We start from the raw sequence: 72,089 nt of genomic DNA, 5'->3' as shown, positions 1-72,089 counted from the left end.
TCTCCTACTTCCGGAGACCCCCTGCTTCATCCTTATATATGTAGCCCTGCTTCCTATCACTAGCAAGCTGCTACTATGTGCTGTGTTACCTGCTGGCTCACAGGGCCTAAGTCTCTGCCACGGAGAGCCTGGGGTGCGCGCAATATATATATCAGGTGCAGCGCCTCCACCTGCGACAGATCCCGCCAAAGGGGAGTGAGTCTTCGCAGGACGTATATGCAAGAATTACACTTACACAGCCAAGTCATAAAACCAATCTCTTTTACTGGCAGGTCAAACTCACGGTACATTACATGCCATAACATTCCGGTATACAGGTACACATTATATAACACGCCACGGCGGACGTCACCATCACTTGCGCCTCGGCGGATGCCAACAATAACTTGCGCCTCGGCGGACGCCAACAATAATCCCCAATCCCGCCACCGGGTGAGCCCACCCCGTGTCCAATCCTACTGCTCAGTCCTCCCGCTCACAACAGGCCCTATGTGTGTGTATGGGTGACTGCGCAGCCACTGTGTCTCGGGTGAATGAAAGATACAGTTGGTGCACTTGATGAAATAAGAAAAAAGGGGGGGATGGGGGAGCACTGGTGAAAATCTGATAAATAACCTAAAAAGGTTGTAAAATGCTCTATGTCAATCTCAAGGGTCTTGAGGGTGTAGAATAAATTTTAACACTCACACGGCCTTGTGCGAATGCTGTCGCATAAAGGTATCTTTTGGGCTCACTTTTCCTTCTTCTCTTTTTCTTCTTGCGTCTCCTTTCTGTCTTCTGGATACTTTCACCGCCTTGCGTCTGTAATTTCTTTCTCCTACTTCTTTGATGTTCGTCACACCCTCGGAATAAAAATACACACAAAATGTATGAGCAAACTGTGATTTTATCAGGAAGATATCAGGATGTAGAGCAAGAATATAAATAAAACACTCACACGGGCATGTGTGCGTGCGCTCTAGGGGATGGTCTCTTAGTCTTTATGGGGCAGTCCCGCTTCTTAATGGGAAGTAAACGCTCTAAAAACAGAAGGTTAAAAGGCCACACCTCAGTTTAAAGGCAGAAATAAAATAAAATGTTACTACTCACACGGCCAAGTGTGAGTGCACACTTGGAAATTGTATCTTTTAGTTCTCCTTCTAGGTCCCAGCTAGGAGAGGTCCACTGGTGCTAAACGTGGGTCCTCACCCCCCCCCCCCTAATAGGGTCAAAAAGGTCTGAGCCCGATGAATACAAGGCTAAAGTCTTTATTGAATGGACAGTACAACAACAGAACACAGCTAACTCAGTCCGTGAGTCACTCTGTGGAAAAGTAAAAAAGCCAGTCTTTGGGAAATCGAGCAGGGCTTGTGGTGCTGCAGCTGAACTGCCTACGCGTCCGGATGTTGCGCTGCACGTCCGCGTGTCCTGCTCCCGACGGTGGCTTGATAGGACCAAAAATGTTGGGGTATTTTGAGCTACGCGTTTCGCCTTTTGGGCTTCCTCAGGCTCCGTAATTCGAATGGTCTGGGCTCGCTGTTCCTGCTTTATATAGTGCGGCCGGCCATTCTACTCCAACCCCCTAATTACGTTGATTTCTGGAATCGGTATCAGCTGTTCTTCACTGATCATGTATACAGTGTGACAGCATAGCGTTCTGCTTCACTATACATATATCGTAACTCTGTATTAATTTAGGGGAATTTTACCCCTCATGTGGGTCTTCTTCATTTTAAGCTTTACCATTACTGTCTGTGATAGGCTATTAGTGCTTTATAATACACAATGATTAAACATATAATTGGTCCTAGAGAGTGTCCCCTCCTTCTCTCTGACCTTTACTATTACAGGCAACTTTAAGGCTAAGTCTAGATAAAAAATATTTAATATAAATAATTGGTTAATTAACAAAATCATGCATAGTGCAAAAGTGTTAACCACTCTGTAACTAAAAGATGATGTAATACTATGTCTTGTAACGGTGATCTAATACATGTCTATACATAGCATGTATTTAAAAAACGGATTTTAAAACACAATTTGGACTTTCAATCAAAAATCAATTTTATACAGGGAAATTTAAAATACATTTCTAATATAAATAAAAATACTAATAAAAACTACTAATGAAAATTCTCCTCTAACCAAGCGTAAAACATTACTAAAAATATTAAAAATATGGACTCATCTCCTTAAAGATGTTTGTGGGATGAAACAGATCTATAAAGAAAAGCAAACATGCAATCAGTCCCGTGTAAGGTGGATACTATACAATATATCAAAGTCCTCCGAGTGAAAGATTTGGGGAGATGAGTGAGTGGGGAATGACTGGGGCAGGGGAAGGGGGGGGTTGGGGGGGAACCATAAACGTGGTGGGGACGGTCCAGTGAGGTACGTGGAATAATGGAAAGGAATGTGGAGGTTTTTATTGTTGAGGCGTTTATTGATGAAATACCTGCCGAGCACTCTGGTGCTCGGAACTGCCACGATCTTCAAAAAGGGTCTCTGTGTGTCGACACCGCTCTATCTCTCTCTTCCTCCCTAGGGGTCTGAGCCCAGACCTTCCTCTCAACAGAATAGTCCCGGTCAAAACTAACTGTACTGGGGGCAGGAACCTTACTAAGGCGATCCCTAGCTCAGCTTGTCTCTAAGGTGACTCAGGGCTAGCTGGGCCTGGGGCACCTGGCCTGCGCCGGGGTGGTACAACCTCCCCTCACAGTCTCTCTGTCTCCTCTCCAATCAGCTCTGACTCCACGTGCGCGCAACCACTGCCTATATCTCTAGCAACTCCTCCACCCATAGGCTAGACTCTCTCACCTGACCCTCCCCGCAGGGCTGCTGGGTCAAGGGACTGCTCTCTCTCCCGCCAAATGCACTCTCCTCCTTCGCGGGCTTTTGCAACTACTCTTTGCAAGCGCAACCTCCCGTTCTTTGGGGTGAATCAGGGGTCACGGCTACATATATAAAACATGAAAAATATTTGCAAAACAATTCGACGTCATGGATTATTGCCTCTAATGGAATAAATCTGTGGCATGCAACATGATTATTCCTATAAAGAGTCAATGCTCAAGGCATGATATGTGTATGAAATTGAACGATAGTATGAACATGACCGAGCACTTCTAATACTTATAGAACAAAGCCTCAAAAAACATTTTATTTATTATAAAATGTTTTACCAGGAAATAAAACATAATTTGAGCTTTCCAGAAGATACAACTAGTGAGTCCAACTGCTGAATTTCCAGCGCCTAAGAAGCTCTGTATATTACACATAACATGGCTTACTAATATGGGCACCTGCCTGTGTCCACACTTCTCCACAATCAACTAGAAAAACTGTTTGGCCCATATATACTAAGCGGTGCTAAGTCAGAAGACACCCACCAGTACGGCAAGAAACAGGCAGCTAACTTAAAAGCATGAGCCATATGGTGTCTTCCGACACTGGCTGGTGTCATTGGGCATGTAATTGGTGCATAAATGTGGGCCTTGATATCTTGGATAAGTATACTGTTTACCTTAATTTATTGTTCAGTTTGCATCTTAGTTGCCTTTTAAATCCCATGGAACTCTGGCACTTGTTCCGACTCATTCCCGGATGTCAGAATAACTCAGTTCTTCATCGTACCGTTAGGCTGCGCTTATTGTGCCTTCGCCGGCGACCGCGACGGTGATGTCACGCTGCGGTCGCTGTAAAATTCAAATTGGCTTCCAGCGATCGCGACCAAGCTGATAAAAACTGTAGATAGAAGAAAAGTGCCGATCTGGAGAATATTACACCGAAACTGCTATTGAATTTCCGTACGATAGTGCCCCAGTCTGCACTATCACAGTTTATTCAACGACACCCCTATGTAGTTATTTCTATCATATCCTTTCATTGTCACTTTCATATTGTTCTGTGAACATAGCATTTTCTGTATAACTTATTTTATTATCAATTATTTTGCTTGACAATTGTGCTATTCTTATTTTAGGGTATTATAATGACAAAAAAAAAAAAAAGGCTTGAGACACGGACGAGAAAGAAAACATCAAATTCATCTGGAAAGTAACATCAACGTAAACCACAAATTGTACTGACTAATTTCCATCCAATTATTTCCAGGCTCTGAGTCTCTGCTCATGAGTCAGAGGAAGTGGCTTAGGAGAAGACTGACGTGATTCCACAACCTACAGTACTGGGTGGCTTGCAGGAATGCTGATCAGAATGGAATAACTTCTGCAGTAACAGAGTCGGGACGCTCCTTGGGAAACGTGACAATTTGGGGTTACTGAGTGGGTCGATTGAAGGGTGGGATATTTTTCGAGTATTGTGTGTGAATATGCGTAATTGTCTGGTGCTGAAGTTGTCAGCCTGTGTGTTTCTCTCTGTGTTCTAGTTCATCTTTGTTCAGTGGGTATTTTAATGTTTGCGCACAATTGAGTTTACATTGTGTCTTGGTTTTGAGTGTTAGATTTTCATTTTAGTTTAGAGGAGGGCCGTATCAATCTGATATTTTAGGAGATGAGGGAAGGGTATTCAAAGAGGTTTAGGTTTGAAAAATAAATATTAGAGTAACTGTATTAGAAAATGATCAAGTGCAGGTTTCTCCTAGGTAAAGAGTGTCACGGGGACCAGTACTTTTAACACCTTTATACCTTCCGGGATCAATTCTCTAGGCAGGACAAGATTATTGAACAAATTGCGTTTATTCGGGCAAGCCCGCAGGCATACATAAATTGCACAAAATACAGTAATACACACCAACTGGGGGTCTGCGGTGAGTCACTAGCCTCAACTAGGTGCAGGGCGCCCGCTTCAGAAAGGCTTACCCGGTCCGCTGCACATCTAGGAACACCCGGTACTCTTTTCGGGAGAACCGCAGTGCTCTCCCCGCTAGGTTCTATTCTCAGAACTTGGCCGCAAAATACGGAACGTAGCCTCAGGTCGGCCAGGCTTTTCCTCCGGCAACTCTGGGCCGAGCGCTCTGCTATTCGGAGCAGAGCACTTTTGAAAAGCACATCATCGCTTCACCAGCTCAAGCCCAAGGATGCTCTGGTTCTCTGATCCGCTGGGCTATGTCTAACATGGAAGACAGACTGGTGACCAATCAGAGAGGGGTTTGTCCCCAACTGCCAATCACGAGCCGGGGGGCTCGTCTGGCCTTACCCAATCAAAGGAGTGGGCGTGCTTAGGTTCAGGAGGCCGGCAAAGTGGGAAATATGCGCCACAGTGTCTGGCTGGTACAAAGGGTCTCACCCGCTGAGAGCCAATCCAAAGACATGATCCTCCACCCTTCCCCGCCTGTCAGATGTCCTGACACCTTGCCCATCCGTTCCTTTGATCCGTCATTGCCATGCAGAACCCTCGGCTAATTACATTACCGAGGCTGTCTGTATAGCAATGGATACCCATCTTTTAACATTGGGAGCTTGGACCCTAAAACATGGACTCTGCAACTAGGTTTTAAAACAGGCTCCTGCACTGTGTTTTAAAACCCAAATGCAGAACTTGCTGGCGGAGCAAAGATTTCCCATAGAGTTATATTAGACTTCCATACACACAGCCTCTTTATGTACAGACGCGTATCCGCAAAGCATTCACTATTTGCGGGTAAAATATCAGTGCTCCCGGTATAACCGATCAGCAACCCCTTACACTGTTTTTAACTCTATTTGCCCCCCAACATCCACCCTTAACCTTCTGTTCCCAAAGTCCCGGTCCTGCAGCTATTTCCTATAAGGGACCCTAACCACACCTGGCGTCCCTAGTTTATAAACCTGCAGGGGACATTTAAATGGGAACATAGGTACACAGAAACACATTACATCATATTACTGAGCCCAAGAGCTAATAATCAAACTGTAGCTCTTTACACACGTTTTTAGGGGCAGCCAGCCGGGCTTCATTATGAAGGCCGGCTACCCCTACCGTCACAAAGAGATCTAGGTTTTGTGTTTCTTTTTTCCTTGGCAAGACAATTCGGACACATTTTTGTCAAAACCACCCTTTAATTTTGCACCCGAATAAAATGCTGCAAGAAAAACAGCAAGTCAGAGGTTCTTAATTCCTGTCCTCCAGACCCCCCAACAGGTCAGGTTTTAAAGATATCCCAACTTCAGCACAGGTGACTCAATCAGTGGCTCAGTCAAAGACGGATCCACTGATTGAGCCACCTGTGCTGAAACAGGGAGCCACTGATTGGGCCACCTGTGCTGAATCAGGGATATTAAAAAACCTGAACTGTTCGGGGGTCTTGAGGACCGGAGTTGAGAACACCTGCCGTAAGACATTTGCGACTCGAATTTTGACACAATCGCCCATGTCTACCCAAAATATCACAAGAAAGATGATTAAATAAAAAATGGAGACGGGATAGGTTGATATTTCATTTGCTGGTGAGCAGGTGAGTAGGTTTTACTGTTTCACAGCCAGTCTTGTATGATCGTTTAGCTCTATTGCTATTTTGGACCCTTCTTTCATGATTACATGTCAAGACAATAAGCAATTGACCTTCATGTTTTCCCTTAAAAAAAAACAAAAACAAAAGTGTTATATCCTTCCAAAATAGTATGATATTTTCAAGGATTTCTCAGATTCTGTCATCAAACCATAATAGGTCAGGGGTAGCCAACTCCAGTCCTCAAGAGCTACCAATTAGTCAGGTTCTCAGGATATCCCTGCTTCAGTACAGGTGGCTCAGCCGGAGACTGAGCTACAAATTGAGCCATCTTTGCTGAAGCAGCGATATCCGGAAAACCTGTTGCTAGCTCTTGAGGACTGGAATTGGTTACCGGTGAAATACTGTAGGCTGTAGCTCAGTGTCTGTTTATTACCCTCTATTGCTGAACACCTGCTTCCAGCATACAGATGTGTATCTGATGAGATGCAAAATTAGAATAATCTTTGCACAGTGCAAGAATAATTAGGAGTCTTTTTTAAAAGGTCCACCTGTTCAAAATATCCGCCCTTCTTTCCACATATTTCCTTTTTTTGCCATTCATTTTCTGTCATATTTAAGTGTGGAATATTTTTTTTCTAATATTTTTCAACGGACACTTTTTTCAAAGTTAGTAGCTTATAATGTAAACAATGTCCTGTGGTATTTGTTGCAGGAGAAACAGCTCATCTGGTGTACAATAAAGGTTAAGAATTAAGTAGGTCTTAATTGTTAAAATGAAAGTTAAGTGTAGTATATTACAATAAAATATTGTATTGTATTGTATTGTTATTGTATTGTATTTCAGCCCATTTGTCTTCAGAATTGAAAAAATGTATCTAGTTTCATTTTTATTTTCATATGCTGTAAATATGATAGCTTTGGTTATGTTGAAGTGTTTTATTATATTGTTTAAGTGTTACTATTTCATTCCAAGAAAGTTAACTATGTTGTTGTAATTGCGCAGTGTTACGTATGGCACACCTGTTAGCATGTGTCCTGCATATGTGACAAGGGTTAATATACAGGTCGCAAGCTGACCCACTGTTCACCTTCACAAAGGTCCCTCAAATGAGTAATTATACAGGTAAATAAGGATTTTAATCAGTTAGTGTTAGGACCTGCGATATTATGGTCATGCCTTGAAGTGGCTCGCAGGCTTATAATGCTTTGGCCAAAGGGTTAAACTAAATGACCCTTTTTTTTCAAGATATATATATATATATATATATATATATATATATGTGTGTATTTCACAATATACCATCTATCACAAACTGCACACAAGTGAGCACGTGACTTAGATATGCAACCAGTGTTAATATACACAGCTACTCTAGCCAACTCACCTTTTTCCTGTGCATGGTACTTACTTTAATATTAACCCCGTACTCAATTGCAAATATATCTATAACTATTATATCTATACGCTGTCACCACCCATGAATTATGCAAAATATGTAAATTAATCTGCCAGGGTCTCAGGTCCCTGTTTATTATAGAAAAACTATGCACTTAACACACACATCTGTTGTAGCAAAATGTGTCCAAAAATGCAATTACCCCCCTCCAGAGCGTGCAACAGTTCATTCAGAGCTCCAATACATTGGTTATTAAAGAATTGTTTAATATATATATAAAACTACAGTGCTTCAGATTACAGAAAAAAGATAATTACAAGGACACACATCTACAGTAAATGCAAAACAATTTCTTAAAATAACAGGATAAAACAGAAATACCTATACTGTACACTATTTTACCATATGTCATAGGTTTTCCCCAGATAGGTCACTGATGTAGAAATATGAGAATTCATGTGCTTGGTCCAAAACCCACCTGTGTTGAATTCTGTTTCATAACTCCAGGGCTAGCCCTATATACCATTCTTTTCCCACTGGAACCACATAAGCCCACCTCTGTCGTAAGTCAGCTGCTAAATTTACTGTTTTACGACAGAGAAAAAAAACCTCCTAAAAATGCGTTTAAATCTTTGCCTCAATATATAAATGCACTAATTTATGTATCTATGTGTATCTTTATTTATATAGCGCCAAAAGTGTACTCAGCGCTTCACAAAGAATACAGTACAGGGAATTATAATAATACAATAAGCACAGCAAAATCAGACATTAGGAAAGGAAATCCCTGCCCTGAAGAGCTTACAATCTAAGTGGTATGATGGGAGACTTACAGAGACAGGTGAGGGAATAAGTGCAGTAGATGGCAGTGCTTGGCCACAATGGGTGGTAGGAGTGACTGTGGGTGTGGGATAATAGCCATGAGTGCAGGCTATTGGGATGCTTGGTTTGTGGGGCGAGTGTTAAGGTTTGTCAGTATTAAATCAGATAGGTTAACACCATTAGCAGGGGAAGAGGTGGCAGGGAGGTGTGGGTGAGAGCAGGTGTGTTTATGTCTGGGTTCAGGATTAGGAGAGATCCCCAGCAGCAGGAAGAAGTAGATAGAGGGTGTGAATAGAGGATTTGTGTGGGTGCTATTTAAAGAAGTTGTTGGGAGAGAGGTGTATAAATAATGGTGCAGTGTATGAACACAAGCATAGGTGTAGGGGAGGAGAGATGAAGAAATGTGGATATGAGGGGAGTGGGAAAGTTGGAGAGAACAGAAACATTTACAAAGGAGTGGGGAAACAGTAAACAGAAACAACAACAGGGAGGGCACAGTGAGATACAGGAGGAGAGACTTCCCAGGTATTGGAGGATAGGAAGAGTACAAATAATCACAGCAGTTAGAAAGTCAAGTTCCCACAGTTACAAAGTTGTTGCTGTTGTAATGCAGAGTCCAGATTTTCTTGCAGTCTTCACCTCCAATTTCAACTCCAAAATTAACTCAACAGACGCTTTATATGTGACACTTTTGATATTACGCAGCCAATAACTTCCTTTCTCTAATACAGTGGTGCGCAAAGTGGGGGGTGCGCCCCCCAGGGGGGCACAAGATTCGCTGCAGGGGGGTGCAGGGTTTACAGAGGCCCCCGCACGCTTCCCGAATGAATTTAAAATAATGCCGGGGGAGCTGCGGGGCCTCTGTAAACCTTACTTACATTGATTCAGACACTCCTGGTGACGTGTCACCATGGAAACGCGGCGTCAAATGACGCCACGGGTCATCTGACGTCACGTTGCCATGACAACGTGACATCATGACGCCAGGACGTCTGAATCAAGGTAAGGGGGGGCAAGGAGAGGGGGAAAGCCAGCAGGGGGTCGCAGGGAAAAAAGATTGCGCCTCCCTGCTCTAATACATAGTAAAATGTGAGTCATATAGATGCAGGCGATTATGATGGACGTAACGAGACTAATTATGACCGTCTTGCTCCTAAATTTGAGTGACAAATAGATATCTGTCGCAGGCTACCTTCTAAAACTCACGTGTCTGGCCTCACTGCATGCGTCTCCTTGTTATGATTAGAAATATCATACTTTTAGAATCGAGGTTATCACCGGATAGTCTTATTTTTAATAAAGTCATTCTTTGGTAGAGTACTTTCTTAGCCACGCCCCCTGAACCTTGCAGAGCTCTCCAGAGAATGCATTTGAAAGTAGCTCTAAAAAGATCCTTTTTTATAAAGTTGTCAAGAGAGCCATATTTTAATCTCATCTCTGGCACAACAACTGCCCTTATTTCAAGACTGTATCAGCTCCATACAACACATCTTGTACTTTTAGTGGGCCGTATGTGATAACCCACAAATTAAGTCCTCTTTTGAAGCTCTGGTCTTGACCTGTCATAAACCCAATATATTATATATATTTTTTCAATCAAATGTAGCTACATTAACCCATGAAGCATCATATTGATTAAAAGACTTAATAGCTCATGATATTTTCATGACACACTGTGTTAGAAGTTCAGAAAACAATGGTGCCAGAAATGGGATACTCTAGTAGACTATTTACTAACTTTATGCACTCTTGGGTAAATCAGTTTATCTACATATATGTCAGTTACTAATATTAAACTATAAACGTTATAGGACAGGAAATAATGGTGTCTTTGTGTATGTGAAATATGCTAGGACATTGCTATATACTGTACATTTGTTTTGTAATATGTTGTGACACACACCATTAAGGTTAATGTTGCTGGTTATATTTGTGTACATTATCATGTCTTGCATGTACTATATTATTATCATCACTAAAGGATTATAAGTTATATTGCAGATAACAGAAGTAAACATGTATTTATTGAGATCCTACAAACAATGCATACAGTTCCTTTAAATAACAAATGATACTGTGATAGTAATATATCTGAACTCACAGTCATTTCTCTATTATATAATTACGTTTGTCTTGAGGAGGAAGGTGCATATAGTTATTATGCCTTTTTGTTGGGACCAATATTTTGTTCAGAGATATAGTACACCAGACTAATTATACCAATGAATTCATACCAAAGTGTGAGCGTAATGTTTGTACAATTAGGTTGTAATTTTGTTAATTCTTTGCAGACTCCAGAGACACAGCAGTTGCAAATTTCACACAAAGTACAAAATAGGGTTTATTCATATTGAATACATTAAATTTAAAATGGAGTTTACTGAGCAGATGAGGAAGGGGTCATAGCAAAACGACACTTCCCGTCGTAATAGATGTTGGTTTAGAAACAAATTGGTTGAGAAATTCTTTTAGATGACAATATTATTTCTCCAGGGTTTACCGTAGCATGGCAGGACCGTTCTGATTTATTATAACACACCAATCGGCAATGTATTAAGTTGCAATTATGTGGGAGATGTGTTTCATGACGGAGCCATTTGCTAAAATACAAAGCGAAAATATGTGTCAGTGACGTGTATGAATCATGTTAGTTTTGTTTCTTACCTCTCTCAGGAGCAGATGTTAACGCCAATACAGTCAGAACCTATGTAGGGGACACCAGTAGCCGCTAGGCACTCGGCTAGCAGGGCTCACGTAATGGCGGAGTTTCGAAGCTCCAGCGTCCAGCGGGCCAATAGGAAGCCGTGACATCATCAAGTTCGGCTTCCTATTGGCCCGCGTGACACAGGAGCTTTAAACTTTACCGGCGCCCCCTTTTGGAGTTCTGTATCTCTGTAAGCAGAGGGTGCCCCGAAGCTGAAATGTAATTCGGTTACAGCTCCAGAGACCTCCTCTGCTTCAATCCTAAATTAAAAAGTAATAGTAATAATAATAAAAAATCATGAATTGCTCCTTTAATGGGTGCAAAGAGAAAGGAAAACAACAACAATTATAGGTGCAAATATCATACACTATATTCTCCTACTCCTCATTGAGCAAGTGGAGAAGAATTGGAAAGCACCCCCCTTCCCCATACATTGAACGCAGGCCTGTAAGTGCAGCCACTCCATCCAGTTTTTATTTTGTTACATAGACACATATAATATAAAATGAAATGAATATACACGAAACGATTTTTTTTTTATATACCCTCCCAATACATACAAAGTGATGTCTCTAGAGGGCTACGGAATAAAATATAAAGGGTATAAAAAAAAATCTCTAGAGAGCATAAAAAAAGATCTTGCTTAAAGAGAGCATGTGTTGCTTTCTGATGTCTTAAATACTGCCCCCCGTGCTCGTTGTGTATATTTTTTTGGCAGTGAAGCAGTTAATGCTGTATTCACATGCCATGCTTGCTTCACTGTAGCTGCATTGTGTCCCTTCAGTGAAGTGGAAGATTTAAATTCATATTTCTTGGTGTGTGTGAAATCTCTTTTCAAAGCTTCAAACAGGAATGACAGATGGCTCCCAGTGATTTTCTTGATACACACCATAATCCTGTAGTTTTTTTTTTTGAATGTACATGATCCAGATTAAGTGGTTTTCAGGTAGAACAGCAACAGGGGGTCACGAAAATAAACGCACCTCTGTCACCCCTGTGTACAGTGCCATATTTAACCCCTTACAATGCCAGAGGGGTTAGAAATGCATTGCAGACCCTCTGGCTGTGTAAAAGGTTAATACATACAATAAAATAATCTCTTTAAGCAAAACAGAATCTGGAACATTCTGACACGGAAAGTGAACACACGCTGTTAGCAAGCAAAGTATTCTTGAGATACTGTATATTGAATTATATCCTCTGTATACAACATATAAATACAGTAAACCTATTCAGTTTACGTTATTAGGTCTAAGGGTAACATTACTCAGTATTAGGCTCTGTACTGGACATTGGCAGGGATGTCCATGGCCCCTGTACTGGCGTATGTATGGACCCTGCAACAATTTCCAGATTGTGATTGTGGAGGTACACTTCAGTAGTTTTGAAGCAGCAATCCCTGCTGCTCAGAGTTATTTTTACCCCCCCCTTCCTATTTTTTAAATAATGGGATCCACAGAGCTGAACCTCACTATTTTCAGTGAAAGAGCGAGGGATTGGTTGGACAGCGGACCCAGGAAAAGGATTTAACTCACCGGGTAAGTAAAAAAAATTAAAAAGTATATATATACTCCTTGAGAAAGCGCACTTAGCGTGAAATGCGTGGGAGGAGAATCCCTTTTTTTGTCACCAGTATGTTCTTTGTTTTTTATTATGTAGTTTAATAAACATTATTTATTTTTGTACTTACCCGGTGAGTTGTTAAATGCTTTTTCCTGGGTCCGCTGTCCAAACAATCCCTCGCTGTTTCATTGTATCCTGCCTTTCGATTGGAATGACGTGCAGCAGCTTTGTCAAATAGGAATCATTGGCGGGTTATACTGAGACGGTGTTTCACATGGAGCCGCCATAGTCCCCACCGTGACTTCAGATAGACAGAGGAGGAACTTCTACATGGAACGGGGCTTCAGTGGTAATTCATCTCTCCTCTGCACTGCATACCTCTGACAGGTGTTCTCTAAGAGCTTCTGAGCTCATTCCGGTTTATACTCTGTTAGTCTTCATCTCCATTACTAAAAATCAGGCACATCCCCAGCATTCTACGTACCTACATCTTCAGCACTACTGATAATACCCAGAATATACAGCTATACACCATACTACCATACTACCATACTACAGGACTTTTGTCAGTTCTGGTATTTTTTCGTGCTGTTCTTTGAGCTATGAGTGGCTGTTTGTAACGGAGCGCTCACCACAAACAAGGCGTGACCGTGGGGTCAAGGTGGGGATAGATATATAATGCCACCCACAGCCGCGAGGGCGCGTCTGGAGTGTAGATTGGTTGAGGTAGCCGGGTCGGGGTTGGAGAGGTAAGAATAGTCAAGATGCTTGCCGAGGTCGGGGATGGAGAGGTAAGAATAGTCAAGATGCTTGCCGAGGTCGGGGATGGAGAGTTGCGGATCATTGCAGCTACTATAAGCCGTTGTCAGGACTGGAGAGATGAGGAGAGTGGTGGTATGTTTGCCGAGGTCTGGGTTGGAGAGGTGCAGATCCTCGTTGGTAGCCGGGTTCAGGAGAATAGGAGAGCGGAGACCAAGGGATAGCCGGGTCAGGAACAGAATGCCTAGGAACCAAGATTTCAAGACAAGACTGTGGACACAAGAGTAGCAGTGAACACTTGCCAGAGGGCAGGCTGAGCATATATAGGGAGCAATGACCAATGAGTGGACAGACAAGATCAAGGCGCGTCCTCAGTACAGGCGGTGAAGTGGTGCAGGAGACAGGTGTAGGAAGTATTGCAGATGATGCTAGGTGAGGCGGTCCATGCGAGCGTCGTGCCTGCGTCACGTTCGCACGCCGCGCGCCGATGCCGTCACTGCACGGGTGCAACCTGGAGGCGGGGCCAGAAGATTCCACATTAAGCTGCGTGCGTGATGCGAGTACGGCGGACGGTGGAGGGGAGACCCGCTGATGTGTTGCAGGAAGCGGAGCATCTGGTGGAACCACCTGTGCTGAAGTTGGGATATCCTTAAAACCTGGCCTGTGGGGGGGGGGGGGGGGGGGTGGGGTGGTGGTCTTGAGGATAGGAGTTGAGAATCTTTGATGTAATGCATATGTACTCAAGAGTTAAAAAGTTATAGTAGAATAAAACTGTTGCTATTTTTATTGTAGTTCTGTGCAAGCTCATGCAAGTATACAGTCTATTCATTAATAAGGCGACTATTCTAGAGTAGGTTTGCTTGTGCTACTTACTCATACATTAACTGGAAACTAATTCAGTTTCATGAGCAATGAGTTACTCCCCGCTTTTGCTAAAGTAGCACCCTTTGTTGAGTGTAGCTAGAGGAGTTTTAGTTTGATCTTCCTTATTCATCTGACAATTGCAGACTTCAGACTATTGTGATATTTGATACTCACCTGGGGTCCCAGACCTTATACGTAGTACAGTATTCCAATAATGATAACTGAATATGCTATCAAATTGTGGCCAGCTGAGGATATATGTTTTATGTTGCAAATGAGGGATTGGTAAGGAGGAACATATTCACACAAATACACACACAAGCTACAATACTTAAAACTTTCAAACAATTAAACAGAGAAAATGAATGTCTTTTGCAAAAAGAGTATATGTTATCTCATGCAAGCACTGAGAATATTATTTAAGTTAACGATATCTTGTACATCTATCTCGTATGTTTCAAAAACCCCAAATTGCTAGTGCTTTAAGAAGCCATTTAATTTGTTCCATTAATATTGCTGCACTTCAGCACTCGTTTTTAAAGGCAGATGGATTTTATTTTATTCTCATAAAGAAGAACATTGTAAAGGGGGAATAAAAAACATAAAAAAACAAAAAAAAAAACCTGGAAGTGATTTCAAAAAATGTCAAAATATGTCAAACATAGATACCACTCAAGGATTTCATTAACTGAAGCTTTGGTTAGAAGTGTCATCTCGTCAAAGACCCACCCATCTCTTCCAATACATACCAAATGCACTTCATTTCCTTGCCGAGCTTGATGTTTATTGTAAAGCTGAAATTGAAAATGGTCTGTAATGGAGTGAGCTACAGTACAGGACCAATTCTGAATCTAAATTACTCGCTTCTTTCAATAGCATCGACCGAGTAGAGCTTTGTGCATCTTGTAGATAATCAACCCTTACTTTGACCCTAAATTCAGAAGTCTTCACAGATTAATAATAAAATCCTCAGTTCAAACAATTATTTGCCCTGAACACAGTGTCCGTTTTAGCCGTAATGCTGCAAATTAAAGAACATTATTATTTTAAGCCAGGCGTGTTTTTCGGAGCACCACTTATTTCTGACCCTTGACCGGTAGAATCAATTCTTTTAAACTGGTTTCTCAATGAGAAACATTCATGTTATTTAAAAAAAAAAAAAAGTATGTTTTGCTGGAATTATATGTTTAAATGTAACTCATGCATCACAAGATAGTTTTTTTTAAAATATACATTAAGACATTTCTAAAAGAAAACGGCACTCGTAATATTTATTGACTTTATTGGTGTTGAGTTCCTTAGCAGCGAATAACTCGCTTTTGCATAGAAACACAAAAAAATAAATCATATAAGAGTTTATAAAACATTTTTTTTTAAAGAATTGAAATCCAAATTGTATCATAATAATAATAATAATAATAATAATAATAATAATAATAATAATAATAATAGCATGTTCTTGTATAGCGCTGCTAGTTTTAATCATATCAACTTAAATTGTCACCTGATTAAATAATTACAAGTCATGGGCGGACCTGAAACATTGTGTACTCTGACTGTTCACCAATAAAATACAAGCAGAGTGTGATAAATCTCTTTATCTTCTTCTAAGATTAAAATTAATATAGTTGGATGATCAACTTTGTTAGGGCCCGGGCGGGAGGATTTGGAGGGCGGAGGGAAGGCACGTGGGGCCTGCAGTCTGCTGTACCGGGCGGCAGCAGAGGAGGAACTGGGAAGGTAGGGCCGGGGCCTGATGCCTCCGGCATTGCACGTGTACCCGTGTTTGCCGGTAGCAGGGCCCAGAGGGGGGGGGAGGGTGTGTGAGTTGGATGATCTACTTTGTTACGCACGTAGGGGGCCTGCAGCCTGCTTTACCGGACGGCAGCAGAGGAAGAACCTGCCCAGACGGGCCGTGGTGGACATGCTGGGAAGGTAGGATACGGGGGGGGCGGTTTGGTGTTGCCTGCTCGGTTTGGGACCGGTGTGTGGGGGGGGGAGTTGGTTATGGAGGGGCCCGTGGTATGGCACGTGGGGGGTCCCGATGCTGGTAGGCTCAGTTAGCGCTGGTGGGGGAAACTCAGTCAGTGACACAACACGCACAGGGACACAACACACAAAAGTACACACTGTACACACACAACATTACAGGGTAGTACAGATACGAAAATTACAGTACAAATAAGCAGTGCTTGACAAACCAACCAAAAAAATCTACTCGACCCTAGCCCCACCCCCTGCCCCACCCTTTAAAAAAGAAATGGCATAAAATCCTAGTAAAATCTAATAACAAGATTCGTTTTTTACATAATAGTTTCCTTATTGTATTACATTTATACTTTACTACAATTAGTCTTTGTTACATAGTTACGTGTGTGTGTGAAAATGTCGGATGACCTCACAAATCGAAAAAAAAAAGCCAGATGTGAATGACTACTTTCCTGAACTCCTTATTCAGTGTCAGGATGCCCCCGCTTCACAATTTCTAAAGCAGCAATCCTGCCTGGGATCTTACCTGATCCGCAGTCCTTCAATGTCCAGGTACCCTCATTCCCGCAATTTTATATACTGGAGGGGAGGTGTTCCCTACCTGTCTTCTGGGTTAGGAGGGATTCCGATGTCTCCCGTGTGAAGGTTGAGAGTCCAATCTCGAAGAAAGCAGTATAGGTTATTTCGGTGTAGGTATAGGGCAGGTAAGAGACAGAGAGAGAGACACAGAGAGAGAGAGACAGAGAGAGATTGGGTGACAGAGAAAGAGAGAGTTGGGGGGTGAGGGGGTTGGTGGGTGACGGGGTGGGTGGGTGACTGACTCTTGGGTGGGTGACTGACTGACACTTGGGTGGGTGACTGACACTTGGGACACCAACCTCGGCAGACTCCCCCTGTTGGCAGCCCTGTGTATGCTGACCACGTACCATGGGCTACAGAAGCCCTCGCCAGCTCCATCACTCCCGAGCTGCTTCCTGCCACAGTCACTGCAGGCATGTTACTCCCGTCGTTGCCACTTCTGGGACAAACAAAGACAAAATAAGTAACAATCTTTACCCAACATAAATAAAAATACATCTATAATTGTATATGTATATACACAACTTATCATATATACTTCATGTTGTTGGTCTTATAATCATAAAATAAATGAATAAGATTTATTCTAAACAATACATGACAGCCAATGTCCGGTCTTTGTAAAGAAGAATAAACACCATGCATATATTAAATAAACTGTCCAGCACAAAATAAAAACACCCCAATCATGAGAAAACTATAAACCTTGAGGGTATTTTACCACATATCTGAAAATGGTCATCTGTCCTCCAGAAAGCTGGGAAGACCAAGCTCATCATTAAGACCTTTAGGAAAAAGTGTATCAAGAGTAAGATCTGAGAACATTCTCTTTGTAACAATAACCAGTCAATATTGTCACCCTCCATGATATCCTGACCCGTTCTATACCCATAAGGCGTAAAGATGAAATCGAATGTTTTACAGTGTAGTATTAAGGTGGATTCATCTGCATCTGAACGAATACGTGAACGAAGTTCTATAAATCTGGTACGTAGTTCTCTTGTGGTCTTGCCGACATACGCAAGATCACAGCGACATTTAATTAGATAAATTGCATAATTGGAGGCGCAAGTGATGCTAGACTCAATAGAGAAGTGTTCACCTACCAAAAGGTTGTTACACATGGTGTAAGTGCAGCAGCGGTAACAACCCTCCTTGAGTTTAGATAAATATGTGTTAATGTAATCTGCTCGTACTAAACTATCCAATATATTTGATCCCATTTTATAAGCCAATAGTGGTGGATCTTCAAAAAGGTTTTCTATAATGGATCACTCTGAAGCAGGGGCCAATGTTTTTGGAAAGCATGTGCCAAATATGATGATATAGTGTAGAAAAAAAATCTACTGTATGATCTTTTTTTAACGGTCTTGATTGATGGCGAAAGATCCAATTGAGCTATTGTTTGGTCAAGTTCATCAGGATTTTAGCCCCCCTAAAGAAAAAGTTGTTTTATGTTATGTGAAGCGTCCCTTCCCCGTAATTCCCAATTAACCATCCTTTGCACCCTCAAGAATTTCGAGAAGGGAAGCGCCTTAATAAGTTATCTGTGATGGAAGGAGTCTGCGCTAATGATAGTATTGCGGTAAGTGAGCTTCCTATATAGATATGTATGTAAAATCCCACTTCCAATCCTTACCAGGACATCTAGAAAATCTATAGAGTACTGTTTACTCCAGTTAGCTGTAGACGTGATCAGACTGCCACGCTTATCCAGATTAATAAATGATATCCGCATCTCCTCAGCGCCTTGTCAAATCAGGAAACAGTCAGCAATTAATCTGTACCACTTAACTTCTATTATAAATCTAATAGGGACAGAGTCATCAAGCGCCGGTGTAGGTTAGCCCACCTGATCTGGCGTTAAATCTGAGATAACGCTGGAACGGTCGTGCTGAACCATTCCGCTGCTCGCTGAATCTGCACAATTGTGCTTTCCCACAAAATGCAAATGAAATCATCCTGCTTTTTATCCACCTCCCACACAGAAAGGACACGCAGGACATCCATCTGCCTCGTCTTCCATAGCACACAGCAGGGAATTCACTTGATATTCCTTACTTTTAGCTTCTAAACCTGACACAAGTCGGAAGCACTGGCATGCCTGATCCATTGTAGCCAACCACCAGTGGATTTCAAGTCAAACTTCTCCTGGGCTGTCATCTGAAGTGCTGATGGCATCATGCCAGGCTGTGAGAGTTCCATGCTGCTCTGTGTACACACGGAGATAGGGAGGCCTGCTCTCTCACTCTGCTGCTGAGAGATATATCTGCGCTCTGTCAGAAATCACACTCCGAAATGTACACTGACCCAGCTGCAGACAGGGTCACACCATGCATGACAATGGCCATTATAGAGAGGACATACAGTAGGTCTGAAGTTCATTCAGCTTTATTTACTCTAGCTGAGCCTGACCCTAGTTAACTAGGAAAAGCTAAGAGTGCCCGTAACCCTAAAATGAGGCCAAGTACGTGTTTTTGCACCTTTTAACCCTTTCACTAATGGAAGGGACTACAACACAACTTTACTGAGATAAACATGTACTGTGGGACCTATTCTATAAGCCTTCATTTAAAAAATCGCCGGCCCGTTTTTGTCGTCCGTTTTTTGAGCGTTGCTATCACAGTATTCAGAGAGCCTCGATTACCTGTGATAGCAAAATTCCCAAAACGGCGAGTAGCCGGCGGCGTGATGATCGCCTCTCTGAAAAGGCCACAACCGGCGATTTGTTTTACCTGCAGAGGGAGCTGCACAGAGAGAGCCGCCTCCCCCTGCGCAAATCTCGCCAGAGATCGATGTGTTTTAATATTAATTTTAACACTAGTGTAGATGAGCAGGGGATCTCCGGAGCAGAACCACATTGATTTAAGGTCCGGGGACCCCCTGCTTTACCGAGATACAGGCCCCGTTATGGGGTGCCGGTATCTCCTATGCATTTGATTCCCACGGTCACGTGACGCGAGGCATTTAAATGCATAGGAGATCCCGGCTCCCCATAACGGGGCCTGTATCTCGGGAAGCAGGGGGTCCCCGGACCTTAAATCAATACGGTTCTGCTCCGGAGACCCCCTGCTCATCTACACTAGTATTCAAATTAATATTAAAACAGCTTCATTACCTTAGCGGCTAGCCGCTAAGACAATTAAAGGGTTAACCACCAGTGCACGATTTATTGTGGGTAGCGGGGGTGAGTAAAGGTGGTATTTGGCCCTTGGTGGGTGTTTGGGCCTTGCGGGGGGGGGTCACATCCCTTAAAGTGATGTCACATCCTTTTAAACTAATGTGACATATCACAAGGTACATGAACCAGTGGGATTGTCTTCAATCCCATTGGCTGTAATACCATGTGATATAGCCATATGGTTTTAAGGATGTGACGTACCTCCCTCAGAGATGACGTCACATCCTTAAAAAAAAAAAGAGGCGAGCACATGATACAACATCCAATCGGATTGGAGATGTACCATCTGACCCTAAAATGTGACGTCACAGGCCATATATAAGGCCTGTACATCTCATATTACTTCAAGAAGTCGACGAGACAACATCTGTTGTGGATTTACCATGGGGCTTTGGATTGAAAGAAGATAGAAAATTAAAGAAAAGATCAAAATAATTACAGATGAAGATAGAAGAGGGTGTTAGTAGATAAAAGAAAGTTTTTTTTTTTTTTTCCTTATGCTGGTCTTCAAGGTGGATGGCGTTAGATTGCGGGTGATGACGTCGCGGTACGAGAGCTTGCAGATACGCCGGGATTCGGAGGGTGAAGACTTCTAAAGGTAAGTATAATATTGAATGTATGAAATTGTTTTGTTTTCAGGTTTTTTTATTGTATTTATTTATTTTTATGTATTTGCTTGCCCATTGACTGATAATGTTTTAATCTGTGCAGGGTACAGATAAATACAGTGACAGACAATGCATTTTTTGGCAAATGCTGGTTTACTATTGATTGTTATTTTTTCTATTTGTTTTTATTGTTTGGATTTTGGATGGCTTGTTTTTAGTATATTTCAGGATTGGATAGGGTTTTTAATTAATTCATTGATTTGTTGACTAGTGGTTTTATTTTATTGATTTGTTGGCTATTGGTTTTATTTATTTAATTGATTGGTTGGATAGATAGATGTTTATTTATTTGTATCCTTATGTTTTGGAATAACATAATTGGAATTATTTTGCTGTTTTAGTGATAGATTAATGTAATTGATGTGTAGTTGAGGCTTTTTTGTTGGGGTGTTTAGGTGCTTGTGTATTTCTTTGATTAGTGTGTATTTTTGGCCTTAATTATTTTTATTAGGGTGACCATTGAGTGATATAGTGGCTTATCATGCCCATATTATATGGCTATCATATACCACTGTGCCAATCAATGGGTACATGGTGGGTATAGGGGTCCAGGGTGGGTGGTTAGGCCTCCCGGGTGGGTAGTGGGGGATGGGGGTTAACCCCTTAATTACTATAGCAGTTATTAACCGCTAAGGTGATTAAGGGTTAGGGGGTCATTAGATTGTATTTTTTCTTGTATTCATGCTGGCATCGAAGAACATTGACCTGCAGTATGCTGACGATGACGCCCTTCATGATGGCAGGGGTAAGTTGAACGTTTTATTTACTTTATTAATGATGACGGGCTAATGTTTGATTTTATAATGGGCAAATGCACTATTATCTATATCTGGATAATAGTAATTTTGCCCATTACTGTACTGTATGTGTTTGGGGGGTGGGGTGGGGAGGGATGGGTTGGTGAGGTTGTTGGGGGTAGAGGAGGTGGTTAGTAGGGTTGTTGTGTTATAAAATATTTATTGTGGGTAGTGAGGATGGGTGAAGGTGGCATTTGGCCCTTGGTGGGCGTTTATACCTACCGGGTGAGTAGCGGGAGGGGTTAACCCCTTCACTACCTTAGTGCTATTAACCGCTAAGGTAATGAAGGGGTAAACTCCACCCGGAACCCCCCCGCAAGGCCTAAACACCCACCAAGGGACAAATACCATCTTCACCCACCCCTGCTACTCACAATAAACATGGCAGTGGTAGTTAACTCTTTCATTGCCTTATCGGTTAGCCACTAAGGTAATGAAGTTGCCTGTAAATGCATTTTTATTGCATGGGATTCCTGCCGGGGGCCTCCGGTGCTGATATTAATGGGTACCAGCTCCGGTGACTCCCGACAACAATCCGATGCAGGAAAAATGCATTTTTCTAAGTCCTGTCTCGTCACGTCTCAGCAGCTTCTCACCAGCCTCACGCCAACTTTTCCTGGCGTAAGGATTTTGGGAGAAAGTCACCATTCTAGAGCCGTGATTGGCCACGATAACCTAATCGTGGCTGCTGGAATTGCACGAGTATCAGAACCTGCCGATAAGGGGCTAATCGCCGCTCACCCGACGACCTTTATTTTTTCACGGCTGAAAATGTGGGCAATTTATACCCTTATCGCCCACCTATCGAGGCTTACTGAATAGCGGTAGGCATTTTGGCCGATAAGTGCTCGATAAGTGGCTTATCGAGGCTTATAGAATAGGCCACTGTATGTGCAAATGAACGTGAATTGAAAGTCAAATGACAGTAAAATCCCACACTACACTATATATAGGATTGTTTTTACACACATGGGACTTGTTGCTGTGTGTGTTTTTGTCGGCTGTAATGGCAAATGGGTTACTCTCAATGATGTATGGTTTTGTAGTACATTGCATGGCCCTCTATGGCCTGCTAATATACAATCAGGCAGTCACATCGTAATTATGAAAGGGCCTGTGCGGGGCATGGATATGCATTGTTGTTTGTCTTTATAAAACAGTATTTTACTTGTGTCAGCTTTTACCCACAATAACCTGGCCCAAAGAATAAAGAAAATTGAAGGTTCAAGTGAAGGAAACAAACATTGTGTCTACCTTCATGCAACAGTTCATATTGGGGGTTTCCTTTCAACATAATGCTATGTACTTTAATACTGAGCATAATTATACATTTGTTCTCTTTGAATACACTAACCTCCTACGTAAAGAATGGAGCCCGGGGAAAAAAAAGACTTAGAATGCACCAAGATGCTTCTCTGTATCACTATATTCTGCTGCTTGCCCATTGCTTTTCAGGGTGTGAATAGCGGTTTTCTCATTCAGTTTCTAACAAGTAACTTAATCTGTATTGCACTTGAATTAGCCATTTTTTTCTCGCAAATGGGTTTTCAAGTTATTTCTCAGTGTACTTTTTTCCCTCCCATCACGGGGGTGGGGGGGTGGGGGGGGGGGGGAGTGGACGCTGTTTGAGATTCCAAGAGGAAGGACTTCCAGGTAAAAGTCTATGTTTTTATTCATTGTCTTAAAAAATATATTTCTTCCTTTGTAACTGAAACATATTCCCCTTTGTATATGTCAAACTCACAAATACAAGTACATTGAATAAAACAAACTTGGATAATTATTTTAAAGTGCTTATAATTTATGTAACCACGGAAATTGAGTCCCGCGGTGATTTATATATGTGCTGATAAATTATATGTTTACCTTTCTCCTCACTCTGATTGGAAATTCACCATAGCAACACTTGTATCAAATAGTCCTTATCTTATCGTGTACAAGCTCCACGAACACCTCGGCACAGAACGCATGGAATAAAGATTGGCCATCTGCCCTCTGCGTCTTCCTTCTCTTTAAACAAAATCAGCATTTAAGGCGCATTAACTGTTGCTTGTGCTAAAGTTACATACTTGCGCGTCCTTTCCAAAAACTGTTTTACGCAATATGAAAAAGCTACGCTCTCTTTAAGAAAGCGCCTTCTTATTCTCTAAGAAGCACAACTGTGGATTTGGGGAAATGGAGAGAAAAGGATTTTTCAACCGATATGGGGTTCTCAAGGGGTTCTCAACTCCAGCCCTCAAGGGCCACCAACAGGTCGGGTTTTCGGGATATCCCTGCTTCAGCACAGGTGGTTCAATCAGTGGCTCTGATTGAGCCACCTGTGCTGAAGCAGGGACTGATTGAGCCGTGCTGAAGCAGAAGTATGCTGCAAACCTGACCTGTTGGTGGCCCTTGAAGACTAGAGTTTGCCACCCGTGCATTAGATGAATAACTGCACTAATTTTGTTTTGTCATTAAAGCAAATATTCAGTTTACATGTAAACTAAATGTGTTCACATGTTTTTGACAATAGTTTGGGGATTCATAAATGTTGGTTGCCAAAGGATATAGATGACAGCCATTAGTTTAGTTACATTTTAGATAAACTTCTGAAAGTTAGGGTGTGATAGTCTTTATTGAAGAGTTTCTTCATGTGTACTCATATTGGTCCAATGAAAGTTATCACTACCCACAGTGTATCTTAATTTCTCCATTCTATTTCTCAATTCTGATAGAATTACGCAATCCAATATATTATATTGATTGATTGCTTCATTTTGGGTTGGGTGGAACATTACAAATAAAGTATTTTGCTGCCAGAAAGGCCCAGCCATTCTAGCCATCAATAACAAAGTAATATCATTAAGGAGGATATTACCCTGGCAAACCCCACTGACATTGCAAATGCATTCAATGAATACTTTGTGGGGTGTGCTACTAATTTATTAGCGAAACGCAACCCGAACTACATACATGCACCTCAATCTGTGAGTACCCCTATAGCCCCACTCTCTCCCAACACTGCCCACAGGTTTCAATTTGTTCTAGTATCTGAAAAGGAGATTACACAAGCGCTCTTCAAATTAAAACTAAGCAGCCAATGTTGACCTGACCTACTGCAATCAAAGTTACTATGACTTGTCTGCCCCAGCCATAGCCAACCCGCTTGCTTCCCTAATCAACTCTATCTCGTCTTCAGGCCATATCCCTAAAACCTGCAAAACTGCCAGAGTTGTCCCAATCTTCAAAACACAGGCTCAAACTACAGGCCAATCTCTCTTCTCCCAATACTATCCAAAGTCATGAAAAATGTGTTTGCTCCCAATTAAACGATTACTATACCAAGACAAATTTCCCTAGCCAATTCCAATCTGGCTTTTGCCCCCAAACACTCCATGGTAACTACCCTCCTAAAAGTTTGCAATGAGATCCAGTGTGGAATGGAACTGGGACAACTAACTGGTGCAATATTCCTAGATTTTGCAAAGGCTTTTGATACTGTTGATCATGTTATCTTGCTAAAAAACCTCCAGTGCTCTGGAATAGGGAAACATGCTTTAAACTGGTTTCATTCCTACCTATCAGGTAGATCCCAATGTGTCTCTCAGGCACTAACTCTAACCCCTTGGATATCACCTGTGGTGTCCCGCAAGGCTCTGTTCTGGAGCCCCTACTCTTCTCAGTGTTCATTAATGGTATTCCTACAGCTTGTATGCAAGCCTCAATACACGTGTATGCAGATGACACAATCTTATATGCACACAGACCTAACCTCTCTGATCTTAGACACATACTTCAATCTGACTTTTTGAGACGAAAATTGGATTTCCCAAAACAAACTGTTTCTAATCACTGACAAGACTGTAACAATGGTATTTGAGCTACAGATCAGGACCAACTCTATTACTACCCTAGCCCCTGTTACTAGTTTCAAATATTTGGACATATGGTTTGACTCCCATTTAACATTTGGGTTGCACATTGATACCCTGACATACAAAACCTATGCCAAGCTAGGTGTACTATATAGGAACAAATTCTCCCTAAGTCCGCTGGTCAGAAAGCGCATCGCACAGGAGATGCTAATGCTAATTATAGACTATGGGGACATAGCATATGGCACAGCACCCCAAAATTACTTCAGCAAACTTGATACCCTCTACAACTCAATATGCAGCTTTGTCCTCCAATGCAATTATAACACACATCACTGCGAAATGCTCAAAGAACTAGATTGGTCATCACTTGAGTCTAGGCATAAAGTTCATCTCTCCTGTCTTGCCTTCAAATACTTTCTGGGCAAACTACCCGCCTACCTGAACAAGCTCCTCACCCCTACCACGCGCAGCACTTATCATCTCAGATCTGACTCCAAAAGACTGTTCATGGTCACAAGGTTCAACAAAGTTTCCGGCCGCTCCTCCTTCTCTTATCGTGCACCCCAAAACTGGAACAGTCTACCGGAGACTCTCACTTTCACCACCAGTCTAAGTGCTTTCAAAACTAAAGCGGTCTCACATTTTAATCTGGTCTGTAACTGTTACATACGCCTATAATATATATTATCTCTAACTGTGCATGTAATGTCTTGTATATAATGTACTGTATAACCCTTTTCACTCATTGTAACTATATTTGAAACCATGTATTTGTCATTATAACTCTGTGCCCAGGACATACTTGAAAACGCGAGGTAACTCTCAATGTATTACTTCCTGGTAAAACATTTGATAAATAAATAAACCATTAGAGATGAGCAAAAATGTAAAAATCCATTAACCGGAATTTCCCGAGCTTTCCATTCAAAATCCGTTCCACAGTGTAAAATCCATCAACGTTTTGTTCGGTGCGGATTAATTAAAAACCACCAATGGTTACAACCCACACGGATTCTAAACATCCAATCCGTGGATTCTGCAAACCGTTGGAGGATTCTAAGAGTAATATTTATTTATAAAATGTTTTACCATGGAAGTTATACATTGGGAGTTACCTCTCGTTACCAATATCTACGGATTCCACAATCCATGGATATTACTCTTAAAATCCTCCATGGGATTGCAGAAATCCACGGACTGTACCCTTCGAATCCTCCGGATTGGATTGTCGGTGATAAAAAAAAAAATCCGGAAAAAAACAATCGCCTTTTTTGAGACTGATTAATGGAAATCTGTGGACCAAAGGAACCGCCCGATCCGAGGCAGATCCAAATCCTCAAAACAAATTCACCCAGCTAAACTAACCATCTATCACTAATGGGGAACAGGACCACCTGCATATTAACATTTCTTATTGGAGTATAAACATATGGCTTTGTGGTAGCTATGTAGCAAAGGAAGTTTGGAGAATAGGCATTGTCTTCTCTGGGCCATATTTGAATTGTTATTGTGTGTTATTGTGTTTTTAGTGCTACAAAGTAGTAGAAACCTTCATGAACTGTACGTTGCATGTCGAAATACTTCATACATGTGACACACAGTTTTCTTGTTTAAAAATAATTTGGCCGTATTGCGTCCACGTTGGATACCTCATTGATACTATTTAAATTAAGACAGAATTATGATTATTTTATATTTATAACTAGTGTTAATATTTATCAATTATTAGGGTAGTATAGCAGGGGTGAGCAAACTTTTTATGCCGAGCCCCCCTTTTCATCCATAAAATTTCTCGGGCCCCCCTGCCTGATGTAATCAAAATCACATGAAAAAAAAAAAACCCCTTTATTAAACGGTATACAATATAATTCCAAATATGTTTAAATACTTGAAGGTAGAAAAAACAGGATATCCAGCGCTCGTGCTGTATGATGGTGTGGATGATCCCTTTGCAGCATGTACATAAAGCGTCTCCCCAGAAACTCTCAAATCTAGGTGAACCCCCCTTAAAAAGAGGGGAGGGCACCCTGAAATACAAGATAATAAATTTTTTATTATCATGTTTAAATACTTACACATTTCAACAGCTCGCGCTTGCAAAATTAGGCTGCGTCCACGCTGCCGCTGAGAGCGGTGACATTACCAACTCTCCAAGCATGAGCACAGGGTGTCCTGCATAATTTTGCAAGCGTGGATCGGGGCTATTTGTGTGTGGCTGTGTGTGGCTGTGTGTGGCTGTGTGTGTGTGTATTTACTGCTGCTGAGCATACATCAAAGTCAATTTTGTTTGTCTCCCCAAGCGCCAAGCTTGGGAGAGCGTACGTGCACAAAGGCAATCCTTTGGGGGGGCATTCATCCACCTCTTTGCTACCTCCTTTCCCCCTCCCCCCCTTTTTTTCTTCCTTCCCCTCCATGCTTTTTGTCTTGCTATCCCCACTGTCATCCAAACTCCTACCTACAGTATTATTTTTTTTTTCCCCGTTTTCAATGTTGTGTTTTCACTTTCTTTTTTATTATTTCTGTACATTCATAGTGTGATTGATATAGGGGCAGCCGACCCTTTCACTTGCAGAGGATCGCAGCGAAACAGGTTGCCAGCGGAGGAGAGCAGGAACACAGCGCTATTGCAGGGCAGACACCGGGAGGGGCGTTTGACTTCCCCGTGCTCGGGCGTGCTCCTCCCCGTACCTCCGAAGCCCCTGCGCGTGCGCTCACACACCATCACGTTGCCGTCACCTGCACTACCCTGCTCAGCCACCCGCACACATCTTCGGCTGCCCGCCCGTACACATCTTCTTGGCCGCCCCTCGCGCACAGCGTCTGCTGGCCCGCGCACCCAGTTTTCGTCGCACGCCGCCTGCGCCCCCCTAAATAATCTTGTGCTTCTTTGCCCCCCCAGTGTGCGCACCACTGCATTACAACACACACTCTCTCAATCAATCAATCACCACATATACACACTCACCACATACACTCAATCAATCACCACACACACACTCAATCCCCCCCCCCACACACACACACTCAACCCCCACACACTCAATCCCCCCCCCCCACACACACACACAGTGACACACACACACACACACACACACACACACACACACACACACACACACACACACACACACACACACACACACACACACAATCCCCACACACACACACACTCAATCCCCCCCCCCCACACACACACACACTCAATCCCCACACACACACACTCAATCCCCACACACACACAATCCCCCCACACACACACACTCAATCCCCCCCACACACACACAACCCCCCCCCCCACACACACACACAAACTCAATCACCACACACACTCAAATCACCACACACACACTCAAATCACCACACACACACTCAATCCCCAGACACACACACTTAATCCCCCCCACACACAAAATCCCCCCCACACATACAATCCCCCCCACACACACACACTCAATCCCCCCACACACACACACAATCCCCCCCCACACACACACACACAAACTCAATCCCCACACACACACACAATACCCCCACACACACACACAAACCCAATCCCCCCCCTCACCCCACACACAAACTCAATACATACACACACACACACACTTTCTCCTGGGGGGGCGACATGCTCCGATCCCCCAACCCCCAAGCTGCTGAAAACTGGTGCGGGAAGCAGACAGGAAGAGAAGGAGGGGCTGTCTGTGTGCAGAGAGAAGCCCCGCCCCCTCTGCAAGACACAGACACATAGAAGCAGCCGCACTGAGCTTCTGGCCGCCCGTGCACAGCTCTGCCTGCCCCCAGGTTTCCCTGCAAGCAGCCCGCGCCCCCCCTACATAATCTTGTGCCCCCCCAAGGGGGCGCGCCCCCCAGTTTGCGCACCGCTGGTATAATGTATAGTAGTAAAATAATACTTTTTGTTTCCCTATAGAATGAAACATCCGTGCTACGTCAAATACGTTTTTGGTTGACACAGCAACTTCTTTGTGCGCTAACACTATAAACCGACTTTTTAGTTCTTACGCAGAGTTGAACAATTTGGACTCACTTTCTCCAGTTATGGGGGGGCACATAGAAACATTATTTTTTAAATACATGCAGTTTTGTATCGGTAAGCCTAGCGCAGTCCCATTTTGTGTGCCAAAAATAATTTGACACTGTTGGCGCCGATTGAGAAATGTAAGTTAAGTGTACAAGTGCCCACAAATGCAATTTAAAATGACGTTTACTGTGTGTCAAAAACTAAATGTGCGACCCTTAGTATATAGGCCCTCGTGTTTTTCTTTGCGTAAATGTATGAAGGTATTTAACTCCTACATGCATACTAGATTGAGATTTTGGGGGTGCCAATGGTAGGATTCAGCAAGCAGTTACCCAGGGCACATATGGTGCATTGCTTCAGAACACACTGTTCTTTGTGTTGATACATCAGCTCCTATATATTCATCTTAAGGAGAAGAGTTTGCCAAGAGATGAGATGTTATGTTCTTTTCAGGGAGCAGATGTAAATCCAGACAAGGCTGTCAATTTTAAATAGACTGCCAAATGTTATTTACAGAAATGAAATGCACTGATCCATTTGCCTTAATTAGCTTGTTAATTTGTATCCTTATTGTGATTGCAAGCATGTGTCTGAAACAGATCTTGCCATTCCATAAACCGTATTAAAGCTAAGGTTGCCAGGTGTCCGGTTTTGAACCGGACAGATCGGTATTTTGCCCCCCTGTCCGGTAAAAAATGAGAGGTAATACCGGACATGTATGTGTCCAGTATTCTCTCTCTCTAGCCGTGCGACGGGCAGCGCGAGGGTGGAGGGTGGCCGGGTGCAGGGTCCCCGCTCTTACCTCCGACCGAGAAGCAAAAGCGGCAGCGCGAGCAGCAACGGAGCCATCTCACGCAGGCCGCAGCGTCTGGTAACCAGGGCAACAGAGCTGCGCGCGGCGTCATTCCCCCTACCTTGCAAAGGAGAAGACTGACCAATGGGAGGGCTCCACGTCATTAAGGAGTGTTCACAGCACCCCCATCTGCATGCTGGGAAATGTAGTTTCCTTCCAGCTTTACCGGTGGGAGAGGAGAGAAGAGCTCCACTGTGTGTGTGTCTCCTGCCTCCAAATAAAGCTCTGAGATATTGATAGTGCCACTGTCTGCCTGGAGGACCTCCAGTGGTAAGAACAGGAGGCGGAGAGGATGCGGAAGGAGGAGGTGGGGGTGGTGGTGTGAGAGGAGGATGAGGAGGGGGGTGAGAGAGAGGGTGAGAGAAGGACGGGGGGGATGAGAGAGAGGGTGATAGGAGGAGGGGGTGAGAGGGAGAGGATGAGGGGGGTGAGAGGGAGAGGATGACGGGGTGAGAGGATAAGGGGGTGAGAGGGAGGGTGAGAGGATGAGGGGGTTTGCAACAATTTTGGAAGGTGTGAGAGAGGAGTATTAAGATCAGTATCGCTTGCCATGTACAGTATGACTGCAGGTATGTTATTTATAATGTAATTTATAATGATATATTATTCCTATGTCATTTTTTTTAAATTTCGCTCCAAGTTTGCACCATTTCATATTCTATTTCGTCAAACAAAACGTCAGCCCTGATGAAGGTGAAACGTTGGATTCTTATGACTGTTTGCATTAATTCTCTTGCATCGTTTTTTTGGGGGTGTTCCCCCCCCCTCGTGCCGCCCCCCCTTGCTGATTACGCTGTTGCCCTGACTCTGTTTCCTGCCTGTAGCACCCATGCTTTTGTCTCCTTTTTTTTTGTCCCCACCTACTAGGGGCATCCCAAGTTGCAGTTGTTCCTGATTCCATCTTTTTAGTTTCACGTTATAGAATATGAAATGGTGCAAATTGGGGGCAAACTTGGAGGGAAATTTAAAAAAACAAATGACGTAATGGTCAGATTAATTATAAGTAACATACCTCCCCACCGATGTTTCGAGCGCACCGCATTTTTTACCATTGTGTCCAGTATGGCAACCCTAATTAAAGTGTAGGGCTTTTGGAAATATAAGTACTGGACGGTATTTAAAAAAAACCCGAGTATATCTAGATGCAATTCCAAAATCTAACACTCTATCCACAAATGAAGTAGCATTTATCCAACCCCCCGGTCAATTTTGCCATGCTGATCAGAGATTAATTGTGCATTACATTAAAATGCACAATAGTTGTAACTGTTGTGCAAAACCCTACCTGTATTTTTTTATCACGAAGGTCACAAAAAAAAGCATGCATTCTGCAATGCTATTTAATGTCTAGATATTATCCAGGCACATTATTTTGAAAAACTGCGTTTTTTTGCACAGAAATTGGAAAAATAAATGGGGATTGTTTTGGAATTAGCAGCGGGCAGTGGGGGAGTCAGCAGCTAGAGTATATTTTGCGGGTTTCTGTCCTTAGTGAAAAAGCTTTAAACAGTTGGAAGAGAGTAATAATGCTCATTATTTCTTTTTCCTATAGCATTTTCATTTTCGGGGGTCTTAAATGTGAACTGCTGTGTTAAGTGATTCTGCAATATCTATATTTTTAAGCTGCACTTTATTTTAGAGCCAAAGTATTACATTTACTATTCCATAATTGACTGGAAGACCTCAGTGTCACGTAGGGCACACCTGTGAGCACGTGACCAGCATACGGGACAAAGATTAATACACAGCTCGCAATCTGGTCCACTTTTCACCTTCGCAAAGGCCCCTCAAATGGGTAATATCTCCCCTCACTCCATCCCAATATACTATCTGTCATGGACAGCACACATGTGAGCCCGAGACTTCGATATGCAACCAGGGCGAATACACACGGTTACTCTAGCCAACTCGCCTTTCTCCTGCGCAAGGTACTTTCAATGAGTTAATATTCATCCCTTACTCCATTGCAATCATATCTATCTGCTGCTTCCACCACCTGAGAACTATGCAGAATATGTAATTAGATGTATTTGTCAGGGTCTCAGGTCCCTGTTTATTAAAGAAAAACTATGCACTTAGCACACAAAATCTGTTGTAGCAAAATGTGTCTGAAAATGTAATTTACTTTCTACAAAGGGTGCAATCAGTTCAATCAAAGTCCAAAGCATCACTTATTAAAGTTTTTGGCTTTAATATGCAAAAAGACAGTGCTTATATGCCATAAAAAGATTATTAAAAGAACATACAGTTACATTAAATGCAGAACAGTTTCTTAAAATAAAAGAATAAATCAAACAGAAATCCCTCTATAGTACGTTACCATATGTCATAGAGCCTGTCACTGGAATAGAAGAGAATTCACATGCTCTGATCCCAAAACACAGCTCTGTTGAATTCTGATTTTCTATTCAAACACGCCAACATTTATGCCCAGACGTTCCTGCATTGAAACGTGTATAAAAACCCTGTCGTAAATCAGCTTGGGTGACATTTATGACTTAAAAAGAATAAAAATTCTTCTGACGTCTAAAATCTGACTCAATATATAAACAGAACAGAAGGGAAGCTGGGCACACCAAAAGAAATGCAATAATTTATAAAAAGTTCATATAATTGACTGATTACAGTCACAAGCCATCCGACGTTTCGGTGTACAAACACCTTCTTCAGGCTCGCTCTCTCTCTCTCACAGCAGAGTACCCAGTGCAATGAAATATACTAACCACAGTGCTGTACTACTCACCTATTTTTTTTTTTAGATGTATGTATTTCATGATTATAATACTACATTTACTCTAGAGGGGAATAGTTTCTTACAGATTAAAGCTGCATTTTTTTTCTATGTTACCTAATTTTTTCCTTCTCAAATACTAAACAAAGCTCACTGCAGAACTTCCAAGAATGTGTTGGGAAATAACTCTTACACAGACCACCTGCTGTATATTTCAGAGGAAATTCATCAAACTCTGCTAATGGATTTTACTGAAAAGAGCCCATGGTTATAATTACATAACCTTCATCAGCCATAATATTTTAAACACCACTCTAGAATTGAAATTTAGAACAGGATATGCAAAGCAAGTCGGCATTTAAAAAAGGAAAAAGGTTATCCGAATGAATAACAAATGGCTACAACTTTGTGACAGTGTTCTCAACAACCATCAAGTACAGCAGGGGTGGGCCCAACTACAGCCCTCAAGGGCCACCAAGAGTTTGGGTTCTCAGGATATCCCTGCTTCAGCATCAGTGGCTGGGCCACCTGTGCTGAAGCAGGGATATCCTGAAAACCTGACCTCCTTGTTGGCCCTTGAGAACTGGAGTTGGCCTGATCTGTAGACTTACTTGAGACAAAATTCAAAGAGCTACATTTGCGTTTTACTTTGTTTAACCCTTTCTTGCCACTGGAGTCAGTCATGAACAATTCTATTAGTTATGTACTGGCTGTGATACCTGGATCAGCACCAGAACCCAAGTTAAGGACCTGCGATCAGGGCCAGAGATGTCAGTGAGGAGGGAAACACTGAACCCACGCATCCTCCCAATTTTGTGGTTAAATCCAGCAAAAAACAAACACAAAAACAACAGCATCGAAGCGCTGCTGACTTAACAGAAATGGCAAAGTAAAGATTGTGGCTTGGAAAATCCGCTCCCTCCTCCATGAAAAAGGGGTGATAAACAAGAGACCTGCAGGTAGGTTTTAAGTCCCCTACAGGTGGGGAAGAGGGGCCGCACCCACAAACTCCATCATCCGGAACTTCTATCGCAAACAGTGACGCATACATTGAACAAGATAGTTGAATCGTTGAGACAAGTTATTGAAGAATTTAAACGTTAACTTACACAGCAACAAAATCAACGCCTCTGAGCTAGAACCAAAACGCATTGTGGGAGACGAGCTGGGACATCATGCGGTACAAGTAGGCTGGCACATCGCCAGAAGACTAGGGCTGAGCTAATAGTGAAAGTCGATGACCAAGAAAATAGTGCGGAGAAACATTTTGAGAATTTTAGGCAAACCAGAGTCTATACAATCCAACAAAGAACTACTTACCTTTGCGTCATTGGAATTGCCCAAGCTATTAAGGATGCAAGAGACAAATCTCCTAGTCATAGACGAAAGAGCACATAGAATTGGGCCAAGAAGGGATACACAGGCTAAGCCGCGTGTAATAATAATTAAGATACTTAATTTCCAAGATAAAGTGGATATACTAAGAACCTACAGGGAACATCTTAATATTGACTTTAAGGGTAATCAATTATTCCTCTTTTCAGGATTATTCAAATAAGGTATCAAGAAGAAGAAAGGAATTTACATCTGTTTGCTCTCAACTTTTCAAGAGGAAAATTAATTTCTCATTGCAATATCCCGTCACGACTAGAATTGTGTCTCGGAATGTCCTAGAGGAGCAGGGCAAAAAACAGAGGCGACCCAGAAGCCAAGGAACAAGCTGTGGATTAATCACAGAGGGCCCGAAGATTACTTACCAATAATTATGTCAGCACGGTGGAGAAATCCTGGAAATGTTTCTTATTTTTTTCCCTCCTCTCGTTGTTTGAGTTTCTCACTACGCCTTTCGGGATCGACAGAACATTGGAGTTTACTTTTCCGATTTGTATTTCTTGGATGCTATATTATCCTGATGGGGAATTTGAGATACAAGTAACACTAACTTGACATGAATATTAAACTATTGTTTCAAGGACAGGGGGAACATCTTGGGACGCACGCACCAGTGTGGTGGAGCCAAGAAGAACACAGGTTCGGGGTGAAGTTAAAATGTGTATCCACAAGTTTTATGGAATTTAGTTTCAGTTTCAACAGTATTTGAAGATTAGGTTTATGTTTACGACGGTTTCTATTTTTTTTTTTACTTTTGTTCAATTGATCATTTTCTGTTTCATGTATATACTTAAATACTTAATTCAAAATCGGCCGGGAAGCACGTATATTAATGCTAAAATATTTATGGAGAGCTCCGCACTTCTCTCAAAGACGGTATTGAACAATCCTTACAAACAAATGGAGTTGCTACCGTAATTTAGAAGCTATCTTTAAACCAATGCTTGGCTTCATATCATGGAATGTGCAGGGCATTAATGCCCAGGAGACCCACCTCTCCGTTGTCGAAAAGGGAACGGGCAGATGTATGCTGGTTTTCTTCTGGAGGTAAAAAGAGAGGAGTGGTAATTTTAATAAAAAAAGGGGTTCAAGTGCAGTATGAACCTTTCTCAAAACATACCGATGACCAAGGCAGGTTCATCATAAAAGACCTAAAGATGAACAATTCTAAAATTGGTCTGGGAAACATATATGCTCCGGGCTTTTTTTTTTTTATAAAAGTGGCAAGACAGCAAAAACGGTCAAAGCGCTTCACGGTCATAGAAAGAAAAACATATACATAGTGCAAAGCTGCTAGTAATACTAATAGGTGCTCAAAGAATTAGATTAAATGCCCACTCACGTGGTAGAGAAAATCAGGCGTTTTCAATATTTGGGCTGTTCTTGATCTTTAGGAACGCTGATGTATAGTAAACTCCCAAAGGTTATGTGGAGAAAAAGGAAGTAGACATAGTGCGACGCAATTTATAGCAGGGGTGCGCAAACTTTGTGCGCTGTGCCCCCACTGCCTACCAGCCCTTGTGCTCGTGTCCCCATCCCCCCTTACCTAAAATCCGGTGTCAAATGACTCGCGGCGTCATTTGATGCACGTTGCCATGGAAACACATCATGTCACCCGCAGCCACATTAGACGCACGTTGCCATGGCAACACATCACGTCACATGACCCGTGGCGTCATTTGATGCCGCGTTGCCATGGCGACGTGTCGCCGAAGACAAGGTAGGAGACGCTGCAGAGGTCTCACGCGATCTCATGGTGACACCGCTTAGCGTCATGACGTCACCTGGCGTCCCATTGTCATGGCAACGCGGCAGCAGCCATGTTCACTGCAGTTGGAGGGGAAATTGCAGGAGAATACCAGGAGAATGCCAGAGAAGCCGCCGCCACCGCACCCCACGGCCACCCGGAGATTGACAGGCTAAAGCCGTAGCCCGGAGGTAAGTGCCAGAGTCTCCGGTCAAACCCGGAGAGGTGGCAACCCTGCATACGAGTGAGTGTGATATATACCCACACACACATATATATTTGAGGAAGGTGTCCCTTGATATTCAATAGCGAGTCAGCCTGATCATGAGAGGTGACGCTGTTAAACACCAAACAGTGTGTGTGTGTGTGTGTGTGTGTGTGTGTTGTTGGGGACACAGTGACAAACCCACAACAGCGAAAGCGTTAATTGTGTTCCAGGCTGATGAAATGGCATTCAGAAATCCTGTACAGCGGTAATTGTGAGCACACCGCACGGTTTTGTGTGTGCGCTGAGGTGCCTTCTATTCAAGACATGCTAGGGGTTACAGTTAGAATATGTGCTTTATATTAGTATAACCTTGCCTGGATGATATAGGAAAACTAATTTGCCTTATTTACATATGGCAGAATCTATCCAGCATTCAAGGGTTTGTCAGAAGCAGGAACATTGTGTATTTCCATGGTAACAGATGGCATGCTGGCAGTATCTAGCTTGTTGCAGTTTCGTCTAGGCAGGCCAGCAATTAATCAGCCATCTACATGTGCAAAATTCTTTGTGTGTGAATGGCACTGCTCCTCTGTGGTGCTGTCTGTGCTTTTACAATTCCTGTATTCCTGCCGGGCGAATTACTTTTTGGTCCTTTGTATTCATTTTTTTTTTCCCATTGCGCTTCCAAAGCCACGACGAGACTAAAGTTAAAAAAAAAAAAATAATAATAATTTTTAAATAATGTCTCAGCTTTGACCTGCAATATTTCCCCCTGCACCCCTGTCTTAGAAGGTTTACCTTTTGTCTTAAATCCCTGCAATATTGAACAGTTAGACAGAAATATGCGTAATGGTAATAATTAGTTCCTGTTTGTACGTGGCTTGCAAATGTACATAGTATGACAGGAAGTTCTGCTGAGTGTGTAACTATACACACAAACGTTGAAGTAAAGTTAGATTTTAGATGATTATAAGACTGGTGTGCCACTCCCTAAATATAAGGCTTGCAATATAGACACACATTCTGTACCTATTAGCATATTGTTCCTTTACATGGGCATATACACTACAATCTGCCCCTTTAACTGAAATGCTCTATTCCTTGTCTTTCGTACATAACATTGGCTGCTGCAGTTCAGTTGTAGGCTGCAGCCCTTCTCACCCAGTTTGAGTTAGCGTTTATTTGTCCACCCAGCACTACGATTCTGATACTTATTGAAGTTTAGTATGAGTTCTAGAATTTGTGCAAAAATAAAAAATCTGTATCAGTGGCGTAGCTAGACATTCGCAGGCCCCCGGGCAAAAAAAATTCAGGGCCCCATTAATATTAATACTAACTGCAACTGTTTCACCCTCTCCCTGATCCTCTATCTCATCATCCCTCCTCATCTCTCTCCATCCCTCCTCGTCATCATCTCTCATCATCATCTCTCCCCCTCTTCCTCATCACTACCCTCATCATCTCTCCTCCTTATCGTGTATCCCCCTCACCCTCTCCTCTTCCCCCTCCTCATCTGCTCTCCCCCGCCTCCTCCACCCCTCCTCTCTCTTCCCTCTCCCCCTCCTCTCTCTTCCCCATCCTCTCCTCCCTCCCCTCCCACCCTCTCTCCTCCCTCCCTCTCCCCATCCTCTCTCTCCTCCCTCCCCCCATCCTTTCCCTCCTCCCTCTCCCTATCCTCTTCCTCCCTCCCCATCATCCTCTCTCTACTTCCTCCACATCTTCTCTCCCCCCATCCTCTTTCCTCCCTCCCCCATCCTCTCCCCTCCCTCCCCTCCCATATATACACACATACCAAGCATGCAACATGAGTGGAACACACACACACACACTCTACAATATACAAATACACATTTATATTCAACATATATAAAAAAAAACACTAAATATACAACATATATATGCACATAATGCATGAAACACAGACATGCATTACAAATACACACACACACACACACACACACACACACACACACACACACACACACACACACACACACACACACACACACACACACACACACACACACACACACACACACACACACACACACACACACACACCAACACACCAACACACCAACACACACACACACACACCAACACACACACACCCTTACCAACACACACTTATCAACAGTCACACAGATGTAGAGAGGAGCAGCTATGGAGAGCTCTACAGCGCCACCTGCTGTCCGGAAGTGGTTAAGCAGCCCTGTTCTCCTCCCTCCTCCTGGTTACAGCTGTTCTGTGATCAGCTCCGCACTCCCTCCCTCTCCTCCTACCCGCCCAAGCCTGTCTCTATCTGAAGAGGGACAGATGGGCCGCCGACAGGGGGGGGGAAAGTGGGCACCCCAAGAGCATGGGCTGCCCGGGCCTGCTCTTTATCCCACAGGATTGAAGATACACAATTATAGGTATTACATGGATTTATGTGATACAGTATAACAGTGCACAAGTACACAACCAATGAACATATTCCACGGCCCCAATAAAGAAAGAGAAAGGCATTAATATAACATACAACAATAATGCTAACTGTACACTTGAACATTAGGTGGGAAGACAATACTCCGATTGGCTGCCAGTCTAAATGGAAGGGTGAGTGCTATGGAAATTCAAGGTATGTTGGGGGAGAGATATTGGTGTGGTTCAAACGTTAAGGCTTTTTGCCATAAACTTAGCGCCTAAAATGCTATTCCCTGGTAGAATGTCAATTGGTGGATGGTGGAGGAACTCTGATATACTGTACGTTCCTAAACTTTAGCTTCAGTAAATACAATATAAAGTTACACATTTTACCTAGTAGGCACAGATAATTTTTACTTTAACCCCCCCTTGCCCCCACCAGGTACCCCTACTTTAATAAATAACCAGGTATCCCTGTTTGATAAAACGATCATAACGTGCTTTGCCTTCTGCCTTTTGTTTATAATATAAACGATTAATCTCCCGTTTGTGTGATATGTATATACTTTCATTCTGAAATAGATATCGTGTCACATGGGCACGCAGATCTGAATGCAATGCTGGTATGTATCACACTCTCTCGTCTGCCAGACTGGTGCACAAGGAGAATTAAATGTATGAAAGAAATAAAGGTTCCATTCATGTTATTAGAGATTGATTTCTTTGACAAATCTGCTGCTATTTATTCGTCCCAGGTTTGCACCAGTTTAGGCGCCAAGATTTTTTTTTACAAATACTGCATTCCTCCAGTCATATTATCTGATATCTATTAGTCTCTGCCCCTTGCCCCCTCAAAAGTATGAATTATTATATTACATTGAAGATCAGATGGATTCCTCAGCTGACTTTTGGGTGAATGTTACTAACTACCTCTCAGAGGCTCTCAACTCCAATCCTCAAGACCCCACCCAACAGGTCAGATTTTCAAGATATCCCAGCTTCCGCACAGGTGGCTCAATCAGTCCCTGCTTCAGCACAGGTGGCTCAATCAGTGGCTCAGTGTTGAGGATTGGAGTTGAGAACCCCTGAGCTAGGTATTGGTATGGGAATGTGCATTTGATGGTTTATTTTTTACAGAAGTACTTTCAGAGAACCGAGAGTTACGGAAAACCAAAACCATGTTTGCTACCTAGTCGGTAGTCAGGATTGTTCTTGGGCAGCCTACACCTACAGACTGGGCAAGCCAGTAGATGAGTTTTAAAAGCAGTTCACGCTGTTGATAAAACAACTGGAACGGTCGACTTCTTGTTCCCTATAGAAAATGTAATTCAGCTGGTAATGAGACGTGAAAATTGCCCTTTTTAAGGGATTTCTTATGGTTTCTGTATTTATATTCCAGACGCCCTTCTGTAGATGTCACTTTGAATTGTAAAAAGGGAAGGCTTCGTCTGTATCCTGCTTGGCTGGGGGGAGGTTGATTCTGTTTTATGTGGATAATTATTTTAACCTTTATAACACATCTAGCTCTGGTAGGTCTAGTTTCTTGCATTTACCCTGACATTTCCGTCTCCATTGGATAGTTTTAGTACAGCGTATTGCTGCCATGTCAGCTCACGGTCACAGGGGTTTCTAACATTTTTACCACCCTGCTATTCCCAGTCTAAAATGCTATTATTAAGACCTATGATGCCTAAAAATTAGATTGCATGGTTATGACTAGAGTGCTGTAGCCTTAAATAGTTCCCCAACTGTTTTGAAGGCTATTATTAAGTGTCCTGGGGAAAGGCAAAAATTATCCAGTGATGCCCAGGCTTTTATATAAGCATTCTGCAGCGTTATGAATACATTTCTAGGATTTAGACTCTTATAAAATGCAGGTGTTTTTGTTACAGTGTTGGAAATAGTTTTTAATATATATTCAGAATCCTGATGTTAACCTCTTATCTTCCAAGTGGCTTGATTAAGCATTTGTGAACTATTTCTGCCGACCGCCCTCTAAATATGAATTGACGTAAACCATGTAACCCGTAAATGACTTGTACATGCAGATGGATAGTAATTTTACATAATTCAACATATGTAGACATTTAAGGTCAGCTTAAAAACTAGCATCATGGAACAAAAAAAAGATGGTCTTTAAAGACAACTATTATCAAGGTGCAGAAATTAATTGGATCCTTTAATTGAGCCAGATTACTAGCTAATGCTTGCTTGAATACAGTAATTCATCTATTAAATTATCTTTGAATAATTACCTGAAATTTCTCAGCTGCAGGGCCTGATGGCTATTTAATTGCACAGTGATGCTACTATATAATTACTTAACAAGGTGTCCTAGAATAGTTTAATTCCCCTTTATACGAAAAAGAAAATCAAGACCTTAAAGTAACTGAATCCTCCAGTAAAGTTACATGGCTGTTATTTTTCCCCATCATATGTAAGGACTAAATAATAGCCAAACAAATTAGAGCCATGAATGGCTTCGGGATAATGGCAAAAATCGTTTGCAACACGTGTGTTCCGATTAATGTATTATTTTCAACAACAAAAAATTGAAACGCCTATTATTTTTAGACTCGCATCTTACTTCACATCTACTTCACCTTCAATATCTAAGAGGGGAAAAAAATGTATGCATCATTTTCTAAATACACCTAGGAGGTGGAATTAACAATACTATAGTTTTGTCAGAAAAGCTGTAAGGCTGTTTTAAGTGGCCACTTTCATTAAAGCTGGAAATGTATATTTGGTATCAATTTGAATATGTTGTATAATGACATGTTATGGTGCTTGTGTGAGTTACCAGAGCACTAAAATCTGCGTTTCTATTTAAGCTAATGTAACTATTTGTTCGGAAATGAACGGAATTCCGTATAAGCATCTTTTTGCATATATCAAACATTAGTTTGTATCACTCACCCATATTAAAGTACACTTTCGCAACCATTTCAAGGTTAATCCGAATAAAGACTAAAGGGCATCGTCCTTGGGAAGGGAGCATTTATTCCACTTGACAAACTGTAATTTGACACTGAAATCATTTGCAGAGCCATCCTACAAACTATTGAGTCTCATTCTTTCTCGCTGAGTATATCTTTGCCCCCATGGGAGATGCTATGTGACAACCTCCGGCAAGAATTAAATTAGGTACAGAAATCAATCGTATAACCATTTCCAAAAGGAGGTAAACATTGGCCGGCTCTGATTTCTCATCTTTGACTACAACACAAATGTCTTTGAAATTGCATGTAATGAAATCAAAGTCACACAGTGATTCAGTAATGAAATACACTGCATGACACAAGGGGCCCCCGGCATGTGTCATATAAACTTTGGTACGAATACTGTATTTGAAATACTAATGATTCACTCAATTGATCTTTTACTTCTTCTATCACGGCCCATTGTAGATTCCAAAAAGGTGTCAGGATAACACTGTGTTGCTTGTGTTTTAGAACTTGAAAGATGTGTGTGTGATGTATCAAGCCGCTTCTATTAATGCCATGCTACATCATCGAAAAAACGTCTATTCCATTCTTTGGATTCCTCTTGAAACAGTGGTGGATTAAGACCCTTGAGGGCACATAGGCACCAAGACTTTGGGGGCCATTTTTTGTAGTTTATGTTTTATTAAAAAAAAATGGTATACAATGAATTCATAGAATAACACCCTGCCCCAATACACACAGTAAACCCCTTCTCCAGTACACAAACATACAATAACCCTCCCCAATCCATACAATGACCCCTATCCCCAAAACACACACTGTCGTGTGACATCACAACGCGGCGCCATGCGACAACGAAGCAGCATTTGATGCCGCAACACTGGAAGAGGAGGGCGGCACGAAAGAAATGGTAAGAACTTTACTGATGCCCCACGCTCTCCCCAGAAATCAGTGGGGAAGAGAGCGGGGCCTCTGTATATGGGGGGGGGGGGGAGACAAGGGAAATGTTCCGCTCCAAAACATTGCCACCCCAACATTTTGGCGCCTTAGGCCCAAGCCTATCGGGCCTAATGGGAAATCCACCACTGCATATGATAACCCTCCCCCAGTATACATACAATGACCCCCAATACATATAATTACCACCACACTTACCTTCCTCGTAGTGGAGACTGCTGGACAGGGGAGGCCTCCGTTCAGGTGCTGTGCAACGCTGATCCCGCTGCAGGCAGGTGCGTCACTTCTGTATGGTCCCCAACTTCCGGTGCACACAGGGGTGGCACTGATCCGCAGATCAACTTCTCAACTAGGCCGGGCCCACCACAGTGAGGGAGAGGCCAGGCTGGGAGAGGCCGGGCCCGGGTGGGACAGCTGTCCTGGCTCTCTCCCCCTGTTGGCGGCCCAGCCAGGTACCAGTGCAGCACGGCAAGCACATATACATGGACAGCACATCTACGGTATGGGGGGCGTGGAGCCCTAACCTTGGGGGCCCCTAGCCACGTGCCTGCTGTGCCTCATGGGTAATCCGTCCCTGCCTTTAAATATAAGTCAAGCATTCATATAACCTCAACTCAGATCCACAAAGGGGGCTAATCTTTAGCACCTCTTCACTCTCGTTCATTTGAATGGGAGTAAAGGCGTGCTTAAGGTTCTCTCCCTTTTGTGGAACTGGGCCCTCATTGCTTCACATCTAACCAACCATTCCTAATAAGGAAATGGCCACAGAGAAAGGGGCTCCTCCCAGGACAGCAAGCACTCTGGGTGATTACAAAAGCTATATTACTTTTTTATTGGACACAGTAAAACTAAATCCATCACAAGTCTGGCAAATTCATTACAAAGCCTGATCTCAAAAACCTAAACATTTTACAATTAGATTGCAAGCTCTTCAGAGCAGGGACTCCTTTTCCTAAATGGTACTTGTCTGAAGCACTTCTCCCCTTTATGTGTTATTTGTATTTGTTATTTATATGATTGTCCTGTGCATTACTGCTGTGAAGTGCTCTGTACATTAATAGCGCTATATAAATAAAGACTTACATACAATTTATAAAACACAAAGCACAAAATATTTTAGACATTGCATGGCATGAATACTTTTATTTTGGTTAAAGGAACCAACAAAACTGGGAAAACCAGTCTCACTGACTCTATCTAATACCCGTATTTCTCTTACTGACTTACGGCCCAAAGCTTCATCTTTGGCTGTGGGACATCCATCTCCCCCAGGTCTCATGCCCTTCACTAGTTGGCAAATGGGACCAACCATGAAGCATCATCCAGTTACTGATTGTTGCAACAACTGAGTGGGGTAAGACAGATACTTTGCACGTTGTGTTTATCCTCCCACCAAAGTCACAGGGAAGACGAATAAAATATGTTTCTGCATGTTTCTCTCAGTGACATGTTCAATAAATCACAGTAATACCTCTCTCTGTTATGGACATGTTACCAGGTAGTGCTGTGAAAGCTTCTCTTAGAGATGGGTTAACAATTCTTTGGGACCCTTTTGATGGGAGGGTTAGAAGTCCAGTGCTCAGCAGATCTTCCCCGGGGATCAGTTAACCAAATTATCTGCAAGTCTCTCATAGTGAATTAGTTATCCAAGTGAATATAGATTTGCATGAGTAGTTAACAATTAAGAGAAATGTATGGCGAACTCCTCTGAGTTATAGGCCAAGTTTATAGTTCCAACGGTTGAAATCATCACACTCTTCCCTCTAGTCTACTATGACATTTGACCAATCAGTATGTCCCCATCCAACCACATCATCTGGTACCTGAAGCATTGGTTAAATATTTCCAGTGGTAGAAGTGTAATTCTACTGGGATAGAGTGTACCACTGCTTTTAATTTACTATCCCAGAATACAACTACTTTATATTTACACATTAGATCCCACTTTCTATTTAAAGATAAAAAGTTTAATTTTGTACATAATCTGTGCTTTTCTGTTCTGATAACATAAATACCGTATAGAGTAATGAATCCCAACGAGCCTTGCTCAATGTTTAATACATTTACAGTTCTTGAAACTCATGCACAACGTTTACTTTTTGCAAATCACGTAATAAACTGAATATTTCCATGTATATATAATCTTTCTGAACTACAAACTATATCTGTCAAATAACTCCAGATTTTAAAGACGGGTGGTTTAGTTCTGGCTTTTTAAATTCACACATTTCCACACTCTGGAATTTGTAGTACAAACTTATAATGCTTTTGGGAAGTAGATACAAATCAAGACTTGACTAAACGGCCCTAATATTTGGGAATAAATTGATATATGATATCAGTGTGCATTAGTTTTCCTTAAGAGAAGGTTCTACCAGACTATAGAAATTTGCTATACACGGACAATTTAAAAGAAAATAGATGAGGGTTAGTGAAGCGCTCAGATGTCCTCTCAGCTCCTACAAATAATAAAAAATACACAATAGAGCAGCCACTGAATATTCTTTATATATAAAATATTGACTGTAATATTCTTCCCAATGATTAGCATACAGTATGCCACGCAGCTTGCTGAAAAGCCTTATTGGGAATAATGAGGAGGTAGTTACTACCATTTTTCAGTGACCTTTGTCAGAAGTAATTCCTTCTGTTCCATACAATGCATTGCTCCTCTGCACAGAAGGGGTTAAAATCCGTCCTATACAAGGAAATGCCCTAAGCCAAGCACTACGGTAATTACTGTATTTATATTGACTTATTTGATGTGTAAATTAACTCTGCAATGTAATTGTGTTATTATCAGAAGTGGCAAACGTTGGCATAGATGAGGAGTGGCCGACACCAGTCCTCCGGGGGCCACCAACAGGTCAGGTTTTCAGGATATCCCTGCTTCAGCACAGGTGGCTCAATCAGTGAGTGAGCCATCTGTGCTGAAGCAGGGATATCCTTAATACCTGACCTGTTGGTGGTCCTCGAGGACTGGCGTCGGCCACCCCTGCCATAGATCTGAAAACTCGCTACTCATGTATGCTAAACGAAGATCTTTAATGTAATACATGTTAAAATAACATTTAAAAAAACAGACATAGGAATAAACCTAATCACCAGATTTAATGCTACGAAACGGCACATTACCTATAGCCGACTTGCGCTGAGAAGATAACTTTGTATTTCAGGTAGGATATTGAAGCACTTAAGATATGAATAATGGTAATATGTGCATATCGCCACAACAGAGGACTTAGGAATTGTCAAGTTTGTTAATAAACTAGAAAATGTCAACATTATTACATAATCCCATATCTTAAAAGTTCGACCGAGCATTGTTCTGTGGTGCTCAAAGCTCCTGAATTTCAGAATATATTATTTAAATATAAAAGTAGATGATGTGTTTCCCCTGTGGCTACCCAAATGTTTTAATAACAAAAAGGGGAATTTCTCTCTCTTTTTTTTATTTTTAAGAGGGATGGGGCCTCATGCAGAGAGCAGCGCTATTTCAAATCTCGCCATTTTTTGGGGAAATTCGCGCACAAAACTGCCGAAAATGGCGAGTTACGGAAAACGTGCCATTTTTTTTTTTCGTTTTCAAAATCTCGCCGCGCGGCTGGCGAGAACCTACATCTCGCCAGTTTTAAAACTCTCCTAATGCAGAGAGCCGCGAACGGCATCTAGCGGCTGTTCGCGCCAAGAAAATGGCGCGATTTGCTAGTATTTGCCTCGCCAAGAAAAGTTGGCAATTACATGGAGCTCGTCGCCTATAGGAAAGGGAAAAAAAATGCGCGATTTTTTTTTAACACATTTCTACAGCGCGCATCTCTCCAATTCTAACTCGCCACACGCATTAATGACAAACATTGCAGAATTCGCACATTTCTGCATATGGATAATAAAACTCTCCAAAAAAGCTACTTTTTATTAAACTCTCCAATTTTAAAATTCGCTGCTCTCTGCATGAGGCCCATGGTTTTAGTCATGCTTGGGTGCATTTTCAAGACTGTCACCAATTATAATGAGATATTCTTGATCTCATTTTAATCAGAGAAATGTGTCGTGGTTTTTACCCTTTCACTGCCAAGGGGGCTGCAATACCGTGAAAAGCAGCAAAGGAGTTAAGCTTTTGGAGTTCTTGTGTTTTTTGTGACAGCAGTGTATTGTATTGTATTGTATGTCTTTATTTATATAGCGCCATTAATGTACATAGCGCTTCACAGTAGAAATACATGTGGTAATCAAATAAATAACAGATATTATATATAATAACAGATCATGGGAATAAGTGCTTTAGACATTAAAGTAACATTAAGGAAGAGGAGTCCCTGCCCCGAGGAGCTTACAGTCTAATTGGTAGGTAGGGAGATCGTACAGAGACAGTAGGAGGGAGTTCTGGTAAGTGCGTCTGCAGGGGGCCAAGCTTTATGTATCATGTGTTCAGAATATCCACAGTGCTATTCATATGCTTCTTTAAGCAAATGTGTCTTAAGTTGGGTCTTAAAGGTGGATAGAGAGGGTGCTAGTCGGGTACTGAGGGGAAGGGCATTCCAGAGGTGTGGGGCAGTCAGTGAAAAAGGTTTAAGGCGGGAGAAGGCTTTAGATAAAAAGGGGGTAGAAAGAAGACATCCTTTAGCAGAACGCAAGAGTCGGGATGGTGCATAGCGAGAAATTAGGGCTGAGATGTAAGGAGGGGCAGAAGAGTGTAAAGCTTTAAAAGTGAGGAGAAGAATGGAGTGTGAGATGCGGGATTTGATCGGAAGCCAGGAAAGGGATTTCATGAGGGGAGATGCTGAGACAGATCTAGGAAAGAGTAGAGTGATTCTGGCAGCAGCATTTAGGATAGATTGTAGGGGAGACAGGTGAGAGGCAGGAAGGCCGGACAGCAGGAGGTTGCAGTAATCAAGACGGGAGAGAATGAGGGCCTGAGTCAGAGTTTTAGCAGTCGAGCAACAGAGGAAAGGGTGTATCTTTGTTATATTGCGGAGGAAAAAGCGACACGTTTTAGAAATGTTTTGAATGTGAGGGGCGAATGTGAGAGAGGAGTCGAGTGTGACCCCTAGGCAGCGTGCTTGGGCTACTGGGTGAATGATCGTAGTTCCAACAGTAATGTGGAAGGAGGTAGTAGGGCCAGGTTTGGGAGGAAGTATGAGGAGCTCTGTTTTAGCCATGTTGAGTTTAAGGCGGCGGAGGGCCATCCAGGATGATATAGCAGAGAGACATTCAGAAACTTTGGTTTGTACAGCAGGTGTAAGGTCGGGTGTTGAAAAGTATATTTGTGTGTCGTCAGCATAGAGGTGATATTTAAATCCAAAAGATGTTATGAGGTCACCTAGAGAGAGTGTGTACAGAGAAAAGAGAAGAGGTCCCAGGACAGAGCCCTGGGGTACCCCCACAGAGAGGTCAATAGAGGAGGAGGAGGTGTTAGCAGAAGAGACACTGAAAGTATGATGGGAGAGGTAGGATGAGATCCAGGAGAGAGCTTTGTTCCGAATACCAAGTGTATGGAGAATGTGAAGGAGAAGAGGGTGGTCCACGGTGTCAAATGCTGCAGATGCTGCAGTGAGTCTTAAAGCCGCGTCCATACTCCCACGCGGCGCGTCAACAAAAGGCCGTACCTCTATGAGGTAGGCCATAGAGCATGTGATGACGCGCGACCGCGCGATTCCCGGGCAGACAAAATAATGTGATTTTGTCGCGTGACGGTCGGGTCGCGTGAGCGGTTCAGCCAATGAGGGAAAACCGCTCCCGTGACGTCACGGGCATGCCTCCCCGTCGCGTCTCCCCGTCGCGTCTCCCCATCCCAAGGGCCACGGATCGCCTCTGGGGCAGGCGCGCGCTCCATCGCTCGCGCATGCGTGCCTACTATATACGCAGCCTTAAGCAGCAATCCAAGCTGTGTTTTTTTTAAACTTTTATTTTGCATTTCTTTCCATAGAATTGAAGCAGGGTGTCTCCAGAGCTGAACCCCATTCATTTCATCTCCGGGGACTCCCTGCTTCTGGTAATATTTGCTTCCGTAGGGGTTGCTGGTAGCCACTCGGCTACCAGGGATCACGTATTAACGGTGTTTTAAAGCTCCCACGCCCTGCGGCCCTATAGGAAGCTGTGATGTCACCAGGTTTGGCTTCCCATTGGCCCATGTTACGCGGGACCTTTAAACCGTAAACGAATTCTGCCGGAGCGGCTACTAACACCCCCTTCGGAGGAAAGTATCTCCAGAATCAGGGGGTCACAGGAGCTGAAATTAATGAGGTTCAGCTCTGGAGACCCCCTGCCTCAATCCTGTGTTTAAAAAAAAAAAAAAGGAAAAAATTGAAAACAGCAAGAATTGTTCATTTAAAGGGAAGTTAAAGCAATAGCTGAAGTATTTCATTTATCATTGGAAAATCAGCTACAACTGCAATTTCTACCTACGTCCTGTGATATAGGGAAAGACGTTCCACTGAAGTCTGCACTGATCTTTTGTACAATGTTTCATTTCATACTTGCACGTAAATGTTCTAAAAAAGTAAATTAATCACAAAATACAATACTGGAGTATTCGCCTATAATAGCATGGTGAAAATATGCGTGAAATGTGGATGTTTTGTTTTGTTTTTAATCATAATCAACATTTAATAACACATTATTAATTTCATTATGTATAAAATGTGTCACCTTTCCTTTGTGTAGTGCTGGTTATAACAATGGCTATTGTAGTGGTGGTTAAGACTACACAATGATACCATGATCATTTAGTGAGTGTCAAAACAAAAATCTCTCACATAGATATTTATATCATTAAAATATTCAGTCACATTTCATCTACGAAATGGCAAATTGAGACAATGAGGATTATGACAAACACCCTTTTGCTCTAAATCACTGTTAAATCATACTGCCTGTATATTAGGGGTGGCCAACTCCAGTCTTCAAGGGCCACCAATAGATCACGTTTTAAGGATATCCCTTAACACAGGGGTACGCAAACTGGGGGGGGGGGGGCGTGAGATTTTCGGGGGGGGGGTGGGGGGAAGGACAGGGACAGCGCTTACAGATGCTCTGCGCTCTACCCCAAAGCATTTCAATTAAATGCCGGGGGGACCACGCAAGTCCTCTGTAAGTTCCCTTCGGGCGATGCTCTGGTACCGCAGGGTCACATGACCCCGTGGCATCATTTGACACAAGGTAAGGGAGGGAGGCGCGAGCAGGAGGGGAGAGCAGGCAGGGGGGCGCAGAGGAAAAAGGGAGCACAACCCTGCCTTAGCACATAATGTTCCCACCCCTGCCCGACCACAAAGACATCTTAACAAGAATTCTATGCCCATCCCAATGTCCCATATCTAACCCCGCCATTGTTTCAGTAACTAATGGACAGCACCCTGGATAGAGGTGTTATATAAATGCTGTTATAAATACATCCCTGCTTCAGCACAGGTGGCACAATCAATGGCTCAGTCATTATGACTGAGCCACTGATTGAGCCACCTGTGTTGAAGCAGGGATTTCCTTTAAACCCGACCTGTTGGTGGCCCTTGAGGACGGTAGTTGCCCGTCCCTGCTGTATATGCAGCTCTTAAAAAGGTGTAGTTTACTAAAGTACTCAATTAATCAAAACACCTGATCAATTGAGCATTATTCTCTGCGCCTACAATGTGGGGAGTAGATGTGTGAAACAATAGGGGGATATAGTGGAGTACAAATGATAACGGTATCCGTATTTGCGCGCGGCGTGCGCAGATTCAGAAATCTACCTCTGCTTAACGAATAAAAGGGATTATTTATGAATGTAGGGCTAAGTGAATGCTGCCTACTTGAAACGAAACACAGAACAGAAGTGTCCTCCCAAAAAGAGGGCTTAAAATGAGTCCCTTCTGAAATATATCATCTTATGAATTAACCCTTGCTTGAAATTAAACATTCTTAATAATAAAAACATCAGTATCCAAACCAGTTAAAGGAACAGTCTTGTTCTGGTCAAATCAGCAATAACGTTATTTCATATAGCGTTTTTCTCTCAAAGCGCGTCACAGTGACAGTAAAGCGCGTGGTACGCAGCACATAGGATTGTTACAGGCACAGTCCCTGCCCAGGTGAGCTTACAATCTATGATTTTGGTGCCATAGGCTGAGTCCATAGAGACTGCAGTCGTGCGGAGGCGCACGGAGGCTGGCCTTACTACGTGCGCCATCCGGGGCGTGTCTATGGGCGGGCCAGTGATTTCACGGAGCTGGTTCGCCCTCATTGGGCGAACCGCTCACGTGACCGGCCCTCCCCTCCGCGCTGAAACGTACAATTTTCTGTCTGCTATGCCTGCGAAAGCGTGTGTGAGCCCCTGCTAAGGCTGCTCTCATTGCGGCTGCAGGGGCTCACTGACAAGCGTGAGCTCAGCGCGGGTCAGCGGCTAAGCGCTGACCATTCCCGCGGCCTGAGGCACAGGGAGATAAAGTGCCCAAGGTCACAAGGTACCGACACCGGGAATTGAACCAGGTTCAAACTCATTGTTAATGTTTTTACAGTCTTCACACACTGAGCCTCTCTTTCTCCTAATTAAAAAAAACACCCCCGAAAAGGCCAGTTCTTGTTCTAAGCCCTATTGTATTTCTATATTTTAAAAACCATCGGGTTTTTTTTCCGGCATGTAAAGCAAGGAGGTTTAAAGTGGCAAGATGTTCATTGAAATAGATACAAACGCCTATAACTTATTTGATCTTTAACTGTTCATGCAATGTCTTCATATATAATGTATAACCCTGTTCACCTATAGTACTGTCCCCATGTATTTGTAACCATGTGTCTGTCACCATAACTCTGTGCCCAGGACATACTTGAAAACGAGCGGTAACTCTCCATGCATTACTTCCTGCTAAAACATTTGCTAAATAACAGCTTGTGTTCCGCCAGCATTGCTACGCAGGGAGAGTCACGTGGCTCAGACGTGGCAAGATCTATTCCAAACGAAAACAATGGTGTTTTCATGTCTGAACTTATTATTATTCTGAGAATGTACTAATTTGTTACATCCAAGATGATGCTTGGTTTGGTCCATGAATAGGGCACCGGGCCGACGGCCGCAGCTAAGTAAAAAGGACTCCTTTCATGGGAAGTGGTGGGATAGAAACTCGCCTGCAGTGCATGTGGGTGGGGGGCGGCAGATTGCCAACAGAGTCATCCTAGATTCAGGCTTTGCCGAGATGAATTCTGAATGAAGCTAAAACTACAGTAGGATCTCACTACATGGCAGCCTGGGCAGGGACATTCCCAAACCGCTAGGGCCCCTGAAGAACTGCTGGTTGTTAAATCCCTGCAGGCTATCGATCACGGGTGGGCAAACTCCAGTCCTCAAGGGTCACCAACAGGTCAGGTGTTCAGGAATATCCCTGCTTCAGCACAGGTGGCTCAATCAGTGGCTCAGTGACTGAGCCACCTGTGCTGAAGCAGGGATATCCTGAACACCTGACCTGTTGGTGGCCCTTGAGGACCGGAGTTATCCCACCCCTGCTGCAGATGTTGTTGCACAAGGCTTTTAGTGCAGGCCTGCACAACATACGGCCCGCGGCGGACCCCCTTCAACCCCCCCCCACCCCCCCTTCCCTGGTAGGGAAAGATGGAGCGCGCTCCAGCAATCTGTGTGAATGCGCGCTCTCTCCTAACCCCCCTAACCCCCCTTCCCCCTCAGCCTACTCCAGCAGGGGGGGGGGGGGGACGCGCTCCAGCAGTGTAGCGCGACCCGGAACTTCCGGGTCTGCTGCTAGAGCGCGCTTCCCCCACGCTTCACCCTGCCACATTAGTTTTACTTGCCGCCGCCGCCACCGCCCCCAACCACCTCCCTCCTCTGTTGCCGCCGACGCCGACGCTAACATCAGGTAGGCATGGGGGGGATAGTTCATTTATGCGGGGGGCTTTGGGTGGGGGGCTGCTGACATGGGATGCTGACTTGGGGGGGTGGGGGGATGCTGACTTGGGGGGGGGAATGCTGACATGGGATGCTGACTTGGGGGGGGATGCTGACATGAGATGCTGACTTGGGGGGGGATGCTGACATGAAATGGTGACTTGGGGGTGGATGCTGTCTTGCGGGGGCTGCTGACATGGGATGCTGACTTGGGGGGGGCTGCTGATGGGATGCTGACTTGGGGGTGATGCTGACTTGGGTGGGGGGGGGATCTGACATGGGATGCTGACTTGGGTGGGGGACTGCTGACATGGGATGCTGACATGGGAGGGGGGGCTGCTGACATGGGATGCTGACTTGAGGGGGGGGGCTGCTGACAGGATGCTGACTTGGGGGGGCTGCTGACATGGGATGCTGACTTGGGGGGGGGGGGGCTGCTGACATGGGATGCTGACTTGGGGGGGGGCTGCTGACATGGGATGATTAGATAATTAGTTAATTTGAATTAAAGTATTTTAAATGTAATTTTGTTTCAAGTAAACATCGTAAATAAATGTGTTATTTAGAATAATAAATGCTGTTTTACCCATACGGCCCGACTCTGTTTTCCTTGTGAGGTGCAGGGGGGGAGAAAGATGTGAGGTGTGCAGGGGGGAGTGGGATGTGTGTGGTGTGCAGGGGGGAGAGGGATGTGTGTGGTGTGCAGGGGGGAGAGGGATGTGAGGTGCAGGGGGGGAGAGGGATGGGAGGTGCAGGGGGGAGAGGGATGGGAGGTGCACGGGGGGAGAGGGATGGGAGGTGCAGGGGGGGAGAGGGATGGGAGGTGCAGGGGGAGAGGGATAGGAGGTGCAGGGGGGGTGGGATGTGTGTGGTGTGCAGGGGGCAGAGGGATGTGTGTGGTGTGAAGGTGGAGAGGGATGTGAGGTGCAGGGGGGAGAGGGGTGTGAGGTGCAGGGGGGGAGAGGGATGTGAGGTGCAGGGGGGGAGAGGGATGTGAGGTGCAGGGGGGGAGAGGGATGTGAGGTGCAGGGGGGAGAGGGATGTGAGGTGCAGGGGGGTGGGATGTGTGTGGTGTGCAGGGGTGTATTGTGTGTTTGATGTGGAGGGGGAGTATTATGTGTGTGTGTGGGTGAGGGGGAGAGACGGGGGTATGAGAGATAGATGGGGAGTATCGTAAAGGTTGATAGTGAGGGGTTCTGGGGGAGATATGAGGATGATGAGAGGTGCTGGAGGAGAGATGATGATGATGATGATGATGATGATGATGATGATGATGATGATGATGATGATGATTTTACCCGTGCGGCCCAATTTTTTTTTCTCCTTGGATCAGTTCGGCCCTTCTCACTTTACGAGTTGTGCAGGCCTGGTTTAGTGTATTATCAAGCTCCCCATTAAGCTTAGACAATTGTCTACTTACACAGAGTCTGCAATATCAAAACCCAAGTGAAGAGGCCTGCTCCACAAAGTGAAGCTATAAAAATCTTCAGCGCTATGGATGGTTTTTTTTGTTTTTTTTTTCCAGTCGTCTAAATTTGAATACGAATCAAAAGTATTAGTCTGTACCTTTAATTCTGCTCAAACCAGGGTGGTCTGGTAATTTTGTTTTACATGCATGACACTGCTTAAGGTCACTAGTTGTAAATCTTAGTACAAAAAGATTGCAAATATATTCAAGCACTTTGTACTTTCCGTATACATGTTTCAAGAGCCCCAGTGAGGAGTTCAGCCCGACATGGCAGATTGTTGAGCAATGAATGGTCCATTTGGTGCAGTGTATTATATGCATTTAAACATTAAATGAATATGGGCAATAACAATGCTTTGATGAAATGTTTTGCTCTGGATATATACCAGTCAATCACTTCTTTTTTTATCTATCTGTTTTAGGAGACTTTGGCAATTTTTTTTTTTTAAGATTCAAAATCCTACAGTATTACTTTATCCTTTTTTCTTCTGTGCTTTGAATAAGGATTAGGTTTTTTTTATTTTTTTTTATTTGGTATACTTATCTTTTAAGTGGATTTTATTGAAATCCCTATCTGAAGAGAACTAATTTATCATTAAACCCCCATAATAAAACGGTTAAATGAATCAGCTTTATGCAAATTTAAATTGCATACTTTTGAGCCTCAAATGATATTACTGGCAAAGAATTCCAAGTAAATAATTTATCAAGGTGCAATAATTAAAGGAAGATGGGACAGACTATATATCTGATTTATTAACCTGCTTTTTTTTTTTTTTTTTTTTTTTTTTAAAGCAAACAATACAACACTCACTAACAATATTTTCTTGTATATAGACAGGTATCAACCCACTGCTTATTAAAATTAATTACAGCTAAGATAATCAATTTGTTTTTGTTTTTTAATGTTGAAATATACATTGATGTTTCTCATGTTAATGCAAGATACATTCCATTGTAAGATCTGATAATGATATCAAATGGCAAATTATTACACATTTTAAATTGTGTATCAGCAAAAAGATACTTGGTGTATGTTTGCTGTATTTATTTATCTTATGTTTTACACACAGTCAATCTACATCTACCTTTAAAGCTGCACGCCAGCTACTCAAATATGAAATGTTTAAATAAATCATTAGGCATTTATCAAATAGCGGTTCATTCAAGCAGTTTATTGGTGTGATTGGGAAAAGTACATTGAATTGCTTTCTTTTCAGTTCATTGACTGAAGAACACACATTTCTTTAATAAATCTCCGCAGAACATTCTCAATTTGTAGCGAAAGCTTAGATAAGGGCCAGGCCCCTGTGAATCACGGCGCTGACCTCTGACATTGAAAGTGCTGAAGAGCTTTGGCATAAGAAGTGTTAGACATTCATTATTATGCACCGGACTTTTCAGTTCTAAAGGGGCTCTGTGCTTTCTCTCTGATAGACTTTGGTTTGCTGGAAATGAGAACTGTATTTTGGCAGCAGCAGACAAGAACTGGAGCCACAATGCCATATGACATAATCCTTCATTAATCCGCATTCCCTGTCCACTCCTTCAGTGCTGGAGAGGCCACAGCTCTGCTTGATCCCCGGCACTAAAGGGGTTGTTAGATCAGGACAAGTTTTGCTGCATAAAATACAATGCATATCACCACCGCAAAAAAATCAATCTTATTTTTTAACAGTTTAAAGAGCATTGGGTGTTTATTACAAAACAAGCTGAGCCTCCGTTTGTAGAAGGAACAGGCAGATAATATAGTTTGCATGATAATCTGAAATATGTGGGGTTAAAACCTCCAACCCCATGGCTGTCAGAGCGGACGTATAATGAACATATTTGGTGCAAGGAGCTGTTGCCCCTGGCAATGAAGGGGTTAATCCAGGGGCTCTCAACTACAGTCCTCAAGACCCCCCCAACAGGTAAGGTTTTCAGGATATCCCTGCTTCAGCACAGGAGGGTCAATCAGTGGCTCAGTCGAAGGCTGCACCACCTGTACTGAAGCAAGGATATCCTGAAAACCTGACCTGCTGGAGGATCTTGAGGATTGGAGTTGAGAAACCCCTGGGTTAATTCCTTCTGAAAATTATCATTCTGTTTTGTATAATTATGTTAAATATCACTCCACGCCTTCAGTCTCCCACAGTCTTTTTTTAGAGAAAATAGAGTGTAAATTAGCCAAACTCTGCCGAGCCAAACTCTGCCGAGCCAAACTCTGCCGAGCCAAGCTGGGCATAGCCATGCCGAGCCAAGCCATGCCGAGCCAAGCTGGGCATAGCCATGCCGAGCCAAGCCATGCCGAGCCAAGCTGGGCCTAGCCATGCCGAGCCAAGCCATGCCGAGCCAAGCTGGGCATAGCCATGCCGAGCCAAGCCATGCCGAGCCAAGCTGGGCCTAGCCATGCCGAGCCAAGCCGAGCCAAGCCATGCCGAGCCAAGCCGAGCCAAGCCATGCTGAGCCAAGCTGGGCATAGCCATGCCGAGCCAAGCCATGTCATGGCTGAATAATGGATATTGTGCACCGTTTTCCAATAAAACACAGTACAAAACTAACAGAAAAAATTCAGTGGGGATCCTAGTGTGGGAACATGTTAGATAGTGTGGGAACATGTTAGGTAGTGTGGGAACATGTTAGGTAGTGTGGGAACATGTTAGGTAGTGTGGGAGCATGTTAGGTAGTGTGGGAACATGTTAGGTAGTGTGGGAACATGTTAAGTAGTGTGGGAACATGTTAAGTAGTGTGGGAGCATGTTAGGTAGTGTGGGAACATGTTAAGTAGTGTGGGAACATGTTAGATAGTGTGGGAACATGTTAGGTAGTGTGGGAACATGTTAGGTAGTGTGGGAACATGTTAGGTAGTGTGGGAGCATGTTAGGTAGTGTGGGAACATGTTAGGTAGTGTGGGAACATGTTAAGTACTGTGGGAACATGTTAAGTAGTGTGGGAACATGTTAAGTAGTGTGGGAGCATGTTAGGTAGTGTGGGAACATGTTAAGTAGTGTGGGAACATGTTAAGTAGTGTGGGAGCATGTTAGGTAGTGTGGGAACATGTTAAGTAGTGTGGGAACATGTTAGATAGTGTTGGGAACATGTTAGATAGTGTTGGGAACATGTTAGGTAGTGTGGGAGCATCTTAGGTAGTGTGGGAACATGTTAAGTAGTGTGGGAACATGTTAGATAGTGTTGGGAACATGTTAGGTAGTGTGGGAGCATGTTAGGTAGTGTGGGAACATGTTAAGTAGTGTGGGAACATGTTAGATAGTGTTGGGAACATGTTAGGTTGCATTGGCAATAGAGCTCCTCCTACTTCCTCCCAAACCTGGCCCTATTTCCTCCTTCCACATTACTGTTGGAACTACGATCATTCACCCAGTAGCCCAAGCACGCTGCCTAGGGGTCACACTCGACTCCTATTATTGCAACCTCCTGCTGTCCGGCCTTCCTGCCTCTCACATGTCTCCCCTACAATCTATCCTAAATGCTGCTGCCAGAATCACTCTACTCTTTCCTAGATCTGTCTCAGCATCTCCCCTCCTGAAATCCCTCTCCTGGCTTCCAATCAAATCCCGCATCTCACACTCCATTCTTCTCCTCACTTTTAAAGCTTTACACTCTTCTGCCCCTCCTTACATCTCAGCCCTAATTTCTCATTATGCACCATCCCGATTCTTGCGTTCTGCTCAAGGATGTCTTCTCTCTACCCCATTTGTATCTAAAGCCCTCTCCCGCCTTAAACCTTTCTCACTGACTGCCCCACACCTGTTTATGGAAGCATATGTGTAGCTCCGTGGCTGATACTATACACACATATATTAACCTTGGCCCCCTGCAGACACACTTACCAGAACGCCCTCCTACTGTCTCTGTACGTTCTTCTTTCCAACAAATTAGATTGTAAGCTCTTTGGAGAAGGGAGACGCCTTTTCCTAAATGTTACTGCTATGTCTGAAGCACTTCTTCCCTTTATGTGATATTTGTATTATTTGTTATTTATATGATTTTCACGTGTATTACTGCTGTGACACGCTCTGTACATTAATGGTGTTATATAAATAAAGACATACATACATGTTAGGTAGCGTTGGGAACATGTTAGGTAGCATTGGGAACATGTTAGCTAACGTTGGGAACATGTTAGGTAGCGTTGGGAACACGTTAGGTAGCGTTGGGAACACGTTAGGTAGCGTTGGGAACACGTTAGGTAGCGTTGGGAACATGTTAGGTAGCGTTGGGAACAGGTTAGGTAGCGTTGGGAACACGTTAGGTAGCGTTGGGAACACGTTAGGTAGCGTTAGGAACACGTTAGGTAGCGTTGGGAACACGTTAGGTAGCGTTGGGAACACGTTAGGTAGCGTTGGGAACACGTTAGGTAGCGTTGGGAACACGTTATGTAGCGTTAGGAACACGTTAGGTAGCGTTGGGAACACGTTAGGTAGCGTTGGGAACACGTTAGGTAGCATTGGGAACATGTTAGGTAGCGTTAGGAACATGTTAGGTAACGTTGGGAACATGTTAAGTAGCGTTGGGAACATGTTAGGTAACGTTGGGAATATGTTAGGTAGCGTTGGGAACACGTTAGGTAGCGTTGGGAACATGTTAGTTAGCGTTGGGAACATGTTAGGTAGCGTTGGGAACACGTTAGGTCGAGTTGGGAACACGTTAGGTAGCGTTTGGAACACGTTAGGTAGCGCTGGGAACACGTTAGGTAGCGTTGGGAACACGTTAGGTAGCGTTGGGAACACGTTAGGTAGCGCTGGGAACACGTTAGGTACCGTTGGGAACACGTTAGGTAGCGTTGGGAGCATGTTAGGTAGCGTTGGGAACATGTTAGGTAGCGTTGGGAACATGTTAGGTAGCGTTGGAAACACGTTAGGTAACGTTGGGAACACGTTAGGTAACGTTGGGAACATGTTAGGTAGCGTTGGGAACATGTTAGGTAGCGTTGGAAACATGTTAGGTAGCGTTGGGAACATGTTAGGTAGCGTTGGAAACATGTTAGGTAGCGTTGGGAACATGTTAGGTAACGTTGGGAACATGTTAGGTAGCGTTGGGAACATGTTAGGTAGCGTTGGGAACATGTTAGGTAGCGTTGGAAACATGTTAGGTAGCGTTGGGAACATGTTAGGTAGCGTTGGAAACATGTTAGGTAACGTTGGGAACATGTTAGGTAGCGTTGGGAACAGGTTAGGTAGCGTTGGGAACAGGTTAGGAAGCGTTGGGAACATGTTAGGTAGCGTTAGGAACACGTTAGGTAGCGTTAGGAACATGTTAGGTAGAGTTGGGAACAGGTTAGGTAGCGTTGGAACACGTTAGGTAGCGTTGGGAACAGGTTAGGTAGCGTTGGGAACATGTTAGGTAGCGTTGGGAACATGTTAGGTAGCGTTAGGAACATGTTAGGTAGCGTTAGGAACATGTTAGGTAGAGTTGGGAACAGGTTAGGTAGCGTTGGGAACATGTTAGGTAGCGTTGGGAACATGTTAGGTAGCGTTGGGAACATGTTAGGTAGCGTTGGGAACACGTTAGGTAGCGTTGGGAACACGTTAGGTAGCGTTGGGAACAGGTTAGGTAGCGTTAGGAACATGTTAGGTAGAGTTGGGAACAGGTTAGGTAGCGTTGGGAACACGTTAGGTAGCGTTGGGAACAGGTTAGGTAGCGTTGGGAACACGTTAGGTAGCGTTGGGAACACGTTAGGTAGCGTTGGAAACAGGTTAGGAAGCGTTGGGAACATGTTAGGTAGCGTTGGGAACATGTTAGGTAGCGTTGGGAACACGTTAGGTAGCGTTGGGAACACGTTAGGTAACGTTGGGAACATGTTAGGTAGCGTTGGGAACATGTTAGGTAGCGTTGGGAACACGTTAGGTAGCGTTGGGAACACGTTAGGTAACGTTGGGAACACGTTAGGTAGCGTTGGGAACAGGTTAGGAAGCGTTGGGAACATGTTAGGTAACGTTGGGAACATGTTAGGTAGCGTTGGGAACATGTTAGGTAGCGTTGGGAACATGTTAGGTAGCGTTGGGAACACGTTAGGTAGCGTTGGGAACATGTTAGGTAGCGTTGGGAACAGGTTAGGAAGCGTTGGGAACATGTTAGGTAACGTTGGGAACATGTTAGGTAGCGTTGGGAACATGTTAGGTAGCGTTGGGAACATGTTAGGTAGCGTTGGGAACATGTTAGGTAACGTTGGGAACATGTTAGGTAGCGTTGGGAACATGTTAGGTAGCGTTGGGAACATGTTAGGTAACGTTGGGAACACGTTAGGTACCGTTGGGAACACGTTAGGTAGCGTTGGGAACAGGTTAGGAAGCGTTGGGAACATGTTAGGTAGCGTTGGGAACATGTTAGGTAGCGTTGGAAACACGTTAGGTAGCGTTGGGAACACGTTAGGTAGCGTTGGGAACACGTTAGGTAGCGTTGGGAATACGTTAGGTAACGTTGGGAACACGTTGGTAGCGTTGGGAACACGTTAGGTAGCGTTGGGAACACGTTAGGTAGCGTTGGGAACACGTTAGGTAGCGTTGGGAACACGTTAGGTAGCGTTGGGAACACGTTAGGTAGCGTTGGGAACACGTTAGGTAGCGTTGGGAACACGTTAGGTAGCGTTGGGAACACGTTAGGTAGCGTTGGGAACACGTTAGGTAGCGTTGGGAACACGTTAGGTAGCGTTGGGAACATGTTAGGTAACGTTGGGAACACGTTAGGTAACGTTGGGAACATGTTAGGTAGCGTTGGGAACACGTTAGGTACCGTTGGGAACACGTTAGGTAGCGTTGGGAACATGTTAGGTAACGTTGGGAACATGTTAGCTAACGTTGGGAACACGTTAGGTACCGTTGGGAACACGTTAGGTACCGTTGGGAACACGTTAGGTAGCGTTGGGAACACGTTACGTAGCGTTGGGAACACGTTAGGTAGCGTTGGGAACACGTTATGTAGCGTTGGGAACACGTTATGTAGCGTTGGGAACACGTTAGGTAGCGTTGGGAACACGTTATGTAGCGTTGGGAACACGTTAGGTAGCGTTGGGAACACGTTAGGTAGCGTTGGGAACACGTTAGGTAGCGTTGGGAACACGTTATGTAGCGTTGGGAACACGTTAGGTAGCGTTGGGAACACGTTATGTAGCGTTGGGAACACGTTAGGTAGCGTTGGGAACACGTTAGGTAGCGTTGGGAACACGTTAGGTAGCGTTGAGAACATGTTAGGTAGCGTTAGGAACATGTTAGGTAGCGTTAGGAACATGTTAAGTAGCGTTGGGAACATGTTAGGTTTGGGAACATGTTAGGTAGCGTTGGGAACATGTTGGGTAGCGTTGGGAACATGTTAGGAAGCGTTGGGAACATGTTAGGTAGCGTTGGGAACATGTTAGGTAACGTTGGGAACATGTTAGGTAACGTTGGGAACATGTTAGGTAGCGTTGGGAACATGTTAGGTAGCGTTGGGAACACGTTAGGTAACGTTGGGAACACGTTAGGTACCGTTGGGAACACGTTAGGTAGCGTTGGGAACAGGTTAGGAAGCGTTGGGAACATGTTAGGTAGCGTTGGGAACATGTTAGGTAACGTTGGAAACATGTTAGGTAGCGTTGGGAACACGTTAGGTAGCGTTGGGAACACGTTAGGTAGCGTTGGGAATACGTTAGGTAACGTTGGGAACACGTTGGTAGCGTTGGGAACACGTTAGGTAGCGTTGGGAACACGTTAGGTAGCGTTGGGAACACGTTAGGTAGCGTTGGGAACACGTTAGGTAGCGTTGGGAACACGTTAGGTAGCGTTGGGAACACGTTAGGTAGCGTTGGGAACACGTTAGGTAGCGTTGGGAACACGTTAGGTAGAGTTGGGAACAGGTTAGGTAGCGTTGGGAACACGTTAGGTAGCGTTGGGAACAGGTTAGGTAGCGTTGGGAACACGTTAGGTAGCGTTGGGAACACGTTAGGTAGCGTTGGGAACAGGTTAGGAAGCGTTGGGAACATGTTAGGTAGCGTTGGGAACATGTTAGGTAGCGTTGGGAACACGTTAGGTAGCGTTGGGAACACGTTAGGTAACGTTGGGAACATGTTAGGTAGCGTTGGGAACATGTTAGGTAGCGTTGGGAACACGTTAGGTAGCGTTGGGAACACGTTAGGTAACGTTGGGAACACGTTAGGTAGCGTTGGGAACAGGTTAGGAAGCGTTGGGAACATGTTAGGTAACGTTGGGAACATGTTAGGTAGCGTTGGGAACATGTTAGGTAGCGTTGGGAACATGTTAGGTAGCGTTGGGAACACGTTAGGTAGCGTTGGGAACATGTTAGGTAGCGTTGGGAACAGGTTAGGAAGCGTTGGGAACATGTTAGGTAACGTTGGGAACATGTTAGGTAGCGTTGGGAACATGTTAGGTAGCGTTGGGAACATGTTAGGTAGCGTTGGGAACATGTTAGGTAACGTTGGGAACATGTTAGGTAGCGTTGGGAACATGTTAGGTAGCGTTGGGAACATGTTAGGTAACGTTGGGAACACGTTAGGTACCGTTGGGAACACGTTAGGTAGCGTTGGGAACAGGTTAGGAAGCGTTGGGAACATGTTAGGTAGCGTTGGGAACATGTTAGGTAACGTTGGAAACATGTTAGGTAGCGTTGGGAACACGTTAGGTAGCGTTGGGAACACGTTAGGTAGCGTTGGGAATACGTTAGGTAACGTTGGGAACACGTTGGTAGCGTTGGGAACACGTTAGGTAGCGTTGGGAACACGTTAGGTAGCGTTGGGAACACGTTAGGTAGCGTTGGGAACACGTTAGGTAGCGTTGGGAACACGTTAGGTAGCGTTGGGAACACGTTAGGTAGCGTTGGGAACACGTTAGGTAGCGTTGGGAACACGTTAGGTAGCGTTGGGAACACGTTAGGTAGCGTTGGGAACACGTTAGGTAGCGTTGGGAACATGTTAGGTAACGTTGGGAACACGTTAGGTAACGTTGGGAACATGTTAGGTAGCGTTGGGAACACGTTAGGTACCGTTGGGAACACGTTAGGTAGCGTTGGGAACATGTTAGGTAACGTTGGGAACATGTTAGCTAACGTTGGGAACATGTTAGGTACCGTTGGGAACACGTTAGGTACCGTTGGGAACACGTTAGGTAGCGTTGGGAACACGTTACGTAGCGTTGGGAACACGTTAGGTAGCGTTGGGAACACGTTATGTAGCGTTGGGAACACGTTATGTAGCGTTGGGAACACGTTAGGTAGCGTTGGGAACACGTTATGTAGCGTTGGGAACACGTTAGGTAGCGTTGGGAACACGTTAGGTAGCGTTGGGAACACGTTAGGTAGCGTTGGGAACACGTTATGTAGCGTTGGGAACACGTTAGGTAGCGTTGGGAACACGTTATGTAGCGTTGGGAACACGTTAGGTAGCGTTGGGAACACGTTAGGTAGCGTTGGGAACACGTTAGGTAGCGTTGGGAACACGTTAGGTAGCGTTGAGAACATGTTAGGTAGCGTTAGGAACATGTTAGGTAGCGTTAGGAACATGTTAAGTAGCGTTGGGAACATGTTAGGTTTGGGAACATGTTAGGTAGCGTTGGGAACATGTTGGGTAGCGTTGGGAACATGTTAGGAAGCGTTGGGAACATGTTAGGTAGCGTTGGGAACATGTTAGGTAACGTTGGGAACATGTTAGGTAACGTTGGGAACATGTTAGGTAGCGTTGGGAACATGTTAGGTAGCGTTGGGAACATGTTAGGTAACGTTGGGAACACGTTAGGTACCGTTGGGAACACGTTAGGTAGCGTTGGGAACAGGTTAGGAAGCGTTGGGAACATGTTAGGTAGCGTTGGGAACATGTTAGGTAACGTTGGAAACATGTTAGGTAGCGTTGGGAACACGTTAGGTAGCGTTGGGAACACGTTAGGTAGCGTTGGGAATACGTTAGGTAACGTTGGGAACACGTTGGTAGCGTTGGGAACACGTTAGGTAGCGTTGGGAACACGTTAGGTAGCGTTGGGAACACGTTAGGTAGCGTTGGGAACACGTTAGGTAGCGTTGGGAACACGTTAGGTAGCGTTGGGAACACGTTAGGTAGCGTTGGGAACACGTTAGGTAGCGTTGGGAACACGTTAGGTAGCGTTGGGAACACGTTAGGTAGCGTTGGGAACACGTTAGGTAGCGTTGGGAACATGTTAGGTAACGTTGGGAACACGTTAGGTAACGTTGGGAACATGTTAGGTAGCGTTGGGAACACGTTAGGTACCGTTGGGAACACGTTAGGTAGCGTTGGGAACATGTTAGGTAACGTTGGGAACATGTTAGCTAACGTTGGGAACATGTTAGGTACCGTTGGGAACACGTTAGGTACCGTTGGGAACACGTTAGGTAGCGTTGGGAACACGTTACGTAGCGTTGGGAACACGTTAGGTAGCGTTGGGAACACGTTATGTAGCGTTGGGAACACGTTATGTAGCGTTGGGAACACGTTAGGTAGCGTTGGGAACACGTTATGTAGCGTTGGGAACACGTTAGGTAGCGTTGGGAACACGTTAGGTAGCGTTGGGAACACGTTAGGTAGCGTTGGGAACACGTTATGTAGCGTTGGGAACACGTTAGGTAGCGTTGGGAACACGTTATGTAGCGTTGGGAACACGTTAGGTAGCGTTGGGAACACGTTAGGTAGCGTTGGGAACACGTTAGGTAGCGTTGAGAACATGTTAGGTAGCGTTAGGAACATGTTAGGTAGCGTTAGGAACATGTTAAGTAGCGTTGGGAACATGTTAGGTTTGGGAACATGTTAGGTAGCGTTGGGAACATGTTGGGTAGCGTTGGGAACATGTTAGGAAGCGTTGGGAACATGTTGGGTAGCGTTGGGAACATGTTAGGTAACGTTGGGAACACGTTAGGTAGCGTTGGGAACATGTTAGGAAGCGTTGGGAACATGTTAGGAAGCGTTGGGAACATGTTAGGTAGCGTTGGGAACATGTTAGGTAGCGTTGGGAACATGTTAGGTAGCGTTGGGAACATGTTAGGTAGCGTTGGGAACATGTTAGGTAGCATTAGGCACATGTTAGGTAGCGTTGGGAACATGTTAGGTAGCGTTGGGAACATGTTAGGTTTGGGAACATGTTAGGTAGCGTTGGGAACATGTTGGGTAGCGTTGGGAACATGTTAGGAAGCGTTGGGAACATGTTAGGTAGCGTTGGGAACATGTTAAGTAGCGTTGGGAACATGTTAGGTAGCGTTGGGAACACGTTAGGTAGCGTTGGGAACACGTTAGGTAGCGTTGGGAACACGTTAGGTAGCGTTGGGAACACGTTAGATAGCGTTGGGAACATGTTAGGTAGCGTTTGGAACACGTTAGGTAGCGCTGGGAACACGTTAGGTAGCGTTGGGAACACGTTAGGTAGCGTTGGGAACACGTTAGGTAGCTTTGGGAACATGTTAGGTAGCGCTGGGAACACGTTAGGTAGCGTTGGGAACACGTTAGGTAGCGTTGGGAACACGTTAGGTAGCGTTGGGAACACGTTAGGTAGCGTTGGGAACACGTTAGGTAGCGTTGGGAACACGTTAGGTAGCGTTGGGAACACGTTAGGTAGCGTTGGGAACACGTTACGTAGCGTTGGGAACATGTTAGGTAGCGTTGGGAAAATGTTAGGTAGCGACGGGAACATGTTAGGAAGCGTTGGGAACACGTTAGGTAGAGTTGGGAACACGTTAGGTAGCGTTGGGAACACGTTAGGTAGCGTTGGGAACACGTTAGGTAGCGTTGGGAACATGTTAGGTAGCGTTGGGAACATGTTAGGTAGCGTTGGGAACATGTTAGGTAACGTTGGGAACATGTTAGGTAGCGTTGGGAACATGTTAGGTAGCGTTGGGAACATGTTAGGTAGCGTTGGGAACAAGTTAGGTAGCGTTGGGAACATGTTAGTTAGTGTTGGGAATATGTTAGGTAGCGTTGGGAACACGTTAGGTAGCGTTGGGAACACGTTAGGTAGCGTTGGGAACACGTTAGGTAACGTTGGGAACACGTTAGGTAGCGTTGGGAACACGTTAGGTAGCGTTGGGAACACGTTAGGTAGCGTTGGGAACACGTTAGGTAGAGTTGGGAACACGTTAGGTAGCGTTGGGAACACGTTAGGTAGCGTTGGGAACACGTTAGGTAGAGTTGGGAACACGTTAGGTAGCGTTGGGAACACGTTAGGTAGCGTTGGGAACACGTTAGGTAGAGTTGGGAACACGTTAGGTAGCGTTGGGAACACGTTAGGTAGCGTTGGGAACACGTTAGGTAGCGTTGGGAACACGTTAGGTAGCGTTGGGAACACGTTAGGTAGCGTTGGGAACACGTTAGGTAGAGTTGGGAACACGTTAGGTAGCGTTGGGAACACGTTAGGTAGCGTTGGGAACACGCTAGGTAGCGTTGGTTTGGCATTTGTGTTATCACGGTATCAGAAAGATTCTGAAACCATTTCCTCAAATCTCAAACCGTGAGGCAGGAAAATGTCAATACCACTCGGGACAGCAGCGGTGTCATCTCAGCCTCTCCCTGCACAGAGAGCCGCCTCTCCCTGCACAGCTCTCACAGGCGATCTCCCTGCACAGAGAGCTGAATCCCCCTGCACAGCTCTCGCAGGCGATCTCCCTGCACAGAGAGAGCCGCCTCTCCCTGCACAGCTCTCACAGGCGATCTCCCTGCACAGAGAGCTGCCTCTCCCTGCACAGCTCTCACAGGCGATCTCCCTGCACAGAGAGCTGCCTCTCCCTGCACAGAGAGCCGCCTCTCCCTGCACAGCTCTCACAGGCGATCTCCCTGCACAGAGAGCTGAATCTCCCTGCACAGCTCTCGCAGGCGATCTCCCTGCACAGAGAGAGCCGCCTCTCCCTGCACAGCTCTCACAGGCGATCTCCCTGCACAGAGAGCTGTATCTCCCGGCACAGCTCTCGCAGGCGATCTCCCTGCACAGAGAGAGCCGCCTCTCCCTGCACAGCTCTCACAGGCGATCTCCCTGCACAGAGAGCTGCATCTCCCTGCACAGCTCTCACAGGCGATCTCCCTGCACAGAGAGAGCCGCCTCTCCCTGCACAGCTCTCACAGGCGATCTCCCTGCACAGAGAGCTGCATCTCCCTGCACAGCTCTCACAGGCGATCTCCCTGCACAGAGAGCTGCCTCTCCCTGCACAGCTCTCACAGGCGATCTCCCTGCACAGAGAGCTGCCTCTCCCTGCACAGAGAGAGCCGCCTCTCCCTGCAAAGCTCTCACAGGCGATCTCCCTGCACAGAGAGAGCCGCCTCTCCCTGCACAGCTCTCACAGGCGATCTCCCTGCACAGAGAGCCGCCTCTCCCTGCACAGCTCTCACAGGCGATCTCCCTGCACAGAGAGCCGCCTCTCCCTGCAAAGCTCTCACAGGCGATCTCCCTGCACAGAGAGAGCCGCCTCTCCCTGAACAGCTCTCACAGGCGATCTCCCTGCACAGAGAGCCGCCTCTCCCTGCACAGCTCTCACAGGCGATCTCCCTGCACAGAGAGAGCCGCCTCTCCCTGCACAGCTCTCGCATGCTATTTCCCTGCACAGAGAGCCGCCTCTCCCTGCACGGCTCTCACAGGCGATCTCCCTGCACAGAGAGCCGCCTCTCCCTGCACGGCTCTCACAGGCGATCTCCCTGCATAGAGGGCCGCCTCTCCTTGCACAGCTCTCACAGGCGATCTCCCTGCACAGAGAGAGCCGCCTCTCCCTGCACAGCTCTCACAGGCAATCTCCCTGCACAGAGAGAGATTCCTCTCCCTGCACAGCTCTCACAGGCAATCTCCCTGCACAGAGAGAGATGCCTCTCCCTGCACAGCTCTCACAGGCGATCTCCCTGCACAGAGAGACGCCTCTCCCTGCACAGCTCTCACTGGTGATCTCCCTGCACAGAGAGCTGCCTCTCCCTGCACAGCTCTCACAGGCGATCTCACTGCACAGAGAGAGCCGCCTCTCCCTGCACAGCTCTCACAGGCGATCTCCCTGCACAGAGAGCTACCTCTCCCTGCACAGCTCTCACAGGCGATCTCCCTGCACAGAGAGAGCCGCCTCTCCCTGCACAGCTCTCACAGGCGATCTCCCTGCACAGAGAGAGCCGCCTCTCCCTGCACAGCTCTCACAGGTGATCGCAGTGTTTAATTTTCATTTTAATACTAGTTTATGGGAGCAGGGGGTCTCTGGAGCAGAACCACATTAATTTCAGGTCCGGGGACCCCCTGCTTTCATGTTACAGGCCCCGGTATGGGATGCCGGTATCTCCTAAGCGTTTAAATGTCCTGGTCACGTGACGCGGGAGATTTAAACATTGCAGGGGGATACCGGCACCCCATACTGGGGCCTGTAACTCGAGAAGCAGGGGGTCCCCGGGGCTGAAATCAATGCGGTTTTGCTCTGGTTACCCCCTCCTCACTAGTACACTAGTATTAAAATGTAAATAAAAACAGCTTAATTACCATAGCGGCTATCCGCTAAGGCAATGAATGGGTTAAACCTGAGCATCCGGTTTGTTGGTGGTACAGGGTGTGGATGAAGGTGGTAGTTGCCCCAGAGTGGGTGGTTAGGCCTGCCGGGAAGGTTGCAGGAGGAGTTAACCCCTTCAATACCATAGCGGTGGTAACCACTATGTTAATGAAAGGATTAACCACTACCCACCCGAGAGGCCTAACCACCCAGCCTTGGGGCAACTGCCCCCTTCACCCAATCCATCTACCCCCAAGAAACATTACAATACAACAACCCTACTACCCACCTCCTCTACCCCCAACAACCTACCTCAAAACATACAGTACAATAATGGGCAAAATTACTATTATCCAGATCTGGATAATAGCTCATGTGCCCATTAAAAATAAAACATTATCCAAACAGCATAAAGTAAATTAAAATTGCACTTACCCCTTCCAGGATGAAAGCCATCCTCGTCTTCCTCCTCGTCTTCCTCCTAGTCCTCCGTGGCAGCAACATAACAATAAAAAACAAACTAATGGCCCCAAACCCCTTAATCACCATAGCGGTTAGTAACCGCTACAGTATTTAAGGGGTAAACCTCCTCCCCTGCTACCCACCCAGGATGTCTAACAACCCTCCCCGGCGAAACTACCCCCACCGTCTACCCATTGATTGACACAGTGGTACACCGTGCCCATAAAATATGGGCATGATTTGCCACTATGGCAGTCAATGGGCAACCTAAAAAAAATGAGACGGGACAAGCCTTATATAATGTGTTTGTAAACATATCTAATTTAGAGCTAGCCTCTGCTTAAGAGTAAGATTTTTCATCCCCTTTATTAATTTGGTGGCCCTTATTTGTACTTTCTCTAGTTCCATGTATTTTTAAGGAGTGGTGCCTAAACCTGTACTCCATATTCAAGGTGTGGTCTTCTTAATGCTTTATGCAGTGGCATAATTATGCTTTCTTCCCTTCCATCCATACCCCGTTTAATGCAAGATAAGATCATATTTGCCTTTGCAGCTACTGCCTGACATTGGGCAACACTTAGTAATGATCCTAAAGCTCTTTCTTTCCTTTATCCATTTTAATGCTGGATTAAGAGATGCAAAAGATGGTTTACAATTAACACCTTGACTTTAGCTAGTGTAGAAGCATGCAAGACATTGTAGCAGCCAGCATTAAAGGGTATAAGTCAACTATTTGCAGTCACATGACAGTGTACAGCTTAACCCCGTTATAGCGCGGTCCTCGGGGGCCACCCGCGACCACCGCGTTATAAACGGGGTCGCGGGAAAAAATGGCCGTGGTAGTACTGTGTCCGCCGGAGGGGGAAAGCTGAGAACTCTCACAGCGTTCCCAGACCCAGTAGGGCAGCGGCAGAAGCACACAGCATTTACCCGGCATCTGGCAGCTCTTCTCCCTGTCTCTGCTTCCTGCTTCTGCTTCTGTCTTGCGATAGCAAGCTCCCTTAAAGAGACAGTGTGTCTCTGTGTGTGTGTGTGTGTGTGTGTGTGTGTGTGTGTGTGTGTGTGTGTGTGTGTGTGTGTGTGTGTGTGTGTGTGTGTGTGTGTGTGTATTTGACTGTGTGAGACTGTGTGTGCGCAGTGTGCTGTGTGTGTGCAGTGTGCTGTGAGTGTGTGCAGTGTGCTGTGAGTGTGTGTAGTGTGCTGTGAGTGTATGCAATGTGCTGTGAGTGTGTGCAGTGTGCTGTGAGTGTATGCAGTGTGCTGTGAGTGTATGCAGTGTGCTATGAGTGTATGCAGTGTGCGGTAAGTGTGTGCTATGAGTGTATGCAGTGTGCTGTGCAGTGTGCTGTGTGTGTCAGTGTGTGTGTGTGTGCAGTGTGCTGTGAGTGTGTGCAGTGTGCTGTGAGTGTATGCAGTGTGCTGTGAGTGTATGCAGTGTGCTGTGAGTGTATGCAGTGTGCTGTGAGTGTGTGCAGTGTGCTGTGAGTGTATGCAGTGTGCTGTGAATGTGTGCAGTGAGTGTGTGCAGTGTGTGTGCAAAAAAAAAAACTTTAACATTTTTTTTTTTTAATTCGGGGTCCACGCACTAACCGCGTTATAAGCGGATCACGCTTTAACGGAGTTGAGCTGTATTAGTACACTTTAGAGCAGAGATTTTTGCCTTGCGCCCCCCTGCCGGCTCTCCCCTCCTGCTCGCACCCCCCTTTCCTGGTCTGAAGCGTCAAATGATGCAGCGGGGTCATGTGATGTCACATGAACCCACGGCATCATTTCACGTCGCATTGCTGAAGCCGACTTAATCACGGTGAGTTAAGTTGCAGAGGCCTCACGTGGTCCCATGGCATTTAATTTAAATGCCTTGGGGAAGAGCACGGGGCCACTGCAACCGCCGTACCCCCAACAAATCTCACATCCCCTAGTTTGCTCTATAGTATATATACCTTTTCCTGGAGCAGTTGTTCCCAACGTCAGTCCTCAAGAACCCACAACAGGTCAGGTTTTAAGGATGTCCTTGCTTCAGGGTAGGTGGCTCAATCAGTCCCTGCTTCAGCACAGGTGAATTGAGCCACCTCTGCTTAAGCCCGGATATCTTTAAAACCTGAGCTGTTGGGGGTTCTTCAGGGCTGGAGTTGGGGACCCCTGCCCTAGAATATCTATTCCTGTAATGCTATTGTTATTGCATCAGCTCTTTCATTTTTGTTTTTTTGTTTTTTCTTCATAAATATTTGGAAGGGACCTCTCTGCCACTATATCGTTTCATGCCACGGATTTTAGTTTTGTCCTCTGTATTCTTCCCAGAGCATGGACACCGCAATTACCGCTTTGCTTGTTGTGTATGTGGAACCGTGCCAGAAGCAGACTTGAAGGTGTTATAAGAATGAAGACATCTGGCAGGTGGCATACTTGCAATCCATTTGCCAACACACAAGTTGCACATTGTTGGAATGTTCAATTGAAGGTCACGCTCCAGGTAAAAAGCAGTCAGGTGAAGCCGGTGTGTGGTGAACCTCACGGAAGAATTGTTGGCTCTGTGACTTGTGGGTGGGCTAAGTTGACAAGCATGTTTGTCTTTTTTTCCTCCTTAAAAAAAAAAAAGCTAAATTCTTCTAAGCCAGGATGAGGTCAACAGAGCTGACAAGAAATCACAAGGCTATGACAACTCACCAGCAATTAGACTGAGTAAAGGGTGCCAAAAAAAAATGAATAATAGAATTTGACATCGCATTTGACAAACATGCTGCTGTCAACTGTGTGGTCACACAGCTTTTTCCAAAGATTGTTCAGTTAGAAATTGCCCTAGAGGATCATTTGTATTTAGCTTTCTCTATTGCCAGCAAATTAGTAACAGTGTGTCATTGTCTGTTTCGTGGCAGTGCCTAGAATAGTCTGTTTACCTTAATTGATGCTTAATGGTATTAATACAGTATGTCTCCCGTTTGCTGTAAACAGCAAGAGCTACTAAAACGGAGCCCTTCTGCATCATGTACTGTACACAGGAATAACTCGAATGAGTTTAGGGGGGGGCAGGGAGCGAGGG

Source organism: Ascaphus truei, chromosome 14, assembly GCF_040206685.1.
Source record: "Ascaphus truei isolate aAscTru1 chromosome 14, aAscTru1.hap1, whole genome shotgun sequence".
NCBI lineage: Eukaryota > Metazoa > Chordata > Amphibia > Anura > Ascaphidae > Ascaphus > Ascaphus truei.
The sequence above is the reverse complement of the archived record's forward strand: the minus strand, read 5'-3'. Positions refer to the sequence as shown.